The 72,089-nt window shown below is 46.9% G+C and overlaps 1 long non-coding RNA gene across 1 annotated transcript; it reads left to right on the top strand.

The window, feature by feature from the left end:
• The first annotated feature begins 14,718 nt into the window (after positions 1 to 14,718).
• Positions 14,719 to 46,071, top strand: LOC122203798. Its single transcript, XR_006195343.1, has 3 exons — positions 14,719 to 14,830; positions 23,471 to 23,603; positions 45,859 to 46,071. It is a non-coding gene; the product is annotated as an uncharacterized LOC122203798 (long non-coding RNA).
• The last annotated feature ends 26,018 nt before the right edge of the window (positions 46,072 to 72,089 follow it).

The raw sequence follows: 72,089 nt of genomic DNA, 5'->3' as shown, positions 1-72,089 counted from the left end.
GCCCCTACTTGGAGGCAGCATCTGGGACCTCACATCTGTGTGGACGTTGGGGCGGGGGAGGGGCTTGTGTGGTGACAGACAGAATGACAAGGAGGGGCCTCGGATTTCTTTGTCCTCCACTTAGAGAAGCATCTTGTCACAGCCCTGAGCCTTGTCCCTGCCGTGCGTCTACACGGACACCTCACCACCTGCAGGCACCGTGCTGACAGTCAGAATCGAGATAGGGAGGAGGCTACTTCGTACGTGGGAGGAAGCGTATGTGCTGAGAAACGGGTGCGTCCAGAGGAAGACCAAGGATGGGGCGAGACAGTGCACAGCAATGTTCCCTCTGATGACTTCTGTGGACTCCGTGTTCAGAGGGACCCAGCAAGGCGGCCAGTGATACCGCTGTGTGAACGGAAACTAACCGTGGACTGAGGTTGTGTTAAGGAGCTCAGATCTGGGGCGCCTGGGTGGCTCGGTTGGCTAAACACCTGACTTGGGCTCAGGTCACGATCTCGCGGTTCATGAGTTCGAGCCCCGTGTCGGGCTCTGTGCTAACTGCTGGATCCTGGAGCCTGCTTTGGATTCTGCACCTCCCTCTCTCTCTGCCCCTCTCATGCTCTGTCTCTGTCTCTCAATAATAAATAAACGTTAAAAAAATGTGTTTCTTTAAAAAAAGGAGCTCAGATTTATGTTGTAAAAGAGCTAAGGAAAGGCGTTTAAAAATTGTCAACTCACAAATATGTTTTGTTTGGCCTGCTCAGTTCTTCGTATATTTTAAAAAATTAACCACCGATGTTTCGGTATGAAGATTACACAGTGATGGTTCTTTTTATTGTATCTGTTTTTTAACTTTTAATCTCTACACAGTCCCATGCTTCTGTGATGTTCATTCTCCTCCTTTTATTTCTGTTTTTGATCCCCCAATTTCACTTTTCGGTTTTTATCCCAAGGAAATAAGATCAGTATCTCAAAGAGACGTGGGCCCTCCGACGTTTATTGTAGCATCATTCACAATAGCCAAGACATGGGGACAACCTAAGTGTCCTTGACGAAGGGATAAAGAAAATGTGGTGTTCGTACACAATAAAATACTACTCAGCCATGAAAAAAGGAGGAAATCCTGCTATTTGCGACAATGTGTATAAAATTTGAGGGCATGAAGCTAAGTGAGATAAGTCAGTCAGAGAAAGCCAATGGCTCTATGATATCTCATTCGTATGTGGATCTAAAACAATTGAATGCAAAGGAACAGAGGCCAGAGTGGGTGGTGGGGAAATTAGGGGGAGGGGGTTAAAAGGTGCCAACTCCCAGTTATAAGATGAGTAAGTTCTGGGCGCCGTGACTGTGGTCAGTAATATTGCATTCACATTTGAAAGTTGCTAAGAGAGTAGATGTGACAAGTCTCAGAAGGCACCTAAACAAATTGGAACTTCCGAGGAAAGGGAAGTAACTAACCTTATTGCCGTAATCCTTTTGCAATATACGTGTGTATAAAATCACTCTGACCGTAAATGATCCAAAGTTGTATGTCGATTACACCTCAATAGAGCTAGGAAAAAACCTTTAAAAAAAGGAAAGAGAAAGATTACGTAGTGAACTTTGGATTTCTGCGTTCTTTGAGAACATTCGGGTAATTTAGCAACATTAGGACCCTCGTTTCTGCACGTAACAATCGACCCAACTTGGGTGGAGGTGTGTCTCATCTAGAAGGTTCACAGTAGGCCCTCTGGGTTCATTTCATGCTGTCTGTCTGCCTTCCTGAGACGCCTGGACTCGGATCGTAAAGTACGTGCTATCAAGCTCACTGATCTACTAGCATGCAGACCTGTCCGAAATTGCACACAGCCACTTTTGGTGTCTCCCTTGTAAAACCGGCTGGGCACAGGTCACTCCTGACTCCCTTCAAAGATGATCCAGTGGCCGTGGGCATCTACTCATAAAATGGATTTTAATTTGGGGGCGCCTGGGTGGCTCAGTCGGTTAAGCGTCCGACTTCGGCTCAGGTCATGATCTTGCGGTCTGTGACTTCCAGCCCTGCGTCGGGCTCTGGGCTGACAGCTCAGAGCCCGGAGCCTGTTTCGGATTCTGTGTCTCCCTCTCTCTCTGCCCCTCCCCCGTTCATGCTCTGTCTCTCCCTGTCTCAAAAATAAATAAACATTAAAAAAATTTTTAAAAAGATGGACTTTAATTTGCATCTCCGCCCTGAAAGTACTGCATTAAATTAAATTCTAGGAAATGCAGTAAATTAGTTTTCTGCGTGTAGAAAAATGTAGAAGATGTAAACAGTCACAAAAGTAGTTACGAAGAACATTGTGACTGATCACAGCCAGCTCTTTCCTCACTCAAGGAGGTAATTCTGGAATTATCTGAACAAATGATTTGTTGGCATTGCTCAATAAGGGCGATGAGGAGAGTTACCATCTTGGACATCATTTCCTTTCTTATTCTTCCAGGGTGATTCCCCTTAGAACCAGACTTGCTCCCAAAGAATTCCCCACCCCTGGTCAAAGTTCACTTAAAAATGAGTGTTTCTCAGCTCTACACACATTCTATGAATAGTTCATTATGATAAAGCTATTAATATTAATGTGGTATTTATTGCACACAGTCAACTTCGGATGAAGCCACTTATCTATCGTCCCAGACGAATAATAATTCGTGTTGAACAAGTAGATAAGCTGGTAATTTAGTTAAATGAATGACTTCTCTGATGTTACTCCCATGAGGGAGGGGAGGCTAGATTGTGGAAACACAAAAGACGTATCCTCTGGTATTTTCCCTACTTTTTCGGACAAGTGTATGATGTTCTGCGTACTCGTGGCAAGAGGCACGGGAAGTGTGTCACAGACAGCACGCAGGATTGCTTGACCTGGTGATGGTCAAAGTGGGTCGACCAACGTACAGGCGGCTTCATTACTATTTTCACATTCTCTATAAACCATCTTTTCAAAAAATTTTTAGTGTTTATTTATTTTGAAGAGAGAGACACAGAGCGTGAGCAGGCGAAGGGCAGAGAGACAGGGAGACACAGAATCCGAAGCAGCTCCGGGCTCCGAGCTGTCAGCACAGAGCCCGACGCGGGGCTCGAACTCACGAACGGCGAGATCATGACCTGAGCCGAAGTCAGAGGCTTAACCGACTGAGCCCCCCAGGCGTCCCAAAGCACCTTTCTTTCATTCGTGTACCGGGATCCACGGTCCCACTGACTGTTTCTCTGCACGCTGCTGGCACGGGGCTCCTCGACACAGAGGGTGAAAAGGAATCGGGGCCGGGGCTCTGTGCCCAGAGCTGCAGGGAGATCAGGTCTGCCCAGGGCACTGAGCATCATGCTTTGTTATCTCACTGATCACGGTGTGCCATGTGTCTTGCAGACGGCACGACAGTGTGTGTGTGTGTGTGTGCGTGTGTCCAGAGGGAGAGAGGAAACTATGCGAAACAATAAACAGAAGGAGTCACATGTCACCAAATTCCCTTTAGGGACATGTTGTGGGACGCGGGGAAAATACATTAAAGTGGCTTCTGGAAAGTCTTTCTCTTATGAAAGCTGAGCAGCTTATGCACATGATACAATTTTTCAAGGGCCATTCTCGACATCAACCTGTCACCATGTTCTCATGACTTCACTCTTTGCAAGGCTGCATTTTGACACGGCCGGCTCCCCGCGTGGGATGCGGTCCCACAGCCTGAACCCACGAACACGGCTCACTCCTGCCGACGTCTGGAAGCCCCGTGCTCACCTCTGATGTAACCAGGAGCTCAGCATCACTGCTCACCGCCGCTCGCCCCGCTCTGGGCGTCTACGCGGTCGATGTGTGCTTTTCGCGGCTTTTGCAAAAAACACTAACCAAAAACAATGAGAATGGATAATTAACTGGGGTCCAAAGTGACTGCAATCCAGTTGGTGGTGGCCACGTGTGCATTTTAACTCTGTTCTCTGTCTTGTCCTGCGAGTCTCAGAGACGATGTGGCAAATACGGAATGAAGTCTTTTCTTGCTTCCCATGTCGACGGGTACTTTAACAAATACGATAGAAGGACTTTGTTCATTTAGTTACCAAGATATATGATAACGAATGAAAAGAAGTTAGAAAACTCTCCAAATGATTCAAAGCATGAGAATGGTCCCAATGTGGATTTCTACTGACCTGCACTGTGCTACGAATCCTATGTGGAAGGACGCAGGGTCTCAGGCGACTTACCATAAACATGGTTCGTTCATGTTTGGTCATGTAATAATATGTTTAATTTTTCTTTGTTACCAACAATTCCTACTGAATAAAATTTGACCCAAATGGACATCCTCTTTAGTGTCTGAAGCAGAGACAAGCAGGAGGCCGAATTTTTACACCCTGAGGACTTGACTCTCCTACTTTTTTCTCTCAAGGCAAAATGGTTTGCCTGATCGGGATTCTTTTTGAACCAAAAGAGTAAAAGTCTCCCCAGACCCAGCTTGTCATTTCCTTGTACATCTCGTTGGCCACAAGAGCTGGGTGGCGGCCTTCCCGGAAGGGGGAGTGGGCCCATGGGCCCTCACAGCACCTGGACCGGGGTGGCAGGGAGGCGGGGGAAGGGGTCTGTCACAGGAAGCTGGTTCATCCAGCCTCGGCCACCATCGGAACCCCCACTCACGACACACTCTACGCGTGGTATACGTTGTGGCTCATTTGTGTTACTTATTTTTTTCCCCTAAGAAAATATTCAAAATAACTTTTTGAAGCTCCCAAAACCCGCTAACCTCAGAGTTTTAACAATTCATAAAAACAGTTTTCATAATCTTGATTTAACATAGCAAAACATACATTTTATTCCAAATCTGTAGCACAGCTAAGTAGATGTATAACGTTTGACAATATTTAAAAATCCAGCCTTACCATGCAATTGTTATAATTTAACTTATTCCTTTTGTCTTCATTCTTCAAAAAGCTGTAACTTGATACATGGTCTCAAAACAATGAACTCCCAACGCATAGCATTAATTGTGTTCAATTCAACCTTTTTCAACAGCATGTGCGTAAGAACCTGTGCATGGAGGGAGGGAAGAGCTCAAGGAGCTTATGAGAAAGAATGGAATTAATGGAATGAATCCATGAAAAACTGAAGTAAACTTATAAATAGTATGATTTAAGAATGTGCAGGTGAGCTTCGAGAAGTACAGATAAAGTACGCTTGTGATCGTGGTAATAATAACGAGACAACATTTACGGCATTATTACAACACCTCATCAGCCTTCATAACAGCCCTACGAAACTACCATTATGGTCACCACCGCCTTTCCGGTGAGGAAGTTGAGGCACCGGCTACACAGGTAATTCCCCGAAGGTCATACAACCCAAAAGCTGTGCAGCTGAACTTGAGTGCTAGGGGTCTGCCTGTAGGGCTTGGGCGTGCAGCTATAAGACACATCACTTCTGAGTAGTGGGTTCATGGCTGGAATGGGTGGGGATGTGTGGAGAGAAGCAAGGATCTCCCTCCCCCTGTATTTTGGAATCATCTTTTAGCCACGTGAATAGAGTGCTCACCTATCCATCAGTCCTCTGCTTAGTGGGTTGCAAAGGCCTCTGAATAGTTTTTGTGATCGAAGCCACTCTCCGAATAGGGCAGCTCCGAGCAGGTCTATCACAGAAGGTCCACTGTGGATGCTGGAAGACTCAACGTGGGGCGGGTGACATTTATTATCTACACCCCAAACACCAGGCAGTGTGCAAGCATTTCTCATAGCGACGCCGTGCAGGGTGTCATCTTACAGGAAATCAGCTGGACCCAAAGAACAGGTGCACCCCCAGTGTCTCAGAGTCATTAGATGCCGAGCTGGCACGGAGCCCCCCCACCATCTGATGCCAAATCCTCAACTCTTCCCTCTCGGTTCTTGTGATGTGTCTCATTGCTCACATACGAGCCCAACGTCTTTTCCCCAGATCCTTTATAGAAAGTGCATTTAGAGACACTTTCTTCACCAGGCAACTTTGCTTATCACTAGGACAATTGTTGGAGGAACCCCTTGTATTGGCGGGCTCTGTTGTTATGTAAAGTGTTACAGGAACACAGATTCAAAACAAGCCTTCCGCTCACCTAGTTGAACAGTATTGCTGGTCTCGAAGGCCAACTTATACAGAAATTCTGGAGTCATCGCACTCACAAATTTGTCCAGCAATGGCGGATTGGTGTGTGCGGACTGACACAGCAGAACTCTATGAGGTGTTGTCGGTGTGGGGGAGCAACGAAGACTCATGGGCTCTTCGTTTGATGTTTTTAGGCAAACGTGAGATAGCTAAATAGGCAGAAAAGTTGCTGGAAGGTGGTGATATTCACCGAGACTTCATAAAGGTAGACTGTTACTTTAGACTGTCAGAGGGTGAGAGTGAAAACACGAAGCGCAGTGATGGGCATGACGGTGGCGCTGGCCACGGAACATGGGTGGAAGGAAGCACCTGCTGGTTGAAGGGCAGGCAGCGTCCACAGGAAATTTCACTCCCACTGATGAAAAAGAATGGGAAAAATGTCCACAGATAGGTAAACCTAGAGTGTTCTCAGCCACGGAAAGTTTAAGGTTCTGACTTCATTTTTTACAAAAATATTTATTTATTTATTTTGAGAGACAGAGCAGGGGGAGGGGCAGAGGGAAGGGGAGAGCCCGATGCGGGGCTCGAACACATGAAGCATGAGATCATGTACTGACTGAGCCACCCCGGCGCCCCCTGACTTTACTTTGAACAAATGGCCTCGAGAGCCAGAATGAAAAGAGGGAGAAGTCAATTGAGTCCCTGATGTCTGGAGAAGGCGATTAGTCCTTGATATGGGAATTGGAGGGCATTTTGTCAACCACCTGATGGATGGATACACCAGTGAATTTAAGGGGCAAGGACTCAAGTATAAGCAGAGATTTGGGATTGCCTTAAATGTGCTATTTTAACCTGTGCTTGCCATGGATCTGCAGATCTGAGTACAGGAGTCTACTGCTCAGCTGGGGGCACCCCACACCCCTGCAGGCCAGTTCCTGTGGGGGATTCCACTTTGCTCACTCAGCACCAGGCACCCCCAGAACCCCTTACTCTGGGTCACACACAACCTCGTGCTGAAGACCACCCTAGGACTTTCCTTCAGAGGGTCTAGTCCAGCATTGCCCAGGGAACAAAGGGAAGGAGACCCTTCATGCCCCCCAAATGCGACAATTACAAGCAAGCAAACACATTCTGAATATGATCTTGGATCCTTTGGGGATGGGAGAATGTGTGTGTGTGTGTGTATGTGTGTGTGTGTGTGTGTGCGCGCGTGTAGGGTTTTTCAACAGTTTAAAGATAGCCAACCTGGAAAAGAAAGCCCAGGTTTTATGACCCTAGAAAGCGATTCGACTCTGCTTGTCCCCACATCCCCAGTCCTCATCTCGCAAATAGGGATAGTTGCACGAGCGACTTCATGGTTTGGGAAGAACTGGTTGAGTTAACCCATGGAAAGCCCTTGGAAGAGTGCCTGGCATATGGAAAATGCTCAACATTGGTTAGTTTATGTTAAAATTAAGTTCTGAGAGAAATTTGAACATGCATTTCTTTAGATCACATGAATTACCATGGTTCGGCTGGACTTGTATAGGAAATATATATGAAATACGTGTAATATGTGTACACGCACACACACGCACACACACACACACACACTACTGGAATTAGTACCATTTTCATCACAATTTTAAATGTAGCATCACCTGCAGCCAGTAAGCAACAGGTTGGACATAAACTGATATAATCGGACTGTAAGTCTGTGCCTTTATATCGTGTATAAATAAGAAAACACACTATTAATAATGACAGCACATGACAACTTAAATTTGTACAAGACAAGGCTTTTAATTTTCTTTAGCATACCTTTTCAATGGTTACCTTATTTGATGCAACTGAGAAAATAATAAGTGTTTAAATAATTTGAGATTCAGATGATGTGAGTGAGGTTAATTCTTTAAAAAATTTTGTTTAATGTTCATTTATTTTTGACGGGGGTGAACAGGGACAGAGAGAGAGGGAGACACAGAATCCGAAGTAGGCTCCAGGCTCCGAGCTGTCAACACAGAGCCCGATGTGGGGCTCAAACTCACGAACTATGAGATCATGACCCGAGCCAAAGTTGGACGCTCAACCGACTGAGCCCCCCAGGCGCCCCCAGTGTGACGTTAATTCTACAAATGAAACCATAAGATCCAAAAGTAAGTCATCTGAATTTTGCATCGCCACTTCTGCTCTTCCTTTTTCCTACTATTCACCCTTGAGCCATTTCATGTGACAGAGGAAAGAGAAGGAAAGGAAGGTAGGGAAAACGTCAGGTTTTATATTGCATTGGTAATGGTTCTTCCTATAAGAAACTCGGTTTTTGACCCAGTGACCATTATTTGCCTACTGTGCTCATGACACCGTACTGACTGTCTGCATTTCCGGGCTAAGAATTTCATCCAGTTCTACCATTTCCCCATACCCTACATTTCCTTGTAAGAGTTATTTTTTATTTCTTTTAACTTGGGGGTGAAAACATACCACTTTCTCTGCGTGGCTTAAGAGGACCTGAGAAAACTATATAAGTTGTCAAAAAGTATGTAAGTATCGTGTGCTCCTCACCGGAGAACTGAAGCTTTCGTTTTATATCAACAGCTCTCTGCTCCTTTACTGATTTTGAGAATCAGGGCCACCTCGAGGACAGAGGCGGTGGCGTCTTTCTCATTGTATCCTTAACCCTGAGCAGAGTGGCCGGCGGTCACTAGCACCTCCAGATGGGCGTGTATTTGAACTACAGCCTATCTGAGGAGAACTGCCCATTCTCCATTTTGATAGAAGTCAATACTGAGAAATGAGATTGGATATCAAATCAACATCAGAGAACCATGGGCGTTAAGTTCATGTTCTGATCTCCTGAGGCTAGTGAAGGGTAGACCATGGTTTAAATAGATATTTAATGTGAACAGATGGTTGGTTTATATATATTAATAACTCACGAATCCTCCCCCTAAACCTAAAACATAACCAAATATGTGACCTCAGGGGCACCTGGGGGGCTCAGTCAGTTAAGCATCCAACTCTTGATTTTGGCTCAGGTCATGATCTCATGGTTCGTGCAGTCGAGACCCACTCTGGGCTCCGAGCTGACGGCACGGAGCCTGATTGGGATTCTCTCTCTCTCCCTCTCTCTCTTCCCTCCCCGCCCCAAAATAAATAAATAAACTTTAAAGAAATATCGAGGTGAACTCAATGTAACTGAACTAGTCATAAATGAAGTTTGAAGGAATATCGATTCTTTTAATCTCTTCTCATCACAGTTATGAAAGTTGTTCTTTATTCATTGTTTCCTTTCTAATTAAAATTGCATGCCATCTAACTGGGACCTGGCATCTGTAAATTAGAAAAAAAGCCTGTTCTTTTCCTTCCCGTAAGTTGATTTTTCTCAAAAGGTGGGAAAATTCTGAATACTTGTGGGGGATGTTTTACATTTAAGTAGGTACCAGTCTTCGATAACTTTGGATAATGGTATTTGTCACGGAAAAGTATTACATGTGCAGAGAGAGGACCCTGTGATTGTAGAGCAGTGAGGCCAAATCGAACACCTCAGAAACAATGCACTAATCAGCAAAAGGTGGGTTGGGAAGGCAGACGAGCATGAGGGGCGCTTGCAGACTGAGGCCACACTCACAACCGCAAATGTGGCAAACGCATCCTGAGTTAGAGGACGCGATGGGGGAGAATTACCACCGGGAGAGTGATGGATATTTCCTGTATGGAACTGAGTAAATATGAAGCCTCTGAGTTGGTTGTTGTATATATTCTTTTTCCTTCGTTTTCTTAATTCTACGTACAGATGGTTTTACGTATGGCCACAGACCACTCTAGAAAGAAATAAGAATTTAAATTGCTTTTTTGAATGTTTGGATGTCCTTTCTATCTTCTCTGGGGAGACGTTCATTTACAAAGCAGCCTAAATGATGTGTCGTGTTATTTATTATCGACGAAAATAATAGTGACAGAACCAAAGAGTTTGTTTATGACCAGAGGTGGGATATGTGCAGTGAAAAATTTGCTACCCCTCATGAGTTAGGTCAAATGGAGTTAAGTTTTTTTCTTTCTATTTATAATATTCAAATTATATGGATTATTTAATTTGAGGAAGCGCGACTTTGTAAATATAATTCCTACGCCAGATGCAAAACCTTACCCCTTCGCCAGTGATCTGAGCAGCACCCAGGGTGTGTGGAATTATCACCTGGAGAAGCAGATTTAGTCATTTTTCGACTTTGATCTATCAATTTCACTAAGCTCTGAAGCAGAGAGAATACAAAATAATATTTTAAGGAAATTTGATTCTTGTGGCTGTTGTGCTTCCGTATACATAAATTACCCTTAAACCACAGTGGTTATTGAAATAAAAAAATCCATTTCCCTTCCATTGACAGTTCCTTTGGGGGGCAGGGAGGTTTCCTTCACCGAGTTGGATAAGCAAAATTGGCTGTGACACCAATGTGATTATTACAGTCGTGCTTTTTATTTTTAATATTTTCCTCTTGACAGATTTATTTCTTTTCAAATCAGAAATATTTCTTCTTAGCAAAGAATATATAGCCCCCTTATATTTTCTGATACTGAAAATTACCAGATGCCAAGCTGTGAACATAAGGAAATTGAAGACCTTTGAGGGTGACCTTAAGAACCACAAAGGTGGAGAATTGTGATATAGTGGTTTAGGCAATTTCATTGTAGCTGCTTGGTTCGTGAAAAATGAGAAATAGGTTTTCTATTACTAAATATAATGAATTTCCTTTCTACCCTGTCACAAATTGTCAAACTTCATTAAATGGAAGAAAGATCTGGACCAAACATTTATGGAGGGGTGGTATGAATATCCATGTTGTACGGTGGGTAAAAGCCATATAATTTTAGATAACTGCTTGATTTCAGCCTGAAATTTTAAACTAATGAAGTTAGTCAATGAGGTCATACTGGACACACTTTGACCTATAAATAGAATATTCTTAAATGCCCTGTACTAACGTTATATATGCATATATTATGTCACATATATTAAATATTACATCGAAGTGTTTCCACGAAGAGGTTAATCATTTTCTAGGCAACCACAGGGGTTTTATTGAGTACCTGTCATGAAACAACACCGACAATTTCATGGGTAATTACATACGATCCAATGATCTATAATACTGTAAGGAAGGAAGAAATGACAATGTTAAGTACCTGGTCACCAGCTGATATATGCCATTTTACTTAAAGGTCAATAATGTCCAGTGAGTTAGAATACTTGTATCATCATCTTTGTGTTCCATATGCTCTCAAGGTTTGCAAATTAGCCTCAGTGAAAATAAAGCTTCATAGTTACTTTTGGCCACTTCATCCCTTCAGAAATATTACGTTTTGTTGTTAACTTTCCATCTCCTGTGCGATCACCTCCTAAGAGGGAAAGAGAGGGACTGGAATTCGATGACCCGATTCCCGTCCCTGGTCTGTCTGTGACCACCTTGCCAAGATTCTTGGAGCCCCAGCCTCCTCCTGCGAAACATATGGGAAGGACAGGGCCTTTTTCTTACTTGAAGGACAAATGAAATATTGGCAGGGAACCTTCACACGTCTGATGGGTATAGACACATTTTAACTGAAATCAGAAGGAGTAGGGGAATGGGAGAATTTTACCCAAACAGTATTGAAAAGCAGATTGAATAGAGCAGTTCAGATAACCACTAATTCTCAGAAAATGATAACGTAGAAGACTATTGTTACTCTTGGACAAATAACAACTAAGAAGCGTTTGGTTATATGACAGTCATGAGAGGCTGGGAAGAAACTGATGATGTCCCTCAACTACGAGTTATGCAATGGATGTCACGTGCAACTCAAATATGTGAGCGTTATACTTTCCTAAAGGTAGATGGTAAAAAGTCTGGAGGAAACATCAAGTTGGCTCCATATCTAAAGGCTCTGAAAGAGAAGACAACCTATGAGACAAAGAGAGACAGAGAGACAGAGAGACAGAGAGAGGTGGAGAGAGAGAGAAAAGAGAGAAAGAAGGAAAACGAGAAAGGAAAGTTATAAATATTGAAATGTTAGAATACACACAACACAAATGAATGGAAAGTAAGGGAGAGTTGTCCAAAGAAATCAACGAGGCAACAAAAAGACATTTATTTTGTACACAGAGTTTAAAGAGGCAGATTTCATAAACATCGTTTCTTCTGATCCACATATAAGACATGAGCATTTATAGCATTTTACAGACAAGATCACAGAGACTCAGAGAAGCTTGGATCATCCCAGGGCACACAGACGAGCCACGGTTAGAATAAACGACCATGCATTCACCTGATGCCAGACCCAGTAGCCTTCAATGTGTTATCTTCAAATTAAAAAAAAGAGAAGGTATACAGAAGGGCACAAAATTAAAAATACATTCCAAATTTTTCTACTGATATATCCAGTCCCACGATCCATATAGTTAAGCATCCAGTAAATTCTAGAAGCGGAGACTGTCAATTAGCAGCAATGTCAGGAACTGGAGCTGTATATCCAGTCGGACCCAATTTCAGGATTTGGATACTGACATTAGGATATTTATGAGTCTTTCAGTACCAATAACAGAGGCACCTGCTTAGCATTTTAAAATTTTTATTTATTGTATTATCTTTCTCTCCTACTGGACACTGGAATATTCTCCCTAAAAGACAGCCTCAGACAAAGGGCCCTGAGGTTCATGACCCTGTCTCCCTAATTCTCATTCCTAATTTGCCTACCTCACTCCACCAAGCACCTGTTTTTAAACACCCCCCCCCCCCGCCCCGACATCCCCCTGCTCAAATTGGTGGCTGGCTTCATAACAAGAGGTTGGAGGGGTTCCCTCTTCTTCACTATTTGGAAAAATTTTGAGAAGGGGTGTCATTCTTCATTCAATGTTTGGTAGAATTCACCTGTGAAGCCAACTCTTCTTGGACTTGTCTTTCTGACACGTTTCTGATAATGATGCCGTCTCCTTATTTGTTATTGGTCGGTCAGTTTTGCCATTTCTTCATGATTCAGTCTTGGTTTTATGCATTTATTGGTATTATCCAGGAATTTGCCCCTTCCTTCCTGGTTGTCCAGTTGGCTGGCAGGTACTTTGTCATAATAGTCTTCTATGACCCTTGTGTCCCTGTGGTGTCATCTGTAATGTCTTCTCTTTTGTTTATGACCTTGTTCACCTGAGTTCTTTCTTTTTCTCTTGGTAAGTCAAGCTAGAGGTTTGTCAAGTTTGTTTACTTTTTCAAAAATCCAATATTTTCTGTTTTTCCTGGTTCTATTTCATTTATTTCTTCCTTGATGTTTGTTTTTTCCTTCCTTCTCTAATACTTTCTTTGTTCCTCTTTTTCGAGTTCCTTCGGTATACAGTTAGGCCATTTACTTCCGGTTTTTTTCTTAACGTAGGTGTTTACGACCATAAACTTCCCTCTTACAGCTCTAGTTGCTGTATCCCATAAGTTTTGTTACAGTTTGTTTCCACTGTCATTTATTTCAAGACCTTTTTTGATTCCTCTTTCAACTTCACCTTCGAACCATCGGTTATTCAGGAGCGTGTTGTTTAATTTCTATATACTTGCGAATTTTACGGTTTTCCTCCCGTTACTAAATTCTAGTTTCGCACTGTTGTGCTCAGAAAAGATACTTGATATGATTTCTATTTAAATCTTCTTAAATAATAAGATAATCTTGTGTGTGATCTAACATATCATCTCTCCTGGCATATGTTCCGTGCGCACATGAGAAGAATCTGAATCCTGCCACAGTTAGACGAAATATTCTGTATCTTCCAGTTAGCTCCATTTGGTCTAGAGTATAGCTCAAGTCCAAAATTTCCTTATTGATATTTTTGTCTGGATGGCCCACCCTTTGTTGCAAATCAGGTGTTAAAATTGCCTCCTGTCATTATATTGTCCGATTTTTCACTTTAGATTTGCTATTATTTGCTTACTAGATTTAGGTGCTTCGCATTGGGTGCATATCTAATTGTTATATCCTCCTTATGAATTGACTCCTTCATTTTTTATATAATGACCTTGTTTGTCTCTGGTTAGAGTTTTTTGTTGTTGTTGTTGTTGTTTTACTTAAAGTCTATTTGCTCTGGCATAAGTATAAATACTACACCTACTTTACCTTTCCATTGTGGTTGTCATGAGGCTTTCATGAAGCATTGTATAGAGATTTTAAGCTGGTAACAACTTTGATTGCATACAAAAATGTGACCGTTTTAGGCCCCCTGCCTTTTATGTTTTTATCACACATTTCACATCTCTTTATATTGCACACCTATTAAAATTATTGTAGTGATAGTTATTTTTAATACTCTTGTCCTTTAACTTTTGCACTAGAGATAAATGATTAAGACACCACCATTGGAGAGTATCAGAGTATTGTGAATTTGACAATATCCTTACCTTACCAGTGAGTCGGACGTATTGTTTAAGATTTATTTATTTTTTAGAGAGAGAGACAGACGGAGACAGAGCATGAGTGGTGGAGGGACAGAGAGACAAGGAGACACAGAATCCGAAGCAGGCTCCAGACTGTGAGCTGTCAGACACAGGGCTTGAACCCATAAACCATGAGATCGTGACCTGAGCCAAAGTCAGATGCTTCACCAACTGAGCCACCCAGGTGCCCCTACCAGTGTACTGTATATTTAACATGTTTTCATGTCACTGATTAGCATCCTTCCATTTCAGCTGGAAGAACCCCTTGCAACATTTCCGGTAAGGTGGGTCTCATGATGAACTCCCTCAGCTTCCATTTGTCTGAGAAAGACTTTCTATCTCCTTCATTTTGAAGTATAACTTTACCAGGTAAAGTATTCTTGGTTGGCAGTTTGTTTGTTAGTTAGTTGATTAGGTAGTTAGTTAGTTAGTTAGTTAGTTAGTTAGTTAGTTTTAGCATTTTGAATACGTCATGCCATTCCCTCCCACTTGCAAAGTTTCTGCTGAGAAATCTGCAGATAGCCGATGGGGTTTCCCTCATCTGTGAGAAAATTATTTTTCTCTTGTTGCTTTTAAATCCTTTTTTTTCTTTGATTTTGGACAACTGTATTATAGTTTCTAAAACATAATTATTTGGGGCACCCGAGTGGCTCTGTCGGTTAAGCGTCCAACTTCAGTTCAGGTCATGATCTCGCAGTTCATGGGTTCGAGTGCCTCATTGGGCTCTGTGCTAACAGCTCAGAGCCTGGAGCTGGCTTTGGATTCTGTGTCTCCTTCTCTATCTGCCCCTCCCCTGCTCGCACTCTGTCTCTCTCTGTCTCTCAAAATTGAATAAACGTTAATTTTTTAAATAAAATAAAATAAAATAAAATAAATTTCTTTAAATAAGCCTTCTGTCTCTTTCTCCCTCACTTCTTCTCCTGGAACTCTCACAATGTGTAAGCTATTTCTTTTCGTGGTGTCCGTAGACTTTCTTCACTTCTTTTCTTTTTGCTCCTCTGACTGGATAGTTTCCAATGAGCCGTCTTTGAGTTCACCGTCCTCTCCTCTGCTTGGCCGAGCCTGAGGCTCTCTATTTAACTCTTCTCGTCAGTCATCACATCTCTCCTTTCCGAGACGTGTGTTTGGTTCCTCCTCCAGTTTTCTCAAAGTTAGATGGTGCTAGGGACCTGATCGGTGACTTGGCTGGCGTGGGACGTGGCCTCTGTGGCCGGGCTTCCTGGTCACACTCCATTATTTCTTTGCATAGTTTCTCTGCAACCGTCCCTCCCAGCTCTCCTTCTGGTGTTGCCATTACACTGTGTTGCTGGGCTGACTGTGCCCTACTTGATGCTAAGGCTGCCCCCATTTGCCTCTCTTGTCTTTGGATTCTATCCCCAATGACCCATCTTCAAGTTTACCGATTCTTTTTTTCTTAACTTAAATCTACGTGTCATCCCCTTAGTGAATTTTTCAACTCAGTTATGGTGCTTCTGAAAACTAGTATTTCCATTTGGTCTGTTTTTTTTTTAATACAGTTTATATCTCCTTATATTGATAGTTTCCATTTGATGATTATCAGCAGCCTCATACGATTCTTTTTAATTTTTTAAGCATGGATCTCTTCAGTTATCAGAACATATTTATAACTCTGTTTGGAAGTTTTTGTCTCTTAAATCTAGAGTCAGGTCTCTGTCCCGGGCAACATGCTTCAGCCCTCCCCCATGTCTAGGTTACACTCTCCTGTTTATTGAAAACTTGATGATTTAGAGAATAGATTGTAGGAACACTGGGTACTGACCCCTTCTGCCCCTTCTGCGGAACTTGTTAACATTGACGCCTAAAAATGAAAAAGCCTGCTCAAACACATTGACAGATATAGCGATATACAGACGCTTATGTAAAAAACAAATGTCTATCAAGTTCACATCACCTTTTCCTCTGCCGTTTAAAATTAGATGAAAGGTAAATAGTGAAATCGGTGTGAGTACAGATCCCATCTAAGAACTCACATTCTGTGTGCCATACATTGTCCCTAATGTTTTCAAAGTAATCTTGGAAAAGTATTAAATTATGAAAGAGCTGAGTTTTGGAGTATCAGTAAGGCATTTGTTCATCAGAGAATTTCAAATTCAAGAATAATTAGTGCTGATCATAACTCCTGATAACCAAAGAAAAGGATAAAGACTCGTGATCGTGTAAACATGTCTCAGAGCCACTATTGACAGTGAGGTAAGAAATCAGGGGGAAAACAGTATCTGGAGATGTTCAGACTTTACTATTTCTTGGTTTCATAAAAAACAAGTTATCTTTGAGTATTAAGCTAAAATCACCGAGAGATTATGACTGGTAAGATGGCAAACGTTTGAAATAGCTTCGAAAGCTAGGATTTTAAGAATTTTCTTTTATCCACAGGGCCCTCTAGTGGAAACAAGGGTGCCAAACCTGAATCTGCAGAGAAATCAGGCTTCCGTTTCCCACCAATATAAAATCTGGGCTCGGGAGACCTCCCTAGAAGTAGCCAGCTTCTGGGTCATCCCTTTCCTCATCAACAATGCATTTGCTTAGGGGAAAAAAAATGCCAATGTAGGTAAAAATTATAAAAGCTGATGTAATTTAGAATAAGAGATACTGTTTTCATAGCAGGTAAACATATAACAATGATCTGCAGTTTTCCGGGAAATCTTTAAGTTGTAAGTTGTCTGTTGCTGAGTTTTTTTGTTGTATTTTTAAGACAAAGGATATTAATATCATTGGGCACACATAAATCACCTCTCCGAAATCACTGACTAATAAATATGCTGACCCTTTTAAAGTTATCAAACAAATATTTGAATTTTTTGCTCAAATTTGTCTCTTAAGTTTGTCCTTGTATTTCTTTGTAACCTCTTATTGTGGAAAACTTCCAACACGCACAACATCTGCCTATTCATTATCCGACTTCAAGAACGATCAATTCACCCACTCCTTCAGCGCATAATAATTTCAAGTCTGGCTAGACCTTCTCATAAGCTAATGGGTGAAAAATATTTCCGCCCCTGCTGTGCCTCTATATGCTGCCTGAAGACCAGGCGACCCTGAGTCTAGACTCAAAGCTCTCTGGAGCCTCGCTGGTCCCTCCAGCAGTGACTCACTGTGGCTGCAGGGTCTGTTCGCCCTCCCCTGCGGGAGGCCTCCCATCTTGGCCAGTTGTTTCTGCAAATGCCTTTCTCCCTTGCTGCACGGAAGGACAGAGGTTGTGCCCTAGGCTGTTTTCCGTGCCCCATGTCTACTGACGTACACAGATACCGGGCGCGCGGGGAATTTCAGGAGACCTGACCTTTGCCTCAGGAGCTCTTAGAAGGTGTTTCTCTGCCAGCGTTAGGGCACCTGTGGGTTGTCCAAAATAGGGCTCTTTTCTCTCTGGAATCCAGTTAGGAAGAGACACTTCTTGGCAACCGGCCTCCAGCACGTCCCTTCCCTCACTACAGCGTGAACTCGCAGACTTGACAACTCGCCTGTCAACAAGGCTGCTGGGGGGCACAGGGGGCACACGGGCCAGGTAGGTTGCTGTAGGGTAGCGGAACCTTGCCCTCTGCCCACAGATCAGACAGAAGTAATGCTCAGAGAGGATTCAGTGGAGAGAAGATGCGTCAGCACGGAGCACGAGTCTGCAGTCAGGGCCCTAAAATGGGAGCTGGCCTCCTTGCACAAGTGTGTGGGTGAGGGAGGCAGCTCTAGACTCTTCCCAAAGCCACCCCACGACACTCGCCCCCAGCCTGTCCCGGAAGCCTTGGACCCATCACTTGAGATTTATGGTGTCTTCTGACCCGTTGCGTGTTTTTGGCGTGGTGTGTGGATTCCATCCCTCTTAGCAAATCCCTTGCCTTCATCAAGCTCCAAGTTGAAGGGCACTTCCGGGAGATCATATTAGAGCGGAGCAGATGCCTTTGCAAGTATCCCTCTGTACTCTCCTCACAGTGCGGAAGCTGGAAGACACATTCCCTCGTCCCACAGTGGCCAGGCCCCTCGGCGATGCACAGGCGTGGTCGGGAGGCGAGCTCTGGCGGTGAGCGGACCCGCAGGCTCCCGCTGCTGGGGGGGCTGTGGTGGGCCCGGCACCCCCCACAGCTCTCGCCCTCGGGGACCCCACTGTGGGCTATGAGGCGGTGCTGCTTCCAGACATCTAGGTCACCGTAGCGGTGACATGACCCCGACGGCTGCTTTCCGGGTTTTCCAACAGTCTTGACACAACTTGATGTCTATATGAAGCCTTGTTTTAAGCTTGCATTGTTTGTGGTCCTGCGACGGTTGCTGGCGAACGCACAGCTCGTTGGATCCCACTTCCTAACGATCGCCACGGTGCAGGGCGCAGAACAGATGGAGGCGGGTAGGAAGGAGGGGAGAGGGGCCCGTTAGGAGGTTATCCCGGAGCCCTGGGGAGACTTGTACTGCTGTGCGGCCACAGAGCCGAGGAGGCGGACCGATTCCCGGGCGGCTGGGGGACAAAATCAGTTGGGACTGACGGGGCGTAAGGGAGGCGCTGGTTCCCAGGATGCTTCCTAGCCATCCAGATAAAGCAACTGAACAGGCGGCCGCTTGCCACCGAGATAACGGATGATTAATTCAGCCTCAGACGTGGACTGTGAATTCAAGGTTTCATCGAGTCTTGCGAGTGGACAAGCCATCTAGATCGCGCCATACGCCCACTTTCGTAGCTCGGGGGAGAGGTCAGGATGTGATAAACATCCGAGAATTATCATCAGGTGAAGGCGGGCGCAGTGGAGAAGGGTGAGCGTAGACAGAGAGACGGTGGCCAGCGGGCTCCCGTGTCATCGGCCCAAACAGACAGTTCTTGCGTTGGTTTCTGTTCTTCCAACTTCCCGTCTTGTCTCTGTCTGCCTTTATCGCCATAATCCGCTATCCATACCGTTGGCCGCTACACTTTCTGAAACTCTTTTCTTTCCTCCGGTCCCTCCTAAGCATTTGACGAGTCCCCCGAGGTTAACTCAGAAGTTTTGCTTGCTCTGCTCACCACCGAAGGGCTGGTCTTGCACAGGGTTCTGAGCCCCGCTTGCACCTGCCGCGGCCTCCAGACCAGCACCGACTCACCTGTGTTCACCCTCCGCCCAGTCACTGGCTCACCCGTGCCGGACAGAGCACAGCCCGCAGCGGCAGTAAGACATGGGGCTTGTCACAGACCGGGGCTGGCATCGGTGGCTCGGGGTGGGGTGCAGGGAACGCGCAGGGGGCGACGGCAGTCATTCTGCCTCCAGCGGAAGGCCCCGGGCAGGACCCAGGCGGTGAGGCAGTTGCTAGCTCCGGTCAGCAAAGGGGGGCCGTCTGGGCTGATGCTCCGGGTCCCGTCCTGCTGGGACCAGACCAGCCCCAGCTCCCAGCCTGCCATAGACTCTGCCTGGCCACGCACCTGCCGTGTGGCTCACTTGCCTCCTGCGCGCGAGGCACTCCGAGTGGCCTGTCCAGCCTCGTTCTGTCACCGCCCCTCCCTGCCCGGTGTTCAAAGTCTGTGAGTCCCAGAGAGAAGGACTCACGCAGTTACTCCCAAGACTCTCCGGCACAGCACCGGCCTCTGGAAGGGCAGCCTGCCGACACCGGCTCTCCTGGCTTCCCGAGCACGGTACACACCTTCAGACCCCGTGGTGCGGGCAGCCGGGGCCCCATCTGGCGGGCTTGCTCCTGGCCTCCGTGCCTGAAATACTTCTGCTCATTGTGCATGGCCTCGTCTGATGTACTCCTCATATCCAACTTCGTCCAGCAAAAGTCAGCTGCTCTCCCCCACGTCCAGCCCCGCATCCACACCTCTGCATCGTTGGAGACATGTTGTTAATCCCGTGTCCCTAGTCCTCCGTCCTGGGAATGTGAGCCCTCGGCAGGGGCGGGGGGGGGGGGAGGGGTGGAAGGCAGTGCCACCGTGCCCAGGAAGCCCTCCCGGCCTGAACACACCCTCTCCTACCCCAGCCTTGGAATGAACCCTAACTTTCCCTGACTTCCTCTTGGTCCTTTTTGCTTAACAGTGAAGTAGTAGACTGTGTGTAAGGCATCATTTTATATTTTACAGTATTTAACCCTGATGTTTAAAACATATTAAATACCTAATACGTACAATACTTCATATTAAAGACGTGCCAATGCATTACACCAAATGTCACTTTTGACCATACGTTTCACCCTGTGTGATGATAACAAGGCTTCACCGGGTTATCTCGAGTCTACTGAAGGTACAAGTGCCTTCTCTGTCGTCAACAAATGGCACCGATAGTCAGTATACATGTGGCTCTTAGTTTATTTTCTGATACGTTGTATGTTTATATTCTTAGGAAGATTAATAAAGGCCACACTCTTTGGGACTGGGAATAGATTTCTCTGGAAGCTGAATAAAACCTACGTTTGTCAAGTGCCCCGAGCCAGCAGATGGCAGTAGTTACACACGGTTTTGGAGTGAAGGCCCCGGCGTGATCAAACCGGAGGTGACGTTGCCTTTTTCCAGAAAGCTTCAATGCCGTTCATACCACAGTTGGCTTTTCTAGTGGAATTAGAACAAACTATAGACCAGCGCTCGTCAAACCACCTAACTGTTATTTGTTCAATGTCCATTGTTGGGAATGAAATTAAATGATCAAAACCCACCGAGGTTCTAACTTTGCGATATTTCCCATTAGCGTCTGCTTGAAGTCATGTTATCTATCGCCCAGGCACGTGGACCGCACACAACAATGCAGGCCAGAGTCGTTCCCAAATCTACTGTTTATGCCAACACGGAGATGCAGTTGTGTGTCATGTGCGATTTGGGGGAATAATCATTCAAATAATATGTCCTGGGTATTCCAAGAGATCTAGGTAGTCTTGCTGTGATCATTTGTCTCCTTCATGATGTCTTAATATTCAAATAATCTTGACATAGTGTAAGATTTATTATAATGGAGCAGTTAACGCACACCGTAAAAATATTTAGTAACGACTGTGCCGCTGTGTTCTTGAAGATCTTGCCCCTTTGGAGTGACGAGATCATGGAACCAGAAGGGAGTTCCAATTCTTCACGGCAGATGCTGCATTTTCCCTGGACTGTGCTGGGTCCGTGAGGCCCATAATTCCTTCTCAACCTCCCGGAAGAGTGCCCACCACCCCCAAAACGTCAGCACTCATAAGCCTTAGTTCTAGTTTTATTTGTCTTCATCTGTGTGCCTTCCCTGGTACATATGTCTTCCCCAGCTTGGTTACCAGCTTAAATCAAATCAGATCAATTTTTTTAAATCGGTTCATATATTCCCCCAGCCATTAAGAATATTTTCTATTGGGAGGGGTTTATCATAACTCTAGTTGCCACACGACCAGAGACAGAAAATCTTATTATTTTTAACCTGTCGATCTGATCAGAGATATAAATAAAGTAATTGTCTTAAATTTATTTTTCTTTGTCTATGTAGAGCTTTAACATCTTTCCATGGGCTAACTGAGCCCTTATCTGTTTGAATGCATATAATATTTTAATATATCTTTGTCACATTGAAATTAAAACAAAATCCATAGTTGGTTAAACAGATAAGTAGTGAACTTGACGATGAATCTGAACACATTTCTAAGACTAAAACACAAAAGAAATAAAAGGCAGGGGTAGACAGAATAAGATTGAGGTCCAAGGACACAGAGGGCAGAGTGAGGGTGCCCAACACATCTAGTCAGAGCTACCGTAGGTGTTAATGGGGAAGATGGAAATGGGGGAGAGATTATAGTTCCAAGAATAATGTTGAGAGCATTCCAGAATTAACAAAAATATTAATTTTTGATGTATCCAAAATACTACCTCACTGGATAAAGCAGAAAAAAATCCACAACCAAAGACTTAATGAAACTTCAGAAGACCCCAATCCCCAAAATAAAGGTCTTAGTAGCAGCTTGAAAGAAAAGACAGTTTTCCTGTGCCTGACAGCTGGCTTCTCAACAGTAAATACGGAAGTTAGATCCCCGTGTAATAGCGTCGTTAAAATACTCGACAGAGTAACTATCAGCCTACGATTCTAAACCCAAAGAGACGGAATGATGAAGCAAGCGTGAAATAAATATATTTTCTGGCCACAAAAATGGAGACCATTAGCTGCCATAAACACCCTAGAAGTGTAAGTGTTGTCTGTCCTCCAGGAAGAAGATACATGAGGACTGTGACCAAAGAAGGTGAAAACCTTGCAGGCAAATAAACACCAGGCGCAAAGTTGTAGTGACGTCTTTGCCACACCGACTAGGATGGCCGTTGACAGTGAGTCCTGCGTTTGGATCGCTAAATGTCCCGCAAGGACAGAAGAGCTCTGGGCAGTGCCTGGTCCCGCTCCGTGCTGCAAACAGGTCCCCACTGGGAACCACGCCTGTGAGCAGACCAACCTGAGCGGACCGAGCAGGCTCGGCCGTACTGGATTTCTGAGGCTGGCGCAAAACGAATGCGTAGACAACTGAAAAGCGCGTCAATCAGGGGAGCAAACTTATGTAGTGCTCCTTACGGCCTCTATGTGGGAGGAGAGAAAAAGTATTTTCCCATAGGGGAAGAGTCAGCCACTGCATCACAGGAGGTCCTAGATTCAATTCTGTCAAAGACAGGCAGCCGTGAACGCTGTGAGGCAGCTAGCATCCGGGTTACTGTATTACTTATTCGTTACTATATTACTTATTTTCGTTACTATTCGTTACTATTCGTTAATATTACTGTTTCGTATACTATTTTGTTACTATTTTGTTACTATTCATTCCTTCCTATTCGTTACTATATTACTTATTTTTCTTAATTTCCACACATCTGTGTCCTTATGTCTCACATATGCATCATCTAAATACTAAAAACTGTAGTTTCCATCTGTGTGTGAGTGTGTGTGTGTGTGTGTGTATGGTGTAATTAAATTGCACAAAGTGCTTTGGAAATCCATTCTGATTCATTGTCTTTGTTGATAAATGTGAACTTCCTGCTACGCTTACCTGTTGTACTCTACCTTTGTCCCACTTTCTGCTTCTTTTTATGCTCATCGTTTGCTTTTTTTAATCTTTCAGGTTGAAAAGGTACATGCTGCTTGTTTTATTTGAAAGACACGCTGTGTAATCTCACCATATATAAGACATCCTATAACTAATCATCATTCTCTTCCTGAAAATCTGAGAATATAATCACCTCCTCCCGGCTCAGGTATTGTTAGTATTTCAGTTCTCTTATGTATGTATGTATGTATGTATGTATTTACTGAGGGAAAGAGAAAGAGAGCGCTCTATTTTTTAGAGGGAGAGAGAATCCCAAGCGGGCTCTGGGCTCAGTGCGGAGCGCAACGTGGGGCTCGATCCCATGACCCTGGGATCATGACCTGCACTGAAATCAAGACCCAGACGCTCAACCGACTGAGACACCCAGGTGCCCCACTCCTTTCAAAAATAGAATTGTTTGACACAGAAAACGGTTCTTTATCTTTACCGATCTATTCCCTATTTTCCTTGTTTGTCATTCCTCCTCGTTTCTCAGACCATCTAACTGCCAAGAGCTTCTTTCTTTTACAGGCAATTTCTTTACGAATCGCTTTAGAAAAGATTTATTTTTATGAACTCAGTTTTCGTGGAGCTCAAAGTATTTTGTGTGAACTCAACATCCAGCTTCCCGTCTTTGTACCTCTAAGTGTGCCATCACTGGAACAGTGTCCCTTCTGTGAGCGTTCCCCACTTGTCTCCAGGTGCTGTAAAGTTAGGTGTCTGTCGTGAGCGCCACGGGGCTTCACTAACACGCGGAGGGATTTGGGTTCGTTCGGCCTGATTTGATGTAAACTGTGCTCTCTGCACTTTAAGGCATCGACGGCCTCCCAAACAGGGCCCAGGAGGGCCGCCAGCGCCGCTCTCTTCTCTAACACTGAGCAGGTGTCCCCAGCCTGCTGCCTTCCTTCCCAGGAGCCTCGCCCTTGGTCTTCCTGGCACCTTACATCTTCGTGCTGCTCTGAAACTTGGGGCGGCTTGTTTACGTCCCGCTCTCGCCCCTTTCTCGATTTCCTATTCTGTCCACTGTGTTTCCACTGGGTTCCCGATGTCACTAAGCATAGCTTGAACACTGTATACATGTATTTCACCATTTAAGATTTTTATTTCATTTTTTATGATCTTCTTGCTAAGTTCTTATATTTTTGCCCCTTGCTCATTTTACAGAGTCCATCGTTTATCGCTTTAGATATTTTACCCACTTTCTTTGTACGCGCTGTCTGGAAAGGGAGTACCTGAGGTTTCTGAGGGTAAGTGTGACACCTGCAGTTTCCTCTGTCCCCCGATAGCAGTGTGCCACTCACTGTGGTGACCTTATCTGCGTTCTGAGCCACCGGGGAGGCTGTGCAGGTGGACTGGGGTGACAGCAGGCCAGTGCCAGCCCCGGAACCGCTCTGGCCCCGGCAGTCCGGGCCACAGGGCCGTCACGCCTTCACCCCCAGACTGGGCTCTGTGCCTCCACGCTGTCACCTGCGCCCGTCCCCAGGATAAACCGGCTGTGCCTTGGCCGGCTCAGGCTCACACCACAAGCTTCCAGGGCTGTTTCGTGGCTGGTGTGGCCACCTCGGTGGTTTCAGTCACTTCTGTGCATCCGGTGTTGTGTTACCCCCGCCCGTGGCTGGGGTCTGCTCTTCCTTACTGTTGCAGGGAAGGGGTCTCAGCGTGCTGCGTGACCCCAGCCTCTAGAGCTGCTGCTGGGCTCGGTTCCCTTCCTTCTCAAGGAGTCCTTCACGGAGCATCCGTGTGCGTACCACGTCCGACAACGTCTGTGCGTTACCCTCAAAATAAGAATACGGTGTTAACTATGATGAAAGCTTTACCTGGAATGACAGCTGTTTTCCACCAGCCCCGGAGCCCAGTTTCTCTGTGCCTTCACGGGCTTAGTTGTCGCTTTAAAAAGTCTTATTGCCCTAACCGTCCTCCATTCCCAATTACAGGTATTTTCTCACTGTGCATTACCTGAGTGTAAATTCATCTTCATTCCTTTCTTTTGGTTTTCATCACGCTTGCTGGGCCGTTGATATCACATCTCCCATCAATTCCAGAAATTTCTCAAGAACTGTCTCCCATATGCCGCCTATCATCTCCTTCGAACATTCTCACTAAGTTGATTTTGTATCTTTTCTTTGTATCCACTTTTCTCTTGAACTCTCTCTAATATTTTAATCTCGATCACGTTTTATAGTCACACACTTTGTTGTAGGTGATGCTGACGTGCCCCGGCTGCTCTAACAAAATACCACAGATTGGTGGGCTCGGACAACAGAAAGGTATTTCTCATGGCTCTGAGGCTGGGAGTCCAAGATCAAGGCCGTGGCCCTGGTGAGGGCTCTCCAGCTGGCATGCAGATGGCCACTTTCTAGATGCGTCTCCATGCGCCTTTCCCGGGCTTGTGCACATGCGTTTCTCCCCTCTGGTGAGGACACTGAGCCCAGCTGGAGGGCCCCTCCTCAGGACCTCATCTAAACGTAATCACCCCCTCATGCCGCTGCACCATCAGGGCTCCACATGGGGTGTGGTGACAGATGTCGAGTCCGCACCACAGCTGGTGTCCTTGCCCACGTCCTGCAAGTCACTTGCTGTCTCCCCAGTCACTTTCTGTCATGAGACCCATCTGTTGAGTGTTTTAGCTTAGTGACTATATTCGTATTTATTTCCAGAAGGCTTTCTTCTAAGATTACGTGTGCATGTTTGTGTGTATGTAGTGAACACGAGACGAACTCTTTCACACAATCTTTTTCTCTGACGACGGGGAGAGATTTTCTGTCTATTCCACACATAAACCGAGAGCTCACAGGCAGACGTCGAGGATTCCCACTTCGGATCTGGTCCTGATTTCTGCACTCAGGCAGGCTCCCGTCCCAAGCTTTGGTTCCATCAGGGGCTACAAAACAGAAGCTCTGGGTCGCCCCATCTGGAACCGCCCTCCCGGTGGGCTCGCTCTCCACCACGTGCCCATCTCCTTGCAACGCAGTCAAGACACTGGAGTTGCTAATCAGCTTTTCATGTGGCTTCTAGGGAAGTCCTCTCACTTACCTATGTACGGACATGTGCTTCTTAGTGTGTGTTTTGAATATTATTTCAAAATACCCGTAGAAGGTGACGTATGACACCAGATTTTCAGTTCTGACTTTGCTCTACAGCAAGAAATACTTTTTAAATTACAATTCAGAACATAGGCACACATACCGTGTGATGCTTTCTGATATTTTGTATTTTCTTCTCCTTCGTCTGTACTCGTGTGCTTGCTGTCAATCAACCTAATTTTATGACCCATTAATAGTTTTGACCCACCAGTTGAAAAGCACTGATCTCTCTGGCTGTTTTGCTGGCATTGTTCTTAAGTAATTAGTTTGTTTACCATAGAATGGAGGTTCTCCCAGGAACAATGGACAATGGCAGTAAGGAAAATCGGCCAGTATGGGAATCCGTGTAAAGGAGCAGACAGGGAATCTCTTGCTCCTGTGCACGACTCATTGAAATTGGCCGGGAAGCAGAGTTTTCAGTTCAATTCTTGTGTTTGTGGCCAGTGTGGCTTGAAGTTTAGAGGCCATGAGGCCAAGGCTCAACCTTAAATCTTTACTCAGCCTTGAATAATAAATGCAGAAGAAAAGTACACTTCTGTCTGGGTCTTCCCACACAGTTGACATAGGGCATTGCTTAACAGAGAGGACTGTTATGCCCAGAATTCGTGATCCCCAAAGACCACTAGGGAGCCGAGTCCGATGCAAAAGCAAAAGAACCTTTATTCGAGCTAGCTCGAGCTCAATCCCCTACCTGCACCGACGCAGCGGTGAGATACCAGGGAGAGAGCGAGTTTCAAAAGCACAAAGGTTTTATAGGGGTCTAGGGGCAGTTGGTGAGGTAATGGCTGTGGCCTCAGCCGATTGGCTGGGGAAGGGTCGTGGCCTCAGCCGATTGGTTGGGGAAGGGTCGGAGTCCTGTTACGCAGGTCGCTGGGCGTGTTTTGATCAGAAAGTTTGAACGGGTGAGCGGGAGGTTACTCAAGGGGAGGAGGCGCAGTCTGAGGTTTCTGTGAATTTCCCGGAAAAGGGGTCATGTCGGGGACATAGTCACTCAAGGTGGAGAACACAGAACAAGATGGAGTCGGCCGGCGTAGGCCCGCCCTTTCATTCCCCCCTTGTCATGTAACTTACGGACCCAATCATGGGTCCGGCTGCATTTATGGTGACAAGGGGAACAGAGTTTAGAAGTTTACGCCAAGTTCTGGGAAGCATGTGTCCCTGGGGTGGCTCTGGGAGGTCTAATTAAGTATTGTCCCTGAGCTGGTATCTATGATCTGCCAGGTGATGTTTTGGGGGGTGTGGGGACTCCCGGTAGCATGAGCAATGACAAGCAGAGTTAACAGAGTTACCAATATTAGGTGGGTCGAATGTGCTGTAGCTTGAGCTTGAGCTTGAGCGGGTTGTGTTGGTCCCGACTGATGGCCCATCGCGTGACGAAGTCCTTCCGGATCGAGGAGGGGTCCGCTGGCCGAACGTGGGTGTGATGGACCCAGGTCGCGATGCCGTCTACTTTGAGAGCGGTGGGGGTTGTCAGCACTACAATGTAGGGTCCCTTCCAGCGCGGCTCGAGAGTCTCTCGGTGGTGCCTCTTGACATAGACCCAGTCTCCCGGCTTGTACTGATGAGGTGTCAGGGTCTGGCCAGCCTCGTAGATGGCACGGAGGCGCGGCCAAATGTCCTCGTGCGCCCTCTGGAGCCCTCTCAAGGAAAGAAAAAGTTCTTGATCTTTAAACTCTGCAAGAAGTTCAGCTCGAAGGCTGGGAATAACAGGGGGTGGCCTGCCAAACATGATCTCGTAGGGAGTAAAACCCAGAGTGTAAGGAGTGTTTCTAACCTGGTAAAGGGCGTACGGTAGGAGAGTCACCCAGTCCCCGCCAGTCTCCATGGTTAATTTGGTAAGGGTCTCTTTTAGGGTTCTATTCATTCTTTCTACCTGTCCTGAGCTCTGGGGCCTATAAGCACAATGTAATTTCCAGTTTGCCCCCACCGCCTTGGCTACTGCCTGTGTTACCTGAGAGATAAAAGCTGGTCCATTGTCTGATCCTACCATGGCAGGAAAACCATACCTGGGTAAGATGTCTTCTAGTAGCTTCTTAGCCACCGTCTGAGCCGTTTCATGCTTGGTTGGGTATGCCTCCACCCAGCCAGAGAAGGTGTCTGTAAATACTAAAAGATATTTATAACCATACTTTCCTGGTTTGACTTCAGTGAAGTCGACTTCCCATTGGGCTCCCGGTCTGGTGCCTCTGAGCCTGGTTCCTTTTTTATTTGATGTGGCTTTCGCGTTGGTGAGTTGGCAGGTCTTGCAGGCAGATACAACTTGCTCTATTTTGGTGTCCTGTTGGTGAATCTTGATTCCGGCATGTCGGATTAAGTCTTTTAATTTTTGGGCCCCCATGTGAGTAGACCGATGCATGTGCTCTAATATTGAGACTCCGAGCCGGTCTGGCAGCACGAGCTCCTTGTTAGGTGTATACCACCATCCCTTTATCTCCTGGGCCATGGGGAGTTTCTTGATCCGCTGTAACTCCTCCTGGGAGTATTTGGGCTGGTCTGGTAAAACTGGGTCTCCCGGGTCTGGTAGTTGTATGGTCATGGTGGGGACTGGAGTAAGGGCTACTGCCTTGGCTGCCTGGTCAGCCTTTCGATTACCTCTAGCTACTGGGTTATCAGCTTTTTGGTGCCCTTGGCAGTGGATAATGGCTAGCTTGGCAGGAAGCCATAAGGCCGTAAGCAGGTTAAGTATCTCCTGCTTATTTTTTATAGTCCGTCCTTCTGCCGTCAGTAACCCCCTCTCCTGATAAATTGCCCCATGAATATGAGCTGTGGCAAATGCATAACGGCTGTCTGCGTAGATGTTAAGCCGTTTTCCAGCTCCCAGCATCAGCGCCTTGGTGAGGGCTATGAGCTCCGCTCGCTGGGCTGATGTTCCGGAGGGTAGAGCCTCCGCCCATACGGTATCCGTTTCGGTGACCACCGCTGCACCCGCATACCTGTGTCCATCTCGCACAAAGCTGCTGCCATCAGTGAACCAAGTAGCCTCGGCATCGGGGAGGGGCTGGTCGGTCAGGTCCATCCGGAATCCATGTACTTGTTCCAGGATTCCCGCACAGTCATGTAGTGGAGCACCTAGGTCAGGGTCGGGCAGCAGGGTTGCAGGATTGAGGGCTGCACTGGGGTGGAACCGCACTCGTGGAGGGTTGAGTAGGAGGCTCTGGTAATGAGTCACACGTGTATTGCTCATCCATCTATCAGGAGGCTGTTTCAGGACCCCTTCAATGGCGTGTGGGGTTGTGATCCAGATCTCCTGTCCTAGGGTCAGTTTGTCTGCATCCTTGACTAGGAGTGCTGTCGCCGCAATAATTCTTAGGCATGGCGGCCAGCCGGCAGCCACTGGGTCTAGTTTCTTAGACAGGTAAGCCACTGGGCGGTTCCAGGGGCCTAAGGCTTGAGTTAGAACCCCTTTTGCTATTCCCTTATGTTCGTCTACAAAGAGGTGGAAGGGTTTCATAATGTCTGGTAGGCCCAGGGCTGGGGCACTTAGGAGGGCCTTTTTTAACTGATTAAAGGCAATTTCTTCTTTTTCAGTCCATTTAAATGTTTTCCCCTCTTTGGTAGCTTCATATAGGGGCCTGGCGATCTCAGCAAAACCTGGAACCCAGAGGCGGCAGTAGCCGGCTGATCCTAGGAATTCCCTCACTTCTCTTCGGGAGGTGGGAGTAGGGATCTTTAGGACAGTTTCTTTTCTGGCATCTGATAACCGCCGCTGTCCGCCCTCTAGGATATATCCCAGGTAACTTACCCTCTCCCTGCATATCTGAGCCTTCTTCGTGGATGCCCGGTACCCTAAGGCCCCCAGGGTAGCCAGCAGGTCCTGGGTCCCTCGCTCACAGTCTTTGGCCGTGTCGGCAGCAATCAGGATGTCATCTACGTACTGTAGGAGGGTGAGGCCAGGGTGCTCCCTTCTGTACTCACCCAGGTCCTCGTGTAGTGCCTCGTCGAAGATGGTGGGTGAATTTTTGAATCCCTGAGGTAGCCGTGTCCAGGTGAGTTGCCCACTGTAGCCCTCCTCCGGATCATGCCACTCGAAGGCGAACAGGGGTTGGCTCTGGGGTGCCAGCGGCAGACTGAAGAAGGCGTCCTTTAAATCTAGTACAGTATACCAGACCCTGGAGGGCGCCAAGGAGCTCAAGAGAGTATATGGGTTGGGAACAGTTGGGTGTATGTCCGCGACCCTCTTATTTACTTCCCGGAGGTCTTGTACCGGTCGGTAGTCATTTGTGTGAGGCTTTTTGACCGGCAGTAAGGGGGTGTTCCAGGCAGACTGGCAAGGAACTAGTACCCCTAGGCTTCGTAGTCTCCGGATGTGTGGCTGGATCCCCTTCCGGGCCTCCTGTGACATGGGGTATTGTTTGATCCTTACCGGACTCTCTCCTGGCTTGAGCTCTACCAGGACTGGGGTCCTATGAGCGGCTAGTCCCATCCCCCCCCCAGTCTCTGCCCAAACCGAGGGGAATTCTTGTAGCCATCTGTCTATATTATCCTCTCTCGGGAGCGCCTCCTGGTGGAGGAGGTATTCATCCTCCAGTTTCATGGTCAGGACCTGGATGGGGTGGCCCTTGCCATCGGTGACCTGAGGCCCCCCTTGTCTGAAAGTTATCTGAGCTCCAATCTTGGTCAGTAAGTCCCGTCCTAACAGCGGGTAGGGGCATTCTGGTATTACCATAAAGGAGTGGGATACCCGGCCCGTTCCCAAATCTACTGTTCTTCGGGTAGTCCATGAATACTGGCTCATACCAGTTGCCCCTTGTACCCAGGACTTCTTGCTGGCTAGTTTTCCTTGTGGGGTGCGGAGGACCGAATGTTGTGCTCCGGTGTCGACAAGGAAGTCAACAGGGGTCCCCTCCACTTTAAGAGTTACCCTGGGTTCGGGGAGAGGGTCCGAACCCCGACTCCCCTAATCACTTAGTTCATCTAGCTCTAGGACTTTTACTCGATCAGTCTTGCTTCCTTTCCCGCCGGCCCTTTTCAGACAATCTCGGGCCCAATGCCCTATCTCCTTGCAGTATGCGCACTGATCCTTCTGCAGCCTCTGCTTCCCCCCCTTGGTGGTTCTTTTACCTTTTCTTGCGTCGTCTGCCAGCTGCCAGAGACAGCGGTCTCGTTCCTCAGGGGAGTCAGCAGTGGTAGCTAGTAGTATTCTCGCCAGGTCTCGAGTCTGCTTACTGCTGGCAGCCGCCATGGCGCGAGCCTGCTTGTCCTCAGGAAGCTCCCGGTTATTATATACCTTTTCGGCTACCACCAGTAAGTCCTGCAGACTTTTTTCTCCTAGTCTATCTATTTTCTGTAATTTTCTCCTAATGTCTATGGCCGATTGGTTTACAAAGGCCATGATAACAGCTGCCTTGCTTTCCAGAGCCTCTGGATCCATAGGGGTATAAGTACGGAATGCCTCCATGATCCGTTCTAAAAAGGCAGCCGGAGATTCATCTTTTCCCTGTTGTACATTTCCTACCTTGGCCAAATTGGTTGGCTTTCTAGCAGCCATTCGGAGACCCCCCATTAGAGTCTGGCGGTAGACCTGGAGCCTCTCCTTACCTTCTGCCGTGTTGAAATCCCACTGGGGCCGAGTTAAGGGGAAGGAGGCATCTATCTGAGCCTGGTTGGTGGTGGGATTCCCGTCTGTGCCCGGAACTAGTTTTCGGGCCTCGTTGACGATTCTTTCTCTTTCTTCAGTCGTGAACAGGACCTGCAAAAGCTGCTGGCAATCGTCCCACGTGGGCTGATGGGTAAAAAGAACAGAGTCTAATAAATCAATAAGCCCTGCCGGTTTCTCGGAAAACTTAGGATTCTGAGCTTTCCAATTGTAGAGGTCACTAGTGGCGAAAGGCCAATAGTGATGGGGCTGGTTCCCCTCCGCGTCTGGGGGTCCGGTGGCTCGCAGGGGCAGAATAGTGGAGTCGGCGGCGGAGGCGGATTGCTCCCTCTGAGCCCTTTGTCTGGTGAAGGGCGGGCTTCCCACTGGAGCGTTTCCGCCTCCCGCTCTCGGAACAGCGTCTGCCTCCCCCGGAGGGGGAGGATGGTGTTCTTCCGGCATCCTAGAGGGGTTATACGAGGGAGGAAAAATTAATTCTTCTTCAGTACCCCACTGTAAGACAGGGTAGAGGGGTGCTGAAGGCTGGATAAGACTTTTCTTCTTCTTTGTCCCCTGCAAAGCAAGAATGGGTTTTGGCTCCGGAGGGAGCGGGGCTAGGAAGGGCTTAAGACAAGAGGGTGGGTCTTCTACAAGGTCCTGCCAAGTGATAATGTAAGGGAGCTGATCAAGATGGCCCGTCTTAGGCTGAGAGATGATACTCCTGACTCGGTGGATGGTAGGGAGGTCGAAGGTCCCCTCTGGTGGCCATCCGACATTGAAAGTTGGCCACTCGCTAGAACAAAAAAACTGCCACCGACCCTTTCGGACTTCCACACTGAGGTTGTTAGCTCTTCCCCTCACATCCTTAAAGTGATCAATCATAATACTTAGAGGAGTAGTCTGAGTCTGTCCCATAACGTCCGTCCAGTAAGTCCACAGAACAAAACAGAGAAACACAAAAACAGACAAACAGAGGGCCCCTAGAAAATCTTCCAACTCCATGGAAGCAAAACTGAAAGCTAGCTTAGACATTTGAGGGGATTCCACGTCCCTCCAAAACCGATGAGGGGATTCCACGTCCCTCCAAAGACGACGGCCTCACGCCGACCAGCGGGAGCGACCCGCCTCGTCTCAGACCTTTGAGGGGATTCCACGTCCCTCCAGAAGGGAGAATCGGAACGTCTTCCGAAACTCCCGGCCCGTGGTCCTCCAGTGCGTCCACTTAGACCGCGTCGGGCACTACCAGAACTCCAGAAGTGAGCTCACACAGAAAAGACAGAACAAACAGACAGACACTAACCGTGGCCAGTCAGGCTCTCCGGGTCGGGGGTCCCTCGGGGGTCTTGGGGATCCCGGGCCGAGCCCCCAAATGTTATGCCCAGAATTCGTGATCCCCAAAGACCACTAGGGAGCCGAGTCCAATGCAAAAGCAAAAGAACCTTTATTCGAGCTAGCTCGAGCTCAATCCCCTACCTGCACCGACGCAGCGGTGAGATACCAGGGAGAGAGCGAGTTTCAAAAGCACAAAGGTTTTATAGGGGTCTAGGGGCAGTTGGTGAGGTAATGGCTGTGGCCTCAGCCGATTGGCTGGGGAAGGGTCGTGGCCTCAGCCGATTGGTTGGGGAAGGGTCGGAGTCCTGTTACGCAGGTCGCTGGGCGTGTTTTGATCAGAAAGTTTGAACGGGTGAGCGGGAGGTTACTCAAGGGGAGGAGGCGCAGTCTGAGGTTTCTGTGAATTTCCCGGAAAAGGGGTCATGTCGGGGACATAGTCACTCAAGGTGGAGAACACAGAACAAGATGGAGTCGGCCGGCGTAGGCCCGCCCTTTCAGGACCTGACGGGAGGGTCGGGGATCTTGACCAACATGGAAGCACTGGTCTTCGCTCGGCGGATGATGTGCGCAGCTCTCCCGGTGCCACATGGCCTTTTGATCTTATGACACCTAAGAGAGAAAATGGACACATTTGCAGTGGGCACTGGAATAACTAGAAAAGGTTGCTCATGATGGGAAGCGATCGGCCTTGGTTTGGGGAGCCCCAGGCACAACTCGACTGCCAAGAGCTGAAAAGATATATAGCCACATAACCCAAGTACATTCAAGACTGTGGAACGTTGGTTAGGAAGTTGTGTCAGACTCCAAGTGTTACAAGTGCCAGATTTATGAAGAGAACCCTACCCAGCGTTTGGGGAATGCATTTTTCTTGTCCTCGAGTTAATGGAGATACGTATAACATATAATTGTTTATATTTATGTCATAAATATAAATGTGATATAAATGCCATGTAACATAAATGTTATAAATATAAATGTGATATAAATGCCATATAACATAAATGTAAATGTTATATATATGTCGGCTTTGTTCTAAGTGCTTCATTAGCATTTATCGTTTACGACAATCTTACGAAGTGGTTACCACTACCGCTCTATCTGACAAGTGGATATATCTTACTATGAAGATAGTAAATGGTATAGATGGGATCAAGCTTTGGGTTACCGAGACCCGAGAACAGAAACTGAATCCTAGGCTGGCTACCTCTGATGGAGCATACTTCTCACATCAAAAAAGTCCATGATGGAAATGTGCTCTTACATGTTCAAGAACTTAGAAATACTCTACCACAGAAGGGACCTTCAACAGAAGCCTTCAAGGACGCCCTTATTGGATATGAACAGACCTGCAGCTCCCCCTGGGGGCTGCCCCCTTTGTGGGTGGCTGGGAAGGGAATTGATTGAGTCTGGGACACTAGACTCATGGTTGAGCCAGTGCTTTCCACAACAGATAAGGTTGTGATACAGATAAGACAAGATACTTTTGATCAGGACCCGGGGAGGGTCTATAGCGGCTTGACGTGCCTGGTCCCTGCCGGGACAGAGGTTTTCACAAGTGTATACAGAACCAGGATCGCAACAGAAGACTGGAAACTGACTGAGACCAAAGCCTGGACAAGGGCTTTAGGGACACCTGGAGATGGGCTTAACCTTCATGGGCATTAGAATCACCCAGGGGCTTTACAGGCACAGGTCACTGAGCTGCACCCCACACGCTGCCTCAGAGGGTCTGTTGCAGGCCACGCACCTCATTTGGGAGCTCCCCAAATGTTGAAGTGGAACCCAACTTTGAGAACAGTTATCCTAAAGAGAGAAATTGGTGGTTGACATCCATAATAAATTGAATGTTACATTAGAACTTCGTTATGTTAGAAACTATTAGAAAAAAAGAAATAGGCCAATAGGAAGAGAAATTCAGCTTATCACGGCAGTGGAACGGCTCCTGTATAAAACGTCACCACGGGGCAGATAAAGGAGGCAGAAGTGAAGCGCAGACAAGGAGACTGTCTACGGGTGCAGGACCCATTCCCGCAACATGATAAGGCAGGATCAAGCCATGGTGTTATGTCAGTCATGAACTCAGAGGAATCCAAGGCCACAGAAATCTGCAAGGGGGCGATCACCGAGGATAAGGCTGGGCACACGTGAGGGATTTTTCCCTTGACTGCTTTTGCGCTCCCCACGCTTCTTTCTCTGTTTATCTATGTTCATCAGGTCCTTCTGCCTCCCTAGCACCATAGTGAGTCAGAAGAAAATGGCAGCCAACAGGTGTAGCTGCCCATTATTAGTTATTATATGCAGTAATGGAGGAGAAAATATTGGCTGCCTCCGTAAAGATCCACATTCCACAAATACACAGGTGTCTTCACAGAAACACAGCTTGGCTTGTGGCCACCACGAGTGATGAGAGATGGCCCCCAGCTCGGAGGGTCCAGGGCAGGTCTGGGGTGGCCCATGAACATGGCATCTGCCGTCGGGTGGGCCATGTCCTGAGTCATCCATCCACGTCTGAAAGGCAGAAGAGGAACAAAATGGCGCATTCCCTTATTCCACTTTCCCACCAACTTTGTCAGCTTGATGATATTGGGAAGAAAGTGACAGACATAATTGCAGAGGAGACTTTAAGTTTTTGTTTTATTTTTGTTTGGAATGGTTGTCTGGTTCTTTTTAGCATTTTATGCTGCTTAGTGTAATGGCGCCTGAGAGCTATTAAGACAGTCATTTGTGTCTAGATGTGAGGGAACATGGCATAATCATTTTACAGATGAGAAATCTATAATAGAAAAAAATGTGATTTGCCTAAGGTCACAAACTGAGCCAGAGCCGGAGTCTGAAGGAGTTCATCTGCACTTGTCAGAGAAGCGGCGTCCGCGTTATGGGAAATGGAAGAATGCGCATTAGCGTTCCTTGAATTGACTCAAGAATATATTCAAATTCTTATGCTTAGTCAAATCTGTAGCTTGGGGAAATGAATGGGCGATTTGCGGGATTCTGCGTTGGGAAAGTAATGAGTCTGACTGTCGTTTTCCCCATAGTATTGTTCTTCCCCGTGTCGACTTGGTTGCCCATTTCGGAGCTAATCATCTCAAAAAAAAATTTTTTTTTTTCATTTAGGGAAGAAGTTAAACTTTTGATGAGGAAAAAAATCATAATTTCTACTGCTTTTGAAATTTTCGGAGTCTCCGTTCCAGACGTAGCGGAACTACGGCGCTGATATTCTGAAAACAGAGTACGAGCTGAAACTCTGTGTTCATCTCTTTCCCGGTTTAGTGATCAGTGTGATGGGGAGAGATTAGTATCAGCGCGATAAAATTACCATATGTTTGGAACGCACGTGTTTTGTTTTCCAGCACTCAAGTTCACGGTCCTGAATCCCTACGCCCCACACCGATAATAGGTGTGACATAAACGCCTCTCCACATGGCCTGTGTGCCAGAATTCATTTCCAATTTCTGTTGCCTCCTACCTTGACTCTAGCAGGAGGGTGAGAGATGGTGTCAGAGCCAAGGAGGGGGTCACGGGCAGGAAACAGGCGTAAGTAAAAAGTCGAGTTTACCATATATGTATTCGGGAGGTTCCAAGTGCAAGAACCCAGTTATGCCTGGACAACATCAAACTTCACGTTACCTCATGTATTTTAGGATTAATAAGCTTAAAATAGCTTCTAATGAGTCTTAGTCAAATAAAAAATGTGTATCGATCACATCCTTCTCTTTTCCATTATGAACCAAAGCTGATGCAATGAACCAAAAAGCCTATTTACCTGACGTGTTTATGAGCATTTATCCAAGTGCCCCTAAGATTTTCAAGACGGAGCAATGTGTTTGTTGCAGAAAATACATAGGTTATAAGGATAGATTAGAAATTACTCTTTCCCAACTTGTAAGAGCCTATAATAATGTTCATTTTATCACATCGAATAATACTCTCAGTCTAAAACATAGGGGTGGCCGTACCGTCATTCGCTTTAAATGTCAAAAACTCTGGGGCAGCTCGGTGGCTCAGCCAGTTGAGCGTCCTACTTCGGCTCAGGTCATGATCTCAGAGTTTGTGAGTTCAAGCCTCATGCTGGGCTCTGTGCCGATGGTACAGAGACGGCTTGGGAGTCTCTCTGTCTCTCTCTCTGACTCTGCCTACCCCCCGCATGCTCTCTCTCTCTCAAAAATAAATAAATAAACTTTTTTTTTTTTAATGTCACAAACTGAAAAAATAATTACTTGAATTCACTAGGAACTAGTGTTTTGACCTTGCTGAACCTAGAGATGTGGGCGTGGACATCATTTTCCCTGATCTACACCACAGGGTCCAATCCCCATACAACCTTGAGATCTTTTTCTCACATTTCCTACCCATTCCTGCAGGAAACCTTGTTGCTCTGCCTTCGAGCAACATCTGGAATGTCACCACTTCCCACAATTCCCACCGCTAGTGGGCACCGCAGCAGAACGTCTGCAGGGCTAGGGCACCCCATCTGGATAGTTGTCCCCACGTCAACCCTGGCAGTCCCGCCTCTTCTTCCCAAAGAGAAACCAGAAAAACGTGAGCCAAATCGCGACCCTCCCCTGCTCTCCCTTTCAGAGAAAGGATGGACTCGTGTTCAATGCGGTCCGGGGGGCTCGGCCCTCTGCCCTCTAACCTCTGCTCCCATGTCCCCGTCATCCCGCCTTCTCCAGCAGAATGCCTGCTTCGCCCTTTCTCAGATGGGCTGCCCTCTCCTCCCCTAATGACTTCCTTCTGCAAAACACACTCACTCAGATGCTGGTTTGGCTAAGTGTCGGCTCAGAGGTCACGTCCCGGGCCAAGGTCTTGTCCTGCGTTACTCGCTGATGTCTCTTAAGGTCCTAGGACGATGGAGGTATTCAAGCAGCATTTAAGGGGAGAACGGAATGCATATTAGAACTGTTAGTAAAAAAATCTATATCAATAGTTTCTGGCAAAATCAAACCAGATTGTAGTTCTGTAGCATTTATTTCGGAAGAGCATTTTAAAATAGAACTTCAAAGGGGGAATTTGAGAGCTGCTCTAAAACCTGTCATTATCAATCTCCACTTGACCCACGCAGAAATGGGCACTGTTGGTTCTTTGTAGTGTCCTCTGGTGAAAGCTAAGCGAAGAACAGGCAAAAAAAAAAAAAAAAAAAAAAAAAAAGTCATAATTGACTTGTGCAAGAGGCTATTCACTGCCGCTTGTTTTATTGTAATGAGGCTGAAAATAGCCCCATCAGCAGGGGACCATGACATTCGAGGAGCTGTTAAGTACAGGACGGGGAGATCCCTTGTCACTGGTGGGGAATAACCTCTGGGACACACTGCTAACTGATTAGCAAGGGCTGTATGATTGTCAATGTCTAGAACCGTATTCTTTCCCCGTCCAGATCCGTGCTGCATCTGTACATGCAAGGAGTTCGAGCCCCATGTCAGGCTCTGTGCTGACAGCTCAGAGCCTGGAGCCTGCTTCGGATTCTGTGTCTCCCTCTCTGTCTGCCCCTCCCCTGCTTGTGCACTCTCTCTCTTTCTCTCTCTCTCTCAAAAACAAATCAGTGTGTATTTTTTTTTTAAAAGTCACACCTAGATAAATAAGTAGATGGAAATTGTTTTAATTTTTTAAAAAAATCTTTATGTTTATTTGTTTATTTGTTGAGAAAGAAAGAGAGAGCAAGCCAGGGAGGGGCAGAGAGAGAGAGGGAGAGAGAGAATCCCAAGTAGGCTCCGTGCTCTGAGTGCAGAGCCCCGTGCCGTGTTCCAACTCACAAACTTTGAGACCATGACCTGAGCCAACACCAAGAGTTGGACGCTCAACTGACTGAGCCACCCAGGACACCTGAGAGAGAGAGAATTTTAATTATTCTACCAATATTTACACATTTGTTTGCCTCTGAATAAGATAAAAATTAGGGACAGAAACCAAAACCATACAAATGTTTCCCTCTAAGAAAAGAGAGCAAATCGTGGAGACTAGAAACCTTTAGAGTCTGTATTTTAATATTCAGAACCATACAAATGGTTTACATTTTTTAAACTGTGATTAAATCAAAATGAGAATGAGCAAGTCCTGAAATTTGAAACTGAATCCCGATGAAGGCACCAGTGGGTCAGGACAGTGGCCGACCCACACCCACCGCAGGGGAGTGTCCCCAGGCCTTGAGAGCGTGGCCGAGCGCACGTCCACAGCCCCATGCACCCAACGCCAACAAGACTGACAAATCAGTATATGCTCTGTGTGGCTGTTCTGGTTATTTATGGCGATGTTGGTCAGATGTTTCTCTCTATATCTATCTATCTATCTATCTATCTATCATCTCTCTCTCTCTCTCTCTATATATATATAGAGAGAGAGAGAGAGAGAGAGAGAGAGACATACATAGAGCAAGAAAATTAATATGAAACTACTATAATACATCACGTTAGCAACCAAGCCATTTTGGGTAATGTTCAGATTTCTCTAAAGTGAAGGAAAACCTGACACTTAAAACTCCATGCTGTTCATAACCCTCTTGACGTTCACACAGCCCTCGACTTTGCCAGGATCATTCCTTCCTTTCGCGAAGATCCGCTAATAAGACCTCCATTTCTCAAACACCAGAATTTGGGCCTGTTTTTTTAAAGGATTTTTTTTTTCATTTTTTTATCAGTCTTTTGGAAGACTAGAAACATAAATATGCACATTGTATTTTTTTTTTTTTTTTTTGGCTTTACTAGTCACACATTGTCTTCTGCATCCATTTCTCCTCTACTTATCAGCAAGCTTTTCTCTGTTCCCCAGGGACAATTCCAGGATTTCTAAAAGTCGATGACTTTTCTCCCTATTGGCCTTATTTCTAAATTTTATATGTTTAAATGGCTTCCTCCTAACGAGAGGTGTTCAAAAATACTTGCCTTCTACAAAATCGAGCGAGTTGTGTAAAAACAAGTTCTCTAAAAAGCAACATTGAACCATTTATGTTTTTTAATTTTTTTGTAATGTTTTAATTTATTTTTTGAGACAGAGAGAGACAGAGCATGAGCAGGGGAGGGGCAGAGAGAGAGGGAGACACAGAATCTGAAACAGGCTTCAGGCTCTGAGCTGTCAGCACAGAGCCCAATGCAGGGCTCAAACCCATGAACCGTGAGATCATGACCTGAGCCAAAGTCAGACGCTTAACCGACTGAGCCACCCAGGCGCCCCCAACATTGGGCCATTTCATCCGTTAATCAGAGTCTGAGCAAACAAAGTGGAACCATGAGGTCACTTTCCCAGAGATACTTAGATTACGTTCAAAGGTTATTGCTAAAGTGGAAATTATAGTTCAAAGTCTGTCTGAAACCCTGAGCACGATCTTATGAACACAATAATATTAAGTAGATTAAATTAATATCACACATCGTAAGGAAATTAAATTCTAAAATGTATACTTAAAGTATCTTTATAAAGCTTTCTTTGTAATCTGGATAAAAGCGACCTAAGATATAATTATGGGTTTAAGAAGTAATCATATTAAAAAATGCCACATAAAATATGTGACAGGCATCCCAGATCATTCACATTTTGTGCAGATTGCTGACTTATAAACTGCACAAAATCTGTGAGTATACTCTCTTATGTGTTTAGTAGGAGCTAAAAGTTTATTTTTTTCTGTTCCACAAATCAAAATGGAACAGGAATAAATGTTAACAGAACTGAAGTGGCACTTTTTCAGAACGAAATACAAATTTTCGCCAGTTATGGGAAAATTACCAAACTGGAAGCAAAGTCAGGTGTAGACGTTCGCAAATCAAACAAAATCAGCTACAAATCTAAACTGATCCAAAGCTTGTGCGTGAAGCTCTCTGAAATCACTCACTCAGACTCATTATTTCTGGGACAAGTGGCATCTCCTGAGGGCACATTAAGTGACGCAGCTCCACAGTGCCTTCTGGAAGGATTGGACATGCGGCCCCGGGAAATGTTTTAATATCCTCCAGCGAGGAAAAGTTTATGAGTCAGTGTTACATTGGCGCAGGAAGATGGCCTCCCCGGCCGGTATGTTGTTAATGTTATGTCTGATAAATCTGCTCTGTGGAAAGCTCTGATCACTTGTGCAATTGGGGTACGCACTCCTGGGGCACACGCGAAACTCCCCTGGCTGCCTCCTCATTTACCCCCTAAATGCCAGTAGCCGGTCGCCCCGGCAGGCGTGCCCTTAAGCAAAGACTGAACACAGTTTAATGAAGGTGAACTTCTTATGTCTTTCGTACATAGACGTCAAGTTTAGAACCTTGTTGACAAATCGCCCATGAAATTAAAAATAAATAACTTCTAATACAACGAAGGCGTCTACTCGGGATTACACAAATTTAGGGTGTTATAGAGACACTCATGTTGATGCTTCAGTAAATATTTTAAAATGCTGGGGGTCGGTTTCGAGAGCAGTGTTCTATGGTTGACAACGTATTCAAATTTCTATTCAAAAATCTTTTTTACGGATAACATCTTCTGATGACAAAATAAGTATACGCTTATTTCAGAATATTTAGAAAAATTAGAAAGATGTAAAAAGGAACACTGCGCGATCAAACATCCCGTCACGAATCAATAACCACGACTATCATCTTCGTTTTCTCCTAATTTCTTTCCTCTGCGCAAATCTGTATGTATCTGAAAGAGATTGTGATTCTGAGATGCGATGGTGAACTGTGTGGTTTTCATTTAAGAAATCATGGATATTTTATATTGCTACTGGAAAGCATTTTAAAAGACTACTTAATATCTCAGTATTAGGTAAAAGATTTGCTTATATTCTTTTGTTGGGTATGATGATGGTGTGATAATTTAATTTTACAACTTTTCACTGTTGTGGGTGCATATTGGAGAATTATTTAGGTTCACGTGATGATGGATTTGCTGGAAGAAACACAAGAAACAAGTAGGATGACAGAAGAATAAGTTTGCCAAAATGTTTGTAATTGTTGAAGCTGGAAGATGGCCTCACATTCTTTGCAGATCTGTGTTTGTCATAGTATTTATGTGACGGTGAGAATCCAATGTTATCCACAAATATAGTCCATTATGCTTATGCTTTAAAAACAATATCTATTTTTCATGTCTAAAATGCACTACTCCTTATAATTCTAAAGTTAATTTCTGGGGCGCTGGGGTGGCTCAGTCGGCTAAGCGTCCGACTTCAGCTCAGGTCATGATCTCACAGTTCGTGAGTTCAAGCTCCACGTCCGGCTCTGTGCTGATGGCTCAGAGCCTGGAACCTGCTTCGGATTCTGTGTCTCTCTCTCTCTCTACCCCTCCCTAGATCACATTGTCTCTCTCTCTCTCTCTCTCTCTCTCTCTCTTTCTCAAAAATAAACATTTAAAAACAATTTAGAAATTTAAAGTTATTTTCTGATTCCTTCTTTGTTCCACTGACCTACCTGTGTTCGCATTAATACTGTGCCCTGTTAACGTTACAGATTTTAATTAAGGTTAATCAGATGAGAACAAGCCCCACGTTCAGGGCAGGCCCCTTGCCCTCGTGTTCGGTCTCCACGGCTCTGGTCTGGCCTCTCAGCTTCTGCCTCTGCCTCCCGTTTCTCAAAGGCCGGCGTCCAGTGTGACGGGTGGGCTTTGGCAAACCCTCTGGCCTGGTAGCAAATCGTCTCTGGCTCCAGGTTTCCTTCCGACCTTCAGGCTGGTGTGGCCTTCTCTTTCTGGCCCGAAGATCGGTTGACTATCCCCTGTTTTCAGTTTGCTCAAAACTGAACCACGTGAGCTCTCCTCACACCCAGGGTTTGCTAGGTGCCCAGACGTGTGGCTGCCTGGCCTCAGCCTTCCCGCTAAGGTGCTGAGCTCCTCTGGTCCCACCACTGCCGGTCTGTTGACTTGAGATGCTCACCAGTTAAACCCACATCCCTGAGTGTCCTTTATGGCCACCCTTTTCGACGGAGAAGGGATGGTCTCTGATTCCCCCTCTCTGGTCTCTGTCACCTTGGAGTATGGACTGTATTTGCGAAAAATCCAATCCCCCGACCCCAACGCTCTTGCTGCTTGCTGCAGAGTGTGGTTTGCAAAGATCACGTCCAGGCATCACCCGCCTGTCTTCCTCCTGTTCGTTTCTGGAAGATGCAGTTTTCAGTGAGATTCTATTTGTTTTCTCTCATCGTGGACAAACTAGCCCGTTGAGCAGGGTGACCACAACCCGCCCCTCGGGCATCCAGCTCAGTAGGTCGCGTGTCCTGCTGGGCTCTCGGGGTGGCTGGGAGTGCCATCTGTGGCTGCGGCTCCCTCCCCAACTCACCCCTGCTGTTGCAACAAGTCCCTCCTCATGGCTGTAGGACGAGTGTCCCTGTTTCCCGGCGGGTGTCAGCGAGTCATTGCTGCCCCGTGTGTCTCCATCCGCAGGGCCGGACACCTGGGTCCTGCCCACACTGTGCATTTCTGGCTTCCCTTTCTGTAACCAGACAGAGAGAACTCTTCCCAAGTGGCTCCTGTGAACAGGCCACGCCCACACGGAGAACCTCCTCATTTCGTGGTCAACGGTGCCTCACAATCTAAATTGGCCATGGGAGTAACATCCCTCACACTCCCAGCCCTGGCAACGTTGTACGGGTTGTGCACATAAGAACGGAACACGATGTGCATTGGCTCCGACGGGAACGAAGCTCTGGGAGGGTCTTGGCTGACTCTGGAAGTTGGTGTCACGGGCTCTGCTCTTCCTGTGCACATCTTCATAGAGAGAGAAAGGTTGTACCGTGGGTATGAAGTGAAGCTGCCCATGAAATACTTGTTTTTTTAAATGTTTTAATTTTTATTTATTTTTGAGAGACAGAGAGAGACAGAGCATGAGTGGGGGAGGGGCAGAGAGAGAGGCAGACACAGGAACCGAACAGGCGCCAGGCTCCGAGCTGTCCGCACAGAGCCCGAAACAGAGCTCGAGCCCACAAACCGTGAGATCATGACCTGAGCCGAAGTCGGCTTTCTGGAAGTCCTTCTGGTTGGCTGCCTGCTCCATTCTTACCTGGGGCAAAGGAGCTCGAAGCCTGCCTATGTGGGGTGGGGCGAGAAAAGGCAGATATAAAGAGACACACCCGAAATAAGACCTTGCACGGCTACACGGAGGCGGCTTCCCAAATGTCAACTTAAACCAGAAGCTCCTGCACTACAAAGTTGCACAGAATTTGTGCTGTTTTCATCGATCGCCAGGCGCCTTGAGTGCAACCAGTGCCGGCGGTCTAGGGAGGGGTGAGAAGAGCCCCGTGTGTCACAAAGACGTGTTTGTACCTCATCGCGGTCTCCAGGGCACTGCCACGGAGGTTCTTATTCGAAACCCCCAGTTATCCTGAGAAAACATATGAGATTGCTTTTCTCATTTTAAAAATGATACAGATTAGATTTAGTGATGTACTTGATACGTTTATGTAAGACAGAAAAACATAGATAAATCTTCTGATATTTATTCCAGAATTTATTTTTCCATTATCACTCCATCTCAGCCAAAAATCTCATTGGCTTCTAATATTGTCAAAGTAAATAATGGTCGTTTCTAAGGAAAATCAGAACTATTACCAGATATGGCTTTTGAAAGGAAAAGGAACAGACATTAGCGTTCTTTGGAATAAAAAAAAGAGAGAGCTATAAGAAAAATAATTACATATAAACAACCCAAGTTTATCCATGAATATTGGTGTCTCAATATATTGTCAGGTGTACAGGTACATAATAATACATGTGTACAGGGTGAATTGTGAAAGAAACAAAGTTTGAGAATTAAGTATGACTACATACTAAAGATCTAATTATAACACAGAGAAGGGTTACCAATATTATGTTCCACAGTTATGCAGTTATAATCTGTTCTTTCTTTCAAGTTCAAATGAATATAATCCAACATAGAAAATGCATTTAAAATCTTGCCATGTTCAATCTGATATATCAAGAGAACAGCCTATTCTTCTATAGTTTTTGCGAATCCTTTGGACACAAAATTCAATAAATGTTTAATTATTAATCCTTGTAAAGTGCGGACTTTCAGCCATAAAATTCTGACTCCCCATTTGGCTTGTGTGTCATCCTGAAAGCGTATCGAGTGATGGTCTCACCTCTCTGGTCAGGTCAGGTCGCCTCACAATGGATATTGATCACCATTGGCACGGCTCGGGAGGAGACGGACTTGTTTGGGAGCCATTCACTTGGGGCTTCTAGAAATGACCTTCAGATAAACTTGGGAGATTGACAGTGATGTACCTCTGTCAGTCTCCATGGAAACAGCCATGTGATTTCCCCCCCCCAGAATGTCCTACCATCCAATGTCCTTTTCCAACACACGCTAAAGGTAAAAATCTCAACATCTCAATAGAATCCATTGTTTTCATAAGTGTGAAATGTATGCCTTGTAAGAAACAGATATTAAAATAAAACCTTTCTCTGTGAAGTTCAGTAAACTTAACTGTCTCTTTAGCTTTATCTGACTCATTTTTTCTAATGCTTAGATAACCTCCCAAGCATGGAGAATGGCATATTTAAGAGCGGTAGCAAGATGGAGAAAATACTGACACTGATACAATTAAAACACAGATTACTTGGGATTGATTTTCTTCTCAAGAAGCCTCCCAGCGACAGAAAGTATCTCCTTCATCACTGACTACAAGCTGCAAATCTATTTTCAATGGTTGCAACTATATCCCAAACAAAATAAATATAATGTGAACAAGCACATCACGTACTTGTTCATCCTATTTAATTGATGTAACATTTCCCAGCCCGGTTATTATATGCTCCTGAAAACATCTGAACTCGCCTACAGAAGGCAATCTCCCTGGCTGAGTAGGTTGAGCAATTATTTATTTACTTGTATTTATTAAACTGCATTACATGTTGCAGATGCCACGAGGCATGGAGACAACCAACTGGAGAGGGGATTCCCTGCAGGCACCTTGGGAACCAACTGGGAGAATGAGAGGCAAGAAACAAATAAACTGTTCACTATGCCACAAGTTAATAAATGAACACTGTAACCACGGTTACGGGGTGGCTTGGACGCACGATGATGGGGACCTGAACCAGGGTGAGAGGGAGAGGAGACGGCGTCACATCGATGCTTTTGATGCATCAACAAAGGTTGATAGAAATTGCTGATGCATTCAATGGGGTGGGGGGTGAGGGAAAGAGAGGACGGGGGGCTCCTGGGTTCCCCATGAGCCACGGAGAGCTACCAGTACCATCCGCTGAGACCCCAGTAACTCCTGCTTGAGTGTGGGCACCAATCCAACCACCGGACCACGGTGAGGGGAAGCATAGACAAGGGAAGCTGCTGTGACTGAGTCCCCCTAAAACCTGACCCCGATATTCCTGGCCACACGGGAGCTCCGAGCCTTCTGTGTCAAACGGTGCTTGTTGGAGCAGAGCAAACACTCTCCAAGCTCCCTGAGGTTGGAGATGAAAAACACTTGAATAGCATAACTACCCACACGGAGCCACAGGAGAAGCCACCCAACTTATTAGAGAAGGTCACTGAAAACCACTACCTCTTGTAAAGAAGAACGTACCCAGGAAGAACCAAATGGTTCTAAATGGTTTGGGGAGAAGGCGATTGGGAACATTTTTATATGTGAGCTTCCAAGAACCTTATAGGCCACTTGGAAGTCTGACCCACGGGCGTTTCTCCAATGGTAGAAACAGAACAAATTAAAAATAAATACATACATACATACATACATACATAAATAAATAAATAAATAAATAAAATAAAGTGATAGGAAATAATTAAAATAAATAAAATAAAATAAAATAAAATAAAATAAAATAAAATAAAATAAAAATAAAATCTCCACCCCTGTCAGAAAAATTGATGAGGCTATTAAAATGGGAATCCTCTCCAATTTGGGTGCCTTTGTCTACTGCCACACTGTAATATAATTATCACATATATTAAAATATTTTTGTTAATAACAGAAAGAAGCAGAACAAATGAATAATCAGGCAACTCTCTCTGCTTTTTGTCTATTCATATCCTTCAGACACATTTCAGGGTTTAAGAGAGCTGAGTGCCCATCATTTTCGAAAGTTAAATTCTATCCCACAAGTAGACTAGATTATTCAGAGTACTAGAATACTAGTATTATTCAGAATACTAGAGCATTCAGATTAAATATTCAGAGTGACTTTCTTTCTTTCTTTCTCTCTCTCTCTCTCTCTCTCTCTTTTTCTTCTTTTCTTTCTTTGTCAGTAACATTTCTAATTATTTGGTAAAACGGAAGAACATTTTCAGTGGGGAAACGATGAGCAAGGTGCTTGAAGGCATATTGGTTTTTACCATCGGACAACCATTCTCACCAGAAACTGTAAAATCTCACCCGATCCATTTTCCTTTTTACCTCCATGTGGTGTTGGAAGCATGTGGAACATTTTCTGAGGGCCTCAGGTGGCCAGTGCCTTCAAAATGTAAGGAAAACAAAAGCGGTTGAAAACAATTTTTCTGCCCTGAAGGAAGGGATTCATGACAGCCTCCTTCCCAAGTGAGAGAACAGGCACTTTCTGCAAACTCTCACTGAAAATGATAGGATTTGTGGGAACAGAAAGGCGGGGCCAGTGCTCAAAGTCTGGCGGACCCAACAGAAACGTGGCCACAGGAATGTCCCCACAGCACACCAGTCACTGAAGACTTAAGCGCGAGGTTCACCCGTGTCCTTTGTCTCATCATTCCTGGAAACACTGTCGCTAATGGAGACCGTGTTTGAAAGAACTGAAATTCTCGTCCAGGTTGGACTTTCGTCATCAATCTGTGGCCTTAATGGAAAACGTCTTTGCTGCTTATATGGGTTTCCTGCGGCTGCTGTAACAAATTACTACCAATGGGAGGGACTTAACCAAAACTTATTCTGTCTCAGCCTGGGGGACAGATGTGCCAAATCATCGCCATGCTCCCTGTGAAGGCTCTTGGGGAGAACCCCCGGTCTCCTCCTGCTTCTGGCGTCTCCAGAAATCCTCGGCATCTCTCCAATCTGCCTACAAGTTCACACGGCCTTCTCCTCCGTGTCCTAGACTTCCAGGGACACCGATCATTGTGTCACGGCCGCCCTTCTCCACGAGGGCCTCGTCTTAACTCGATTACATCCGAAAACCCATCTCCAGATAAGATCGCATTCACCGGTTCTAGGGGGTGGGCACAGGCGTGTCTATTTGGCGGACGCGGTTCCTACCAATCTATTTATCTTGGTCTGTCCTCAACGTCTCTCCAGGTAGCTTAAGAGAGTGAGAGGCACTGGGTTTTGAAGCCTCCAACTTAGCCAGGATTCCATGAAACAGAAGGCGCTTACAACTCACCGACCAAACTTTTGAGAGAAAAGGCAGTCCAAAAATTTACAAATGTACAAAAGACGCAAACCAGACGTGCCCCAGGCAAACAGGGGGCAGAGTTGTCTTAGCCAGGAAAAAGTGTCTCTATGGAGTTTCACCTTTTTTCTTGAAGCCTTCTTACACTGTCAAAATGCTTCACGTATTTGTGAGAAAACGTATAAACATTGCCTAGGAGCTGGTTATCTGTCATTGGGGGATATTCCTCTACAAACTTAGTGAAACAAAGCAGCCTCCTTTGTGGTCATGTCTCACGGTACTAGGGTGTGGTGTGGGCTCCTCCCTCCCTCCCATCAATGGTCCATGAGGATGTGTTCCTGTGGGTGAGCGTTGAGTCAAACCCAAGGCTTCTTTGCTCCTGTGCTGAGCTGCCTGGGGAGACCCCCACAGCAGGAGATCCTGGGGTGTCCCTCCCTCCCTCTCTCTCTCTCTCTCTCTCTCCATCACTCCTTCCTCTTCTTGTTCCCTTCACCTCTCCTCTCCCTCCTTCCCTTCCACCTCCCCTCCTCCTCCTCCTCATTCTTTTTCTCCTTCCAGGCAATTCCCAGAGGAGGCAATGAGCAATGAACATGGAGTGACAGTGAATAAGGTCCCTAACTAGATCCACATTAAATCGCAGGGAGATCTCTTGTGTTACAACGATGGGCATTTTTTAAAAAGTTGAATAACATACAGCATTGACAATGGGGTAAGGGTATCATTTGTTTTAACCCTGTTGGCAGGACTTCTGTGTAACTAATCAAGCGTTCGGAGAAGTAGAATGGTTTCTGTACGAGTCAGGATAGGCTCTCTGCTAGAAAAATAATTTCCCAAATCTCAGTGGCTCACCCCACCCACATGCAGTCCAGTGGAGCTGGCGGGAAGGGGTAGAAGAGGAGCCCCTTGGGGGTTGCCTCCCCTTGGGCACCTCACTGGGTGCTAGCCCGCCCCCCGCCCCTGCCGAGTCCTCCACTGGACTCCTTGCAGCCAGCGGGTCAAGAAGGAACAGGTGCAGGGGTCTGGCAGAAGGTTCCAGCAGTCTCCAGGCCAGACTGACCATGGCCCAGTTCATCCTCCAGAACTCAGTCTCATGGACCGTCCATGTCCACACACAGGAGGCTGTGGCTGAGACTCGGAAAACCAGGAAGGAGATGTGATGGAGACACGACGTTGCCCCGGGCACACCCATTAAAATGCTCCTGTCACTCATTCATGTATTCACTGCTTCCATGGCATTTATTTAATGCTTACTGTGTGCCAACCACTCCTCTAATAAGTACATTAACAGAGGACAAGATGAAATGAAATGAGCGTAGAGCCAAAGCATTCCAAGTGGAGGGGCAAGTCACAAAACAGACGGTATTATTCTAGTTTAGTCATTATCTCAAGTATGTACCCGTATGGGGATGATGGAATTGTGAATCTGTACAAAGTATTCACAGTGTTTCGTATGAGTGGCATTCTGGCTTCTCGTACACTTTACATTTTACACATCTTTGTTGTTGGGTTGTGTCTTCACAGAACAAGCAAATGTTTCGTTTGTGATGCATTCGTGGTGAAGGAAGAATGGTGAGCAGAGATGAGGCCTCTGTGGAAAGAGCCCTGGATATGGAGAAGGAGCCAGGGGTGTGCAGCCAGGCTAGCAACTGAGCAACCCCCCTTATACCTCCTTGCAGTTAAGGCTGTGGAGTTAGGGACAGACTCTGCCCAGCAGCTCGGAAGCCAGCAGCCCTGGGTCAGCTGGGGAGTGCGGACAGCCGGGACCTGGCCTTCTACACACAAGGTTTTCTTGCGGCTAAGACAAACCACAAAACAGACCTTTACAGGGCCGCCTGGGGGGCTCGGTCAGGTAAGAGCCTGACTCTTGACTTCAGCTCAAGTCCTGATCTCACGGTTCCTGAGATCGAGCCCCAAGTCAGGCTCTGCGCTGACAGCATGGAGCTTGCTTGGGATTCTCTCTCTGCCTCTCAGCCCCTTGCCTGCTCGCTCTCTCAAAATAAATAAACATTAAAGATAACAGACTCTTAGACACAGAGAACAAACTGAGGGTTGCTGGAGGGGAGGGGGAGGATGGGCTGGATGGCGGACGGGCACTAAGGAGGGCGCTTGTTGGGATGGGCGCTGGGTGGCATATGAAAGTAATGAATCACTGGGTTCTCCCCCTGAAGCCAATACGACACTGCATGCTAACCCACTAGAACTTTAGAAAGATTTGAAAAGAAAATAAAAAATAAAAAATAAAAATAAATAAATAAATAAATAAATAAATAAAATGGAAATCGTAATTTTTTCACGAATGGATTCCCTCCTGATGTTCCCGCTCCTACCGAGAAGGAGTGAGACCACTCGAGGGGGGTGATCTTCCTAGTTTTTCAATGTCCCTGATGTGACGTTGGTCCCTTGGGACCAAACTGTTGAGAGTTTTCTGACAAATGCAGATTGCCAAGAGACACGTGGAGAACACAGAAATGTGTGCGAGACCAAAAAATACATGTAAGCGTCGAATGAAAACACGAAAGGACCACGTCAGGAGGTTGGGTCTCCAGTCAGAAGTTCCCGCGTACGTGCTGGGAGGGGGACGTGGGCAGGCCTCTGTCCGTGGGGTGACATTCCGGAGGCTCGGTTTCGAGCAAATGTCCCCACCGTGGAGATCGGTCATCATCACTACACGCCTTGGTCCTGGGGAACGGAGCTCCCTGATGATGAGGTTTTGGGGGTGGTGGTGGGGTTTGGAGCTGACGGCCAAGAGAGAATTCTCGAAGACGTCTTTGGCGCGAGCATGATTGTATTAAAGCACGGGGACGGGACCCGTGGGCAGAAAACGTTGCACTATGGTTATGAGGAGTGACTGGTGATATACTGTGGGGTTGGGGGAGGGAAACGCACAAGGGAGGCCTCCAGAAGGACGTTCATGTGCTAACGAGGACTCCTGAGATACCTGAGGCCCAGGGATTGGCAAGCTGAGGTTGCTTTTCCTCTAGGAAGACATTAACATTAGGACAGTGGGGGTTCCTGGAGGAATGTTAGCTACAAATAAAAATTTACAATGATCATATGCTTTCATGAAATTTTTAAAGTTCTAGAAGCAAAACGTAAATCGTTGTTGGGTAAATCAGCGTTAAGTCAAAAAAAAAAAAAACAAACTGCTTCTAAATGGACAGCTCTAAGAAAAGGTGATGTTTGAGCGAGATCTTATAATATCAAATAAATTATTCCTTCAACATAGTCCCAAAATACAGCAGCACTGGATCCAGAGGCTGTCATGAAGCTTCTTTCCCGGTAAGTGAAACCCCCAAGCATAATAATACCTCCCCGAGTGTAAAACACAAGGCAATCTCTGTGTTTGCCCAAGGATTTGGTAGTACCCTCAAGGTAACTCCCCGTTGTAATGGAGCAAAATAATCATCTTTATCAGCAAAGCTTCTCTTGTTATCTTGTTTATGCTGGGAGGCTGAGGAACATTCTGTACTGTCGGTTCTCCTCCACATTTCCTGTAACACTGCAGTGTGTCTGCAGGAAGCCGGTTAGTTCCAAGCTCTTCTAAAACCTCACATTTGTAAGCAAATGCGCCTCCCCTTCACTCTGGGAGGCGGGGTCTAGAGGTGCATTAGGCCTGATTCACACAGTGAGGACACCAGACCTCAGCGGATCTTCGCCTTCTGGCGGTCGTGAGGGGCCCGGGCCTGGTCCCCTAGCAGAGGAGAGGCTATTTTCCATTTTCCTTCGTAGGCAACAAGCATGTCCACCCACAGAGAGAGTATCCACGAGGAGCATTTCCCGAGTTCATCATCACAACTTAATCGTTGGTCATGGAAGAGTATCCAAGAGCAAGATCCAATCTACAAGCCCATGACTGAAATACATGAGGACTTTTGGTGGAAATAGTGGAAGAAATTTTTCCAGCCCCAACCCACGTTGGGCTGAGGCGAAGCCCTAAATGTTCCCTACAAGCCTCAGAACATCCTCTTGAGCCAGTGACACTGGCCGCCTTCCCCCTGACAGCACTGAGCTCAGAAGACCCGACACACCCAGGGCCATGGGAAGTCCCAGCGTCAATGTCAGGGCTTCTGAGGCAAAGAAGCCAAGGCGAAAACGAAAAGAAAAAGTGTTAAACAGTTTTCATTGGAGCGGACTGCTGCATACTCGTTATTCACATCTGTAAAACTAGGGTTTTTTTTCATAAGAAAAATTTTATTTCAAAATGCTTCAATCCCATTATCCTAATGTCCACTTGTCTTGCCTGTTCATGTGTTTCTGCACGAATATGAGCTGCATTTCCCCACGGCTGGGGTATAGGTCCACACGGGCCAGCGTGGCGTCTTCCCTGGGTGTTCAGTGCCAGAATTCTGGCACAGGGAGCGTGGACACAAGATTCCCAGGGGGCCACGCCTTCATTTCGAACGTACAAGAATGTAGCAACTCCAGATGAAAGACAGTGATGAGTTTGTGCTGAACAAAATATAACCCCTGGCTGTACTCATATTTATTTGAAAAGCTGATTTCTATTTAATATTACTTGGAATTTTACAATGAAAAAAGGGACTTAGTTGCGCGGCTTTTACAAAAAGAAAATAAGCCGTTAAAATTATTTAAAATCGTCATCTAGGCTCACAAACGTGTAGCATTTCCCCTTGAGATATTGCACGTTGTCTAGATTTCCTTTCGCCTCATTGCCTTCTACTTCCAATTACTAAAGCACTGACATTTCTCAGCTCTGCCAACAGGGTCCCTGAACTCATCACAAACAACTCTGGACGACGGCATGGTGTCTACTCCGTGCTCGTCCTCCTTGGAAATGTCCATCGTTGCTCTCTGTCCACCTTCTTCAGTTTATCCACATGGATATTTCCTGAGCACGACCTAGTCCCTGTCAACCGCTCTGAGCATCTGTCCCATCACTGCACCCCAGCCTCGGACCCCACGCTGGCCTCGTGGGAAGCCCGAGTCTGCGATCAATGCACGATTTATAATTTGGTTTGATCAACAGTCTTATTCCTTCATCTTTGGAGCCTTCACGGTCTGACTTCTAACTTCTGGCTCCATCTTTAAAAGACATTTTAGAATATACTAGAATATATTACCACTTTAATAAACCATGTACAACATTATTATTTCAAGAATCAACTTTGATGTCGAAATCTCTCTGAAGTAACTCTTACACAGATCCTGGAATCAGTAAGAAATGGTTTCTCTGCTTTGATGCATAATACTCCCTAAATTTTATCTCATGAAGTGTATTCAAGTCTTTCCCCAAAGTCAATGTTATATACTAAATGACCTTTTATCTAGTTTTGCCTTCGTTAGGGAAAATATACACACTTACTATCAACTGAAAGGATATTCCTTATGTTTAATCTCGTTTAAAGTATTATTAAATATTATTATAATGTTCTAATAATTGATCAGATAGTGAGACGCCTGTTAAATTTCTTATGGCGGCCTTGAAATCCCAGGACTAGAAATTGTACTAAAGAGTGTCCTTTGATTATAAGATTGTTGCTTTAGGAAACTGCACAGGAAGCACTATGAGCTTAGGAAGCGAGACACAGGCCCGCCTTCTGAGAGCAGGATTATCCTGGTGCAAAACCTCAGGGCCGCGTTGTTGCCCTGCGGCCGCTGCTACCCCCTTGCCCCGCGTCTGCTCAAGTGTGTTCGCGTGTCTCTAGCAGCATTTACAAGTCTGCTGCCTTTCGAATTTTTGCTTTGAGAAGTTGGGGTGCTCGGAACATTTTAGCATCAATGTAGTTAAATGTGACGGCCTCTTCTTCTCTAAGTTTGCCTTTGCAATTATCCTTGACAATCCTTTTAAATTTCCTTTTAGTCTCCTACAAATTATTAAATATCCTCCTGTTGGGCTCCCAGGTAGTTTTGTAACTTTAAGTTTTACACTGACATCTTTGGTTCAAATGGTATTTCAAATTATTATTTGAAACAAAATGGAGAATCGGGGCCCCTGGCTGGCTCGGTTGGTTCAGCATCTGATTCTTGGTTTTGGCTCAGGTCATGATCCCACGGTTCCTGAGTTCAAGCCTCGTGTCGGGCTCTGCGCTGGCGATGCAGAGCCTGCTTCAGGTTCTGTGTCTCCCTCTCTCTCTACCCGTCCCCCACTCACACTCGCTCTCTCTCTCTCAAAAAAAGTAAACATTTTTTTAAAAAGAAAAGTGGGGCGCCTGGGTGGCTCAGTCGGTTGAGCATCTGACTTCAGCTCAGGTCACGATCTCACGGACCGTGAGTTCGAGCCCCGCGTCGGGCTCTGGGCTGATGGCTGAGAGCCTGGAGCTTGCTTCCAGTTCTGTGTCTCCCTCTCTCTCTGCCCCTCCCCCGTTCGTGCTCTGTCTCTCTCTGTCAAAAAATAAATGAACGTTAAAAAAAATTTTTTTCAAAAAATAAAAATAACTAAAAAATAAAAAAGAAAAAGAAAAGCAAAGAAAGGAGACCAATGTTTTGCTTTTAATGTTTATTTCTTTATTTTTGCTTTCATGGTTATTCCCTTCGTCCGATCCCATCTGTTTGCCACAGGGGTGATACGCTACCTTCATCATACATTACATTCTTATGTACTTTGGTTTGAGTTAAATCATCCATTCTGATCCATTGATCTGTTTTTGCTTTGGCTGCTGTAACTTTGTAGCGAAGTTTAGTATTATCGAGAATCATTATCTCCCATTGTTTCTTTTATTTTTGGAATTTTCTCAGCCATTCTGGATCATTTACTGTTACAAATGAACTTTACTAGAATCGACATGTCAATTTTTTTTTAAAGGATTTTTAAAATTGTTTCCGAAAATGACTTCAGTGTTGCAAGAGACTATTCCTGTCCTGGGAAGAAGCGCGTGGTCAGGGTTTGGCATCCAGCACAGGGAAGCGTCCGGCCGCCCCACCTGCTGGCAGATGGGGAAACAGAGGCTCCCAGGGGCCTCCTGGGTGGACTGGAGAAGAGTAGGTGCTATTCCCCGGGACCCCTTCCACCAGCCTCTTTCCCCTGGCCTCTTGCTGTGTGTGAGCTCCGGTGTTTCTTCATTCTCTGTCTCTGCCTTTCCCCTGGGAGGCTGCTCTCTCTCTGCCTTCAAGGTCACGGGTGCTTCCCTGAGCTGCAGTGAGTCTGTGGGAAGCCAGCTCCGTTGCTGCTTGTGCTCAGTTAGAGCCCGAGGTCCGTCTTCAACCCCCGTCCTCTGGCTCCAAGGTCTCTGCTTCCCTGAGTCCAGCCCTGATGCCGCCTTAGTCCTGGCAGCCGGCTTGTCCTTGCCTTTGGCTCACCCTGTAATGCTTGTGGGAGCCGGGCGTGCCGCCCTGGGGACGGGAACCGGGGACACCGGCTTCAGTGTGCCCTTTGTGTCAGCCCGTCTGGAGCCGGGCGGCTGGTGCCAGGGACCTCAGACCCCGGGGGCACCTCCCCTGCCCCCTGTCCTGCCCCGGGCTTCCCGAGGCCGGCCCTTCTGCTGCACCTGTCGCGGCCCGGCAGGTGTGACTGGGGACAGAGCTGGGGGCGCTCCCCACAATTTCTTCATCACACCTCAACCCCTCGGTGGCCCCCGGCCGGTCGTCCCCCACCTCCCAACCCTTTTCCTGAAAGCCGTGCACCTTGCTGACTGCGGTGTCCTCCCTCAGGTGGGACAGGAGGGCTGGAGGGAGCTGCCCAGGATGGAGCCCCTTCCCCGCTGGGAGAAAATTTCAGGGGACCAGTTTCCCTCATCGCTCAGTCTGAAGTGGTCCCCTGCCCGAGAGCTGAACCACAGCGCTTCTCCGGAGCCATAGGTCCTGTGGACCTGTTTCAGCCTGTCTCCGGTCCCTAACCGTGGACTCCCAGCATTCTGTGAGGGGTGCCACGTACAGAACCCAGCTCACCCAGCAAGAAGTTTCTCGACAGACACAGGTCTGTTCCGTCACGGTTATTCCATTTCGGTGAATGCGAGAGTTTCTCACTCCGATCATCCATTCAGTTGGACCGAGCTCAGCCCCGCTCTTTTTGTTCAGTGTGATGAAAATTACTAGAAAACTACAAAAGGAAAGAACACATGTCGATTAATACTTTATTGGGGAAATATTACGATATTTAAGATTGAATGTGTGGTAGCTGACACAGGAAGTGCTGATCCAACATATAGAGTAAGTCTTTAGAAGTTGAGGGATGTTTTTAGAGGCTAATTTGCTCATTTACTCCTGAATTATCTCTAAAAATAAGAATTTTAGGGGAAAGCTATTTAAAAAGCCCTTAAAGCAACTTTAAAAAATCACCTAAGAAACTAAAATGTGGACAGAAGGGTGTCATGGACACGATGTGTTGTGTCACTCCCGGAAGCACTGATGAGCGGACCTCATTTATAATGCAGCTGTGGAAGGTGGGAAATGAAGCTCTGATCGGATTCATCACTTTGTTCTCCGGGTAATAGTATTGTCTCAGAGCTTAAAGAAGGCTGAAATAAGGTGCTCTTTCTCCTTTGCTTTGGGTATTAATGGGATCTTGCCTATCTGTTCAGGTGTTTCTTCCAAAACTTTGTGTGGATGGGGAGTACAGACAGGGAGATAAAGTTTAAAGAATGTGTCCGTGAACGCCCAATTATTGTGTCTGATAAGACAGATTGATAATCACGAGGCACATCAGTCTTACTTAAACGAGAAGCCGTTACAATTTTCTTTAGAACGGGACACTGTGTGGCCATATTCATTTGTCATGAAAACAACCAAATAAACATGGATTGAGATGACTTTTTGTTTACTTTCAGAAGAAGTGACGTGCTAAATCCTTTCCTTCGATGCTTATTTACTGCGCGTGCTGCACTGTTTGTAATTAGAAAGTGCATTGTACCTACTCACCCAGAACGGCTGCTATAATTCACTTGTGAGGCAATTAGGAACGTTATCCCTTCAGCGCATACGGGATATTTTTTCAGCGTATTTGATTTTGACTGTTCTACTCCTAATGCCATATTTGACGTAGCTTTTGTATATTATGTAATATGCAGCAGTAATTTGAGGGGGGAAGTAATCACTCGCTACCTATTATAAGCCAGGTACTTCCAGATATTTCCTGCACTTCCTACTTTGAGTTCTAAAAGATGTCAACCACTCGGTATCACCATCTTACAAGTGAAGAAAACTAGCGTCAGAGAGACAAAGTAATTTCATCTGTGTTGTTCAGTCAGTAGACTTTGTGGACAATCGCTCTTAGGCACGGGGTCTGTCTCTACCTTTAGAGCCACATAGTCAGAAGGGGAGCCATGGTGTCTGCTCGTTGGCCCAGGACAAGTAGGAAAGAGGAAGACGGAAAACTTGCCTGATTCTTTGCGGGGCTGGACAAAGACCACCCACGCTTTGCTTACAGCCCAGTGAGAGTCATTTACCGGCGTGGCCACTCCAGGTCTCAGGACGCTGGGAGAAGTGACCTCAGGCTGCAGAGGTCGCTGCCTCTGGGGTGAAGGTCTTTTCTGTAAATAATAAGAAAACAGATACCGAAGTGCATTCATTTCTGCAACACCCGCAGATACATCACTAAACCTGATCCTAGACTTGGAAGTCATCTGATTTTTCTTTTCCATGCAGAAAAATAAACATCTGTCTTGTTTCAAAAAAAAAAAAATGGGGGCCACAGACGAAATACCATTGGAAAAATATTGACCATCAGTAAGACCAGTGATAGGTGTACGAGTTCTGCCATACCCTTCTCTCTACTGTGCTATTCAAACCTTGCACAACGAAACTTAAAAAAAAAAAAATCAGACGGTCTGGTCAGTGCACTGCCTCCCTCTCCTACCTTTAAAGGACCCCGACTTTGAAGCTTTTCATCTTCAAAGGACAGCAGCCCTATCCACCCAGACGGGAGAAATGAAAAGCACAGACGCGGGAGGGGCAGCCACGGAGGGGGCAGGCGGACCAGGGATGACGAAGTCGCGGATATAATAGAACAAGAGGAAATAAGGCTGCAGACACTATCACAGACCTTCTTCCCTGAAATGTGGTAGATAAGGCAGAACAGGTGGAGGGGGCTTCCCCTCCCCTAGCTCAGGTCACCGTCAAAGCCAGAGACTCAGCCCCAGTCCTCACGTATCACTGAACACGGGCAAACAGGACTGGGCATTTCTGGGCACCAGTCTCCTCACTGGCCGAGAATTCATCCCAGCTGCCTCACCTGCCTGGGAGCGATGCTCAGAGACCGAGTTCAGCTGGACAGAGCATCAGGGACCGGGTACCTGTGTGACGTTACCTGCACAACTGTTCTATCTCATGTAAAACATAAGCATGTAAATAGATCTTAATTAAATATGTCATTAAGTAATCAAATTCATTATCCTATAACTTACACCATGAATTATCATGCTTTTCCAAAAAGAAATTGGAAAAACGAAGACAACAATGAACTAGATTTTAAAATTAAGCTGAGACCTTCGGGTCCAATTTTGAAACATGTTCTTTTTTTTTCTTAACTTTTTTTTAAGTTTATTTATTTATTTTGAGCATGAGAGAGAGAGAGAGAGAGCATAAGCAGGGGAGGAGCAGTGAGAGAGGGCGACTGAATCCCAAGCAGGCTCCATGCATGCAGTCCGTTCAGAGACCGACGGGGGGCTTGAACTCACAAAACTGTGAGATAATGACCTGAGCCAAAATTAGGAGCTGGTCGCTTAACCAACTAAGCCACCCAGGCACCCCTAGAGTATTCCTTGACAGAGAGATTATTACTATTATAATTAAATCATAATTTGGCAAGAAAACCTGTGTAGCCCCATCCAAAGGGATTTTCTCGCGCTTCTCAGAGGAAAGCAAAAAATCTGTTTTGATCATAATATGTATCTCAAATTTAATCCAGGAATGACTATGGCTCATAAGCGTTTCAGACAAACGTATGGAAGATTCAAGAGAAAAAAAGGAGAGAAGGTGTGAGTGACTTTGCAGTAAATGTCAAATGGCCTGTGGGCCAAGGCAGCCATGAGCCGATGCGGGTTCTGTGGTCTGGACTGACCTCCAGGGCGCCAGCCCTTCCGTGGGATGGGTACTGAGCATCAGATCATTGTGTGCGCGGGATGGGTAGTTGATGGCTGTGCTTGAAGAATTAGCAGCTCCAACTTTCCCCTCTCCCAGTGCCAGTCCTCTCTGGCATGTGACTTCCCCTTCCCACCGATGAAGAGGAATTTTCCTCATTTTGTAACTGGGCTCGGCCAGTGCTTGGCTGTGTCCAGGACAGCTCTGGTGGGGAGGCCAGACAGGAGGCTGGAAAAGTGCTTCTGTGGTTGGGTCTGTTCCCTGTGCTTGGCTCCCCTCTGGAGAAGAACATGCTCCATAAGCCTGCTGGGACCAGAGGGACCCGCCTCCGCCCTCGGGGGCCTGAGCTTGAGCAGACATCAAGAATTCGGCCCACATCTGCCATCCAGAGACCCAGAGACCCATGGAGTGATTGCCGATGAAACCACTGAGCCTCTGGAGGAGTGTGTTTTGCAACATTTGCCATAATAAATGGCCGATGCAGTGTCTAAGAATCAAAATATCTTTTCTAGAGACAGAGAGAAAGGCAGCCAAGAGATGTAGTCCAGAATCGTGCATTGTGTACGTCTGTGCCAATTTAATTATAGACATTTATAATTCTTGTAATTCAGGATTACACATTTGAGTTTCCAAAGGTTTCAAGAACAATGATATTAGGAATTTATGTAAGTTCTGTTGGGTGAGGGTGTTTATTTCAAAGCTCATCAGTATTTGTGGATGTGTCATAGAATCTATAGCAGCATTACAGAAAACTTTCAATACATGTAACTGACTAATAGTAAGATATAAACACAGGGCAGATCTCATGGGGAGAGTAGCAGTGACAGTGAACCTGGGCATTTGATGTTTTCCATCCCACCAGCTTGCCTGTCATGGGACTACATGGACATTACTTTACGTGACTGACCCCGCAGGTCCCCGGAAACCTACCAAGTACTTGCTTTCCTACTATAGGAGCTAGACTGTTAACCTGAGCTCCAGCATCCCATGGACATCAGTGGGTGGACTTCAGGTCCACACTATTTTTCGAGTTGGTTGAATCCACTTCTCCAGGGTGGGAATCCATACATTTTGCCTGTAATGGGCCAGGTGGCAAACATACTTGACTTTGCAGGTGAGACCATAATGACGGCCGGTTCCTGCGACTGTAAATGCCCACCCTTTGCCTCAGATGGAAACGTCTCTGAGGGGCCAACAGCTGAGCCCCTGCTGTGTTACAGCTCCGTTTTTCCTGCTTCTTCATCCCAGCGTGTGTTTCCTGGGGAGCCCACGTTAAGATAGGTGTTCGAGGACAGTCAGCATCCTGGCTGTGGCTCTGTAGAAACGTTCAGCACACAAGGCTGCTGAGAGCCAGCGGCTGAGTTAAGTCCCCTTTGAGCAACACGCCTTGACAATTCCTCTGAATCCACTCTAATGGCGGTTATGTGTTTCATACGTAGGAAGATTATCGGAAGGAAGGTGTCCTAACAGCAAGGGCCACCAAAGAAAACCGGGGCAGAGGAAACAGTCCATGATGTTGGTCACCTCCAGGGAGCACGTCCCTACTGGGGGAGCTGACCCGGTCTCTGTTCCCTGGCAGGACGTACCCCCAGTGTCTCCAGTGCTACCTCACTCGACGCCATGCCCCTTCCTGGGACAGACCACGTAGCAGGGGTCCCCACCGGCCTCGGGGCTCGTGCCCTCCCTGCACCAGTGCCAGCACAGGTGGGGATGTATGTCATGAGGTTCATCGGCCCATGCGTTTTCCTCGTCAGTGTCTAGCCATTGCTGCCGCTGACCAGGCACAGAGCTGAAAACATGTGTCCCGAGGGCCTGAGGCCATTGTGGGATGTTTCCTGGGGACACCACCCTTCAGGTGATGCTCGATCTTCCCTGAGCCTTCCTCAGCCACAGGAGGTGAGGGAAGGGCCAGGCATCCCGGCATCTGGCGGCCACACCTCCAGGCCATCACTTCTGCCACATCCGCGGGGCCACGGGGCCTTTTTGCGTTGCTCTCTCCTCTCGGCCTATCCATGCTTTCCTAGGACATTCTCTCCTCCTTACAAAAGAGCACGTCCTCATCTCTAAAGGCAAGGGAATTATAAGCAAGAATGAACTACTGGGACCTCACCAAGATAAAAAGCTTCTGCACGGCAAAGGAAACAATGAACAAAACTAAAAGGCAGCCTACGGAGTGGGAAAAGATATTTGCAAATGACATAGCAGATAAAGGGCTAGTATCCAAAATCTATAAAGAACTTACCAAAGTCCACACCCAAGAAACAAATAATCCAGTGAAGAATTGGGCAGAAAACATGAATAGGCACTTCTCTAAAGAAGACATCCAGATGGCCAACCGACACATGAAACGATGCTCAGTGTCACTCCTCATCAGGGAAATACAAATCAAAACCACACTGAGACACCACCTCACACCGGTCAGAGTGGAGCCCGTGGAGCTGGTCTGAAGTGCTTCCCAAATGTGGGAATCCTCCAGAACGGAGCCTGCCATCTTTCCTTCCTCCTCATCAGCTTCTGTACATGAAGGAGGAACTCAAATATGGCACAGTGACTGTGAAACCCCTAACTCTGGCCCCGAAGGTGGGGTGTTGGTCCACTTGTGTGAGCTCAACCCATGCAGCCACCTACGTCTACTCACGTGACCTTCTCATCACGGTCCTGGGAACGGAGGTCAGGACAGGGTCTGTGTGACATGCCCTGCCGTGTATTCCTGCTGAGGTCTCATTTTGATCTCTCAGAGGCTGATGGAAGGTGACTGGGGACACGGATTGTCCCAGAAAATGCATCTGTTTAATGGCATGTGGGTGGTAGCCAACCTGGCCCCGGCAGAAAGGATGAGTCTGTGCGGACAGTTTTGAATTTGTACCTTGATGAATACCAGCTCCTCGGAGCCTCTATAAAAGGTGGATTATACAGTGTCGAAGAAAGTGGGACTAGACCCTCAAAGTTACAAAACTGGAGGGTCCCAGAGCAGAGCGGGCCTCGAGCGCAATGGGAGTCTCACTCCCCCACCCCGGACCCTATCTCTCTTGGCTGAACGAAGGTGACCTGTGGCTGGCTAGCCCTCTCAGCCCCATGACGGTCCGGGCGGCTGCGATCACCACATCATTTACCGGCTCTTCTCAGGGGTATATTTTACACACAAACCCCAGCTTTGGGAATCTCTGCACCAGGGATGAGGACACACCTGGACCGTAACAGACGGGAAGCCCAGCTTTACTAGAAGGAACCGTCCCACAGTGAAGGCATAGACACTGCTCCTCAAATGGGATTCCTGTTGCTGAGCTGTTAGTCACCAGAAGGTCAGAACATCCATTTCATATTAGGAAACATTGAAAATACACCTTACGAAATTTTGAAATATGTGGATGCATAATTCCATGACAGGATTCACTTTTGCTATATTTTCCATCATTATTTGATCTTGCTTTGCTGGAATCTTACAATCTATACCTGATTCTGCACTTTCGTTTCACCTAAAACAGGCCAATAGGGTTTTCCATGCGATAAAATAGTCTTTTAATGGTTGCTTAAGGTCCGTCCTACGATCCGTTGAAGGGAGGTAAATGTTACTATCTCCAGTTTACTGGTGAGAAGTTGCAAAGGGGTGCCTGGGCTGGTCAAAGGTCACCCGGTCACAGCAAGATCAAGATCCTCCCACGTCTCTGTCCCCAGGCCCTCCGTGGACTCTGGCCCTTGCTTCTCTTAATAAAAACCTCGTGCTGTGGTGTTTTGGTCTTCACATCTTCCGTATACGTTCATGTTATTGTCATTTCAGAGGGAAAAGGTCGTGAGTTATTTATTCCTGGAAAACTATTCCTAGATTACAGCACTTACTCTAATAGCCAACCAGAACCCAGAAGTTACTGTTAGGAAGGATGGCGGTAAGTAAGTAGGCGTATTGATTGGTTAAATAATAAGAATATGCTGTTACTTGAGCAGGTGTGATGCACCTCATAGCTCATTAGCTGTCTATGCACCTGATTCCCTTTGGGCGTGTGGTGTGGCTCATGGCACGGCCCAGCTGCTGGAGAGATTCCAGAACTCCCAGCGTCACTTTACACCCTCTACAAGCAGGACCTGAAACCTGCATTAACTTATTGTTATTGTTACATTTTGACCCGTCTTGACCTTATTCTGCCTCTTCCGGAGCACACTGAGGGCTTTCTGGAAGAACACCTTCGGGTTCTCATCTTTCCCACGCAACCAGCCCCGAGGTGCCCCCCCAGCCCCTGGCCGCTTAGGTGGCAGGAGGTGTGCCCATGCCCACCTTGTGCAGCTGCTGTGCGAGCGGGTCAAGGGGCCCCGGGAGGGACTGCTGGTCTCCCCGGCCGCACCCCCGGGAAGTGGCTCCCTGTCCTGACCAGGTGACGGCAGACAGAAGCCAATCACTGGATACACTGATGATGGAAAGAAGCTCCCAGCCACCAGGGATGGAGTCCGTCCAGGCCGTTGACGCGCCTGACCTCGCTGAACCCTCACACAGACCCTACAAGGGGCACGTTCCTATTTTACCGATAAGAAAGGAAAACCAAGAGAGATGTGTGTCTTCCGTAAAGTCCTAGGGACCAAACCAGGCGGGGGGGTGTGCCGCCAAACCCCCCCAGTCCCGGCCACGGCTTCACGCTGCTTCTTGCAAGCAGTTCCTGCGCAACCTTCTGATTAAGAAGAAAAACGGGTCAAAAACAAGCCAAAGTCATTTTCAATACTCCTTCAGAAAAAGCTAAGAAACAAAACTCACATCCCCACTCCTTCTACAGCTGTCTCACCAAGAAAGGCCTCCTCTCTGGGGGAGCGAAAGCCGGCCCCTTGGCTGTGGATACGGGGGAAGCTTTCCCCAGAGTCAGCAGCAGGGGGCAGAGCCGGCCAGGATGACTGGCTCTCCATCAGCACTCCACCGGCGTCTGTTCAGTAAGTGCGACGTCTCCACGCAAGTAATGAAACAGCACACTGGTTCATTTGGGGAAAAAGAAGGTTTCCCTTTACACATAAAAACCTAGAGACGTTGGCATGTCTACAGATTCTAAATACACAGATACGCATATAGATTGCTATCTTTCGATGCATATAGATACAGGTAAATGTGGACAGGTAAACAGAACTGTGATCATGGGAATTGCAATTAAATTCGGGAAGTCTTTCTGGGGCGCCTGGGTGGCTCAGTCGGTTGAGCGTCTGACTTCGGCTCAGGTCACGATCTCACGGTTCGTGAGTTCAGCCCCCACATCCGGCTCTGTGCTGACAGCTGTGAGCCTAGAGCCTGCTTCGGATTCTGTGTCTCCTCTCTCTCTCTGCCCCTCCCCTGCTCGCCCTCTGTCTCTCTCTGCCTCTCAAAAATAAAGAAAACTAATAAAAAAAATTTTCCAATTGGGAGAGTCTTTTAAGACTTGCTTGAGAGCTAGGAATTTTTTTTAATTTTTTTTTAACGTTTATTTATTTTTGAGACAGAGAGAGACAGAGCATGAATGGGGGAGGGTCAGAGAGAGAAGGAGACACAGAATCCGAAGCAGGTTCCAGGCTCTGAGCTGTCAGCACAGAGCTCGAAGCGGGGCTCGAACTCACGGACCGCGAGATCATGACCTGAGCCGAAGTCGGACGCTTAACCGACTGAGCCACCCAGGTGCCCCAGCAATTTTTTTTTAAAAATTATAGTCAGTTGAAAATGTTGAACACGCCCAAACCTATAACCATAATACATAACTTTGAAAAGGAATGAGGTATTTTATGAAGAAAAAATTATAAGATGAAATTACAAAAGGTATATATATTTTTTAGAAAATACGAGTGACACGGTGTAGATATAGACATAGCCAGGAACTTTTACAAGTAAGAGAATACATAACAAGGAATACAGTTCTGCCCAAGTGTTAATTGTCAGGTCATACTGAAAAGAAGCAGTTTTGATTGTGCTTTAATGTACATGAACACTTAATATTTTTCTTTTTTATACAAATACTTCGAATTGTATAATTTTAATTTAGCACTTGATTTCACTCTCAGCTTGATTATCCAGGTTGGGACAGCAAGTTGTCGTTACGTGGGTGGGATGAGGCCCCTCGGGGTCTGTATGTCCTCTCCTGGTCCTCCAGCCACAATATTGGGGATAGAAACACAGGATGAAGAAGCAATCAAAAAAGAAATGAGGGGGATTTTCTTCCTGGGAACATGGCATGGACATACTTTTCCTCTATTCCCTCCCCTAAGTACAACCAAGAGCCCTGAGCATCATTTAAATACAAGTCTAAGAAGCCTCAGAAGAAGAGAGGCTGTCTGGGGACACATAGACCTGTGGGGAACACGCGGTGGTCCCCTGTGTCTTCCAGGCTGAGAGCAGGAGAGACCAGTAACCCGGAGGTGCCAACCAGAAAGCCCCAGCAGAGGCCGCACTCGGGGGATAAAGGGCCAAGAAAGGGGCACCCGCCAAGACAACACTTTTAGACAGCGACACTCACCAGCCGCACTGCACAAACGATCATCCCCATCGACAGAAGCGGAATGGGGGGAGACACCCTTCACCCCGCCTACCGGCTTCAAGGCTGCGAACCCTCCACGGCCGGATGAGTGTCAAGGTAGCCAGCGAGAGCAAGTTTAAACAGATAAGTAAGACTGACGATCTTGTCCCTCCGTACTGAAAATGTCCCACTTTCAATCAAGAATCACTCACCACCCCAGGGAGCAGGAAGATCTCGACGTGAAGGAATAGACATAGCCTGTCGATGCCAACGCCAAGAACAGAGGTGCAGGTGTCCCAAGGAATCTGCAAGAGGAGCCACTGGGAACACGGCTCAGGGGACAATCACAAACATGGTGGAACCAAATGAAGAAACAGGAAGCTTCAGCCAAGAAAGTAAAATCCGCAGGGAAGAAACAAGAGATACACGGAACCAAATGAAAATTTTAGAACCGAGAAAATGGAAGAACAAAGCCAGTGAGGGTGGCTGAGCGGACAGTACGAGTCACGAGTGGTAGGGTCTAACCAGGGCTGAGGTAGGAAGGCCTGGAAGAAGGAACCAGTTAATACATGAGTCTACTCACCTTTGAATTCCAGAAAGGTAAATCTCCAGGAAGGTATTTTTTAAACCTGCACATGGCAAGGATTTTCTCAGATTCTCCTCCCAATCAGACGAGTGTGATGTCGGGGGGGGCGCCTGGGTGGCTCAGTCGGTTAAGTGTCCAACTTCAGCTCAGGTCACGATCTCACAGTTCGTGGGTTCAGGCCCCACGTCGGGCTCTGTGCTGACAGCTCGGAGCCTGGAGCCTGCTTCACATTCCGGGTCTCCCTCTCTCTCTCTGCCCTTCCCTGCTCTCACTCTGTATCTCTCTCTCTCTTAAAAAAAAATTTTTTTTAATTAAAAAAATTTTAGAAGAGTGTAATGTGGAATCACAGAGCCCCCTGGCCCCCCCTCCTGCCTATTTCATTTTGTGCACCTGCCGAGCTGAGGAATATGTCATCAGAGCCCTCCCAAACTGCATTCACACTTTCCCCATCCTAATATTTCACCCCCGAGCTTCATTTCCGCAACCTTGATTTTTGCAATAACACACTTCACGCTCGTGAGCCTACGTTGTCAGGCTGAAAAAGATGTTTGCGTCCCGTTACACTTCTGACCCCTTTCTGCTTGTCCAGACTGAATCTGCCCGTCCCCTCAACACTGACGTGGACATGACTTCCCCTCCTTAAACACTACTGATTCTCAGCTCCCGTGTGAGAATACCGCACGTACGTAGGCTGGTGCTTTAGAGCCTGTGCAGGGTCTTTCACAAGAGCGGTCCTCACTGCCACAGACTCTCCAGGAACAGGGAGAGGGAGACGAGCACCAGAAGACACAGGATCAGTTGAAGGTCTCAAGGTTAAGATTTTCTGTCTGCCATGGGTTAGCTGCATGTCCAGACAATGTCAGATCCAGCCCAGAAAGTCCTTGTTTTGAGTTTGGGCTGTGCCCTTTCCAGATGTCCACACTTCCTTCCGGTCTTGTAGACGAGCATGACAGCAACTCTACTTTCTGCCCCTGACTTGGTCTGCTGGCCATGAGGCATGACCCCAAAGGGCGCTTCCTGCCCCATACGTGCTCCTTGACCTTTCTCATGTCCACTCGTGTACACATGTCCTGTCACCTGCCTGGGATGCTTTTATGTCTTCTCTCTGTCCTCTTAAACTCTCTCTCAAAAATCTGGTTCAAATCCTACATCCTTCCCAAGGCCTTCTAGAGCCCCTCCATCTGATTTGCTTAAACACATAATGTCGAAGGAATTAATTTGACAGCGAGTGTAAAAAGAGATGTTGAAGGGTGCCTCGGTGGCTCAGTCAGTTGAGCATCTGACTCTTGACTTCGACTCAGGTCATGATCGCAGGGTCATGGGATGGATCCCCAAGTTGGGCTCTGCGCTGAGTATGGAGACTGCTTGGGATTCCTTCTCTCTCTTTCTCTCTGCCCCTCCGCCACATGCACCCTCTCCCTCTTTCTCTTTCTCTCTCTCAAATTAAAAAAATATATATTAAAAAAGGGATGTTGGGATATTTGGTTGTTTTTCTCATCGTGTATTTATATCTTGTTTCTTTGAATCGATCCTAAACTTTTTCTCAGTAAGAATGTTCTTGAATTTTCTTGATTTTTCACTACGACTGCAATATATAATGTATAATGTATCATAAAGGAGCAGAGATGGTGTTCAATAAATCTTTGTTGATTTTATTTAACATAGAAATCTAGTTCTTCACTGGAAATATAACTTCCTAATAATGCTAGCATGCCTTGATTTTAAAAATATGTCTCTTCTAGAGCTTTCTGAGAACAGGGGATAAATTGATGCAATTATTTAAAAAAGATAAAAAATTGTATCTTTTCAAACGTGTAGTAATTAAAATGTAGACAAAAGCTGACCTTTGTCCTGATCAGAAATTGAGCCGTAGCTAATCTCATATGCAGTTATTATAGGCTGGAAGTTTCTAGCAGGCGGTTCTCAGCAAATCGGGGAAACAAGGCAAAATGGAGGTTCTCGGGCAAAATGCTGACTTTCCTACAGATAAAGCTACTTGGGAGGATGGGGCTTCGCCCAAGGGCAAACGGGAGTCGTTACAACCTGGAAGGTCAGAGGGTGGGGAAGTCCCTGGTGCTCCTCCCCACTGCTGAATAACCTCCAGTCAACGAGCTTTGTGAATAGCACAGCTATTACACACACTGTTTCAGGGACAGAAAAAAGAACATTAGGAACAGAAAATCTGCTTTGGTTTTCCACACTCATTTGTTTGTTTCTGTCAATATGTCAATATCACGTCTGTGTAGGAGAATTGTTTCCAAGAGCTTTGAAGCCACTTGTACTTGCAAACAATGCCCAGGCTGCCCGGGGCAAGTGGCCAGAAAATCGGAGGCTTTGGCCTGCGGCTGGGGTCAAGTGGGGGCCAGATCCCCTGGGGCCAGGGGCTGGGTCAGGTGGGGCCCAGGCCTTGGGGTCAGGTGGAGGCCCAGGCGCTGGGGTCAGGTGGGGACCAGGTCCTGGAGTCATGTGGGGGCCAGGTGCTGGGGTCAGGTGGGGGCCAGGCACTGGGGTCAGGTGGGGGTCAGGCACTGGGGTCAGGTGGGGCCAGATCCTAGGGTCAGGTGGGAGCCAGACGCTGGGGTCAGGTTGGGGCCAGGTCCTGGGGTCAGGTGGGGGCCAGGCGCTGGGGTCAGGTGGGGGCCAGGCGCTGGGGTCAGGTGGGGACCAGGTCCTGGGGTCAGGTTGGGGCCAGATGCTGGGGTCAGGTGGGGACCAGGTCCTGGGGTCAGGTTGGGACCAGAACCTGGGGTCAGGTTGGGGCCAGATGCTGGGGTCAGGTGGGGACCAGGTCCTGGGGTCATGTGGGGGCCAGGTGCTGAGGTCAGGTGGGGGCCAGGTGCTGGGGTCAGGTGGGGGCCAGGCACTGGGGTCAAGTGGGGACCAGGTCCTGGGGTCATGTGGGGGCCAAGCGCTGGGGTCAGGTGGGGGCCAGGTGCTGGGGTCAGGTGTGGACCAGGTCCTAGGGTCAGGTGGGGGCCAGGTGCTGGAGTCAGGTGGGGACCAGGTCCTGGGATCAGGTGGGGGCCAAGTGCGGGGCTCAGGTGGGGGCTCCAGGGGCCACTGTGGGGAGCAGCCACAGGTTGGGTCCAGCACAGACATGGCTGCCACGTGGGGAGCCAGAGAGACCCCCACAGCATACATGCCACATCACACGTCCTTCCCCGGGAAGAAAACTCCTCTGGAGGCCACACTCACGGGGAGGTTCATGTTCAGACAAAGTCCTGTTTCACTCGTCTGAAAAAGTTCAGTAAAATGTCTGCACAAACGCCTGTCTTGCTGCGCCCGCCCCACCACAAGCCACTGTTCACGCGGGTTCCGCCCACGTCCCGGGCACCCTCCACCCCGTGCCCCCCGTCAGGCCGGCTGGGTGGGAGCCAAGGATCTGCCGGGAAAGACTGCTCCTCGGGGGCCGGGTGGGGCCCTGGTGCAGATACGGCCACGACCGTGTTCAGGGGTCTGGGAGGCCGCTCACGATGGACCAGGGCAGGACCGTGTCTGCAGGAGCGCGGTGGGCGCTGGCCGGTGTGCTCGGGACGCACCACAGCCACTGTGGGGAAATCGAGGCGAGGCTGGCTTTCCGACCATCCTGCTTCGTGTTCCTTGCAGATTGAATTCCTCCGTCCTGCAGGTTCCCGGGGCCGGCTCTGCTTCTACCTCCCAGAGTGCCAATGACGTTAAAATACACACGGCCTTCCTGTGCCACCACAATGGACCTGATCAAATGTGTCAAGTCGAACAGAAGGGAATTTGATGGAGTGCAGGATAATAGAAATCTGAGAGGCCGTCTCTGACAACTTCACTGAACACTGCCGAATTTAACACACAGAAAGAAAAGGGAAAAGATTATCTTATGACAAAGACAATTTGCATATTTTATGAGTGAAAGAAAAGCTGAGTCATAAATGCCAGTTTCCCTTCCATATATACCCCTTCACTGCGTCGTGAATCTGGAGGAAGACGGGCGACTGCGGGGCTCAGTCGGTTAAGCGTCCAAGTGTTCATTTCAGCTCAGGTCATGATCTCACGGTTCGTGAATATGAGCCCCACGTCGATCTCTGTGTTGAGTATGGAGCTTGCTTGGGATTCTCTCTCTCTCTCTCTCTCTCTCTCTGTGTGTGTGTTTCTCCCTCTCTCAAAATAAAAAAATAAAAAAATAAAATAAAATAAAATAAAATAAAATAAGACATCCATTATTCAATCTACTGTCTATATTATTGACATTAGGCGTTTTCCATTATTCGTAGAGTCTTGAGCATTTCGCACACCTGGTGCCATCCCTCAGTGAGCAGAGGGAGCTGGTAAGAAGCTAGGGCATCAATCGGCAGCCCAGGCTCTGAGTTAAGGACTATGTGCTGCAAATTCCTGCTCGGGCACTTAAGAGCCGTGAACGGGAGGCTGCGATGCTCCCGGCCTCATCCTCGTGAGTCGCATAGTGTGGATAAAAACCACCCATCACATAGAATTATGTAGACAACAATGCTGGTAACAGGGACGTATGTCTGGGGCCAGGGAGATGCTCTCCTCACTTCACCAGCTCAGGTTGAGGACTTGACCCAGGGCGCACGGTTGTACGTGCTGTGTGGGCTGTTGTTATTCCGTGTAGGAAGCAGCCCCTTGGCTTCTCGTGGGAGCCACCTTTGCCAACTGCACCGTTTTCTTTTGGTACACGCTGTTCTCCAACACAAACAGAGACAAATTACAATGAAATAAACTGCAGTCATATTCCCTATCGTCATCTCTTTTTAGGAGCAAGGGAAGGAACTCCCTCTCTCCTTAAAGCACGAGTGATGAGCTCAGCACGGAGAAGAGGGCGAAGGCACGGTGTCAGAGGGGCCAGTGTGGCAGGGACGGGGAGCCCGGGGTCACAGGGAAGGGTATTCACAGGGAGGACGGGGTCATCCTCTGTGTCCCCTGAACGGGGATGAGCCTCTCCCTCCTGGATGGGAGATGCCAGTGCGGAGATTAGGCGGGAAGATCTGCTAACACCCTTGGTAGATCCTCGTGCTCAGGTCGGAGGAGATTGCCTTGCAAGGGTTTCACGCGTCTGCTCTTAGCAGTTTGTTCTTTTCAAGTTTTTCTCTCTTTTTCTAATGTTTATTTTTATTTTTGAGAAAGAGAGGCGGACAGCATGAGTGGGGGAGGGGCAGAGAGAGAGAGACACACAGAATCTGAAGCAGGCTCCTATGCTGGGCTCGAACGCATGAACCATGAGATCATGACCTGCACCGAAGTCAGAGGCTTAACCGACTGAACCACCCAGGTGCCCCTCTTTTCAAGCACTTCTGAGCCCGGCCAGGTTTCTCAGTCTCCTGTACCTGCTGCATCTGGGAGAGTTTCCCCATCCTTTTATGGAGTTACCAGGGATGGGTGGGCATCT

Source organism: Panthera leo, chromosome D3 (genome assembly GCF_018350215.1).
Source record: "Panthera leo isolate Ple1 chromosome D3, P.leo_Ple1_pat1.1, whole genome shotgun sequence".
In the NCBI taxonomy this organism is placed as follows: domain Eukaryota; kingdom Metazoa; phylum Chordata; class Mammalia; order Carnivora; family Felidae; genus Panthera; species Panthera leo.
The sequence above is the reverse complement of the archived record's forward strand: the minus strand, read 5'-3'. Positions and strand labels throughout refer to the sequence as shown.